Source organism: Bactrocera neohumeralis, unplaced genomic scaffold, assembly GCF_024586455.1.
Source record: "Bactrocera neohumeralis isolate Rockhampton unplaced genomic scaffold, APGP_CSIRO_Bneo_wtdbg2-racon-allhic-juicebox.fasta_v2 cluster09, whole genome shotgun sequence".
Taxonomy (NCBI): domain Eukaryota; kingdom Metazoa; phylum Arthropoda; class Insecta; order Diptera; family Tephritidae; genus Bactrocera; species Bactrocera neohumeralis.
In genome coordinates this window covers 16,195,808-16,263,861 of record NW_026089622.1, presented here as the reverse complement: position 1 = coordinate 16,263,861, position 68,054 = coordinate 16,195,808, and the positions used below count along the sequence as shown (strand labels likewise).

Sequence of the window (68,054 nt, the reverse complement as noted above, 5' to 3'; positions counted from 1 at the left end):
ACAGCATTTTCTGAAATTTACAGTGGCATAATTTAAACGCGACATAAAATGGAACATGATTGCAAAACATTTTTAATATTGGTTAAAACTGGTTTATATCTGAGCGCAGAACCTGAAAATGTTGGACATATTTAATGTTATGTTTGTAATTTGAAGTAGTGAATCATAATCAATAAGACACTCAATTTCGAATTTTTTGATGATGCGTTATTTTGCATTTCAGGTGACGATTTGAATATTGTTCAGTTCTCTTTGGATATTTAATAAAAAAAAAATAACTAGAAAAAAATATAACAATATATAAAACAAAACTTATTTTTATACTCTTGCAACCAGTTGCTACAGAGTATTCTAGTTTCACCTAACGGTTGTACGTATTACCTAAAACTAAGCGAGATAGATATAGGGTTAATTATATATAAATGATCAGGGTGACAAAAAATGTTGAAATCCGGTTGACTCTCTGTCTGTCCGTCCGTCAGTGTAAAAATTGAGATATCTTGATGAAACTTGATATATTCTGAGTACAAAAAAAGTTCAAGTTCAACCACTGCCACGCCCACAATTCGCCATTAACCAAAAACTAATAAAGTGCAAAAACTAAGTACCTAATTAAAATATAATACTATGTTCCAACCAAAAATTTTAAGTGATTGGATTACATTTAATCTCTTCACTAATCTAACCCATTTAAACTGCCGTTGGACAGATGATAAAACAGATGTTATTGCCATTCAAGAATTCACAAAAAACTTTATAGGGGTATTCGCTTGCTCTTGCAGAACCCTTGCACGGTGCAAGAATTGCATATATTTCCTCTTGGTGCTCTGGCACTAGGGTGGGTCGATTCCGGACTTTTTTCGATTCGGGTTTTCTAATAGTGCGAAAAGGTTGCCTTAGTACTTCCTGATTCCAATGCAACCTTTTGTTTTGAGATCGGATTGCATCTTTAACCCCAACTCCGGCCTTGAAATTTCGGAAATTCGCCTAAAATCGTGAAATTGTCTACCTAGCGCCTGAAATACGCATCTCATGGCAAAATGTATCAAACAAAAGTTATTTGTCACGTCATTTGCTACCGAAATGGTATACGTGATCATGGCCGTAGGACGAACCGTTCCCGAGATACGAGCGAAAAGGCGGCGCGACACAGGGCAAGGTGAAAATCGGCTTTCGGCCACACTTCTTGACGTTGATTTCGCCGAGTGCTATCACTCACATTCATTCACCTACGCCAAAGGACACGTTCGGATAGGTCTCCACACAAATATTTTTTCATCGAGTTCTTTCACTCTTGTCGGTGATTTCGCCGAGTTCTATCACTTACATTCATTTCCCTGCGCCATACGACATGTTCGGACTGGTCTCCACATACATATTTTTTCATCGAGTTCCTTCACTCTTGTCGTTGATTTCGCCGAGTGCTATCACTTATATTCTCTCCACAGAACACAGAACTCAAAATGTCTGTATCTAAATTTAAATACTTACCAGGATGTTCTTTTGTGTTATCAGTTTGAAAGATTTCGTATAGGGCGACTCCGAGGCGACAACTATGAACCTAGGAGAAAAGAGGTTACAGAAATAGTTGCAAAAAAGGTTGAAAATACTTTCAAAAAATCATCTATTCCGATAGTTTCACACACCAGAGTTGTACAAATGCTCACCACATACCATAAGAAATTTCTGACTCTTAAACAAATGTTTTTAAGGAACCCAATAGGTTTGAGCTCTAAAACAGACGACTTTGTCTCTTCTGCCGGAAAATTATTTGACATCGCTGCTTGTAAATGCATTTATTTTTCTTCTTGCACTTGTTCAAAGGAAAGGAAAGTTTCTATCAATGAACAACCATTTCTCTTGGACCAGAGAACCAGAAGAACTGGTTGCATTGGAAGTGTTGATCTACCTGAAACAAAAAAGATTTAAAAGAAAAATGAACCTAAAGAAAAGCTTTCAAAACGTCATTCAACATCAACACTTACCTGAAAAGTATCAGCTGGAACACGTGACCATTCAGATCACCCAGACTCTCATACAGACGACAACAATGTAGGTGCGTCGCACATGGATTCTTCCAAAAACGATTCTGATGATGAATTTTCTCTTCCATCCTCTAAAACCAAACAAAACACACTAGTATTAGAACACACTGCTTTAGCTGCCCAAAGATTTGGAGTAAGTGATAGAGCAGCGGCCTTGAATGTTTCATCTGCTTTTCTGGAAGCCAAAAAAGCAGGTTTGATAACAGAGGATCAGGCTAGCTTTGTCACTGACAAATGCAAGATTAGTCGGGCAAAGTGTTGGAGTTAAGCTCCAAAACACCGAAAGTATTGACTCTGTATATGGGCTGTATTTTGACGGCCGCAAAGACAATACACTTACACAAGTCAGCGAAGGTGAAAAGTACTACCGCGACACTGTCAAAGAGGAACATATTTCTCTTATAGCGGAACCTGGTTGTCATTACTTTGGCCACGTCACCTCTCCTTCCGGGTCAGCTGAGGATGAGACGCAAGCTATATGGCAACATTTGCAAGACAATTCAGTTGATGTGGAACATCTAGAAGTTGCCGGTGCTGATAGCACCAACACGAACACAGGTTGGAAAGGTGGAATCATTCGGAAACTAGAAGAAAGAATAGGTAGGCCATTACAGTGGGTTATTTGTCTTCTACATTTCAACGAACTTCCATTTCGTGCTCATTTCGAACACATAGATGGTGTCTCAAAGAGTCCAAATACATTCTCTGGCGACATAGGTAAACTGCTCACTGATTGTGAGAAGTTGCCTGTTGTCAAATTTGAAAGTTTTCCATCCTGCCAATTGTCGTAATTGGTTGTCGATTCATCCATTCAACAGAATGCTTTCTTTGCTCTTCCAGAAAACATTCTCCTTAGTATGATGACTGACGAACGGATAGAAGTCAGAAAGTTGGCCCTTGACCGTTTTCTGGCAGCCAGAGAAGCAGAGTCTGACACTGTAAATGGAGGTTGGTTAGATGTAATAAAGTGCCAAAGCTGAATTTCAAAGCTAATAATTATTACCATATGATTAACTGGAAGACTATTACCTTGACTGTTCCAACAATTCTTTGTTCAGTTTCTAACGAAGAACTCATAAAAGGGCTGTTGGGAGACACTGCAGAGGTATGGAAATTTAGTGAATTCCCCTCTCACACCGTGGCAGTCGAGCGAACCGTCAAACTGGTGACAGAGGCATCTTCTAAAGTTATTGGCCCCCAATCTCGTGATCGTTTTTTACGCTCTACACCGAAATCTAGGCAACAAGTGCCAAAGTTTAGTACAAAATCTGATTTTATCAATAAATTTGACACAGATTCAGACTAAAACAAGTCTGACATATGGTTGGTTGGTTGGGTTGGGCTTGGGAGGAACCCAAAGAGCAGCCACCTCCACGCGGTGGGTTCTGGGTGACCAATACAGGTTGGCTGAGAGCTGCAACAATTTTCACCTTGCGCTGTGGCGCGCCGCCTTTTCGCTCGTATCTCGGGAACGGTTCGTCCTACGGCCATGATCACATATACCATTTCGGTAGCAAATGACGTGACAAATAACTTTTGTTTAATACATTTTGCCAAGAGATGCGTATTTCAGGCGCTAGGTAGACAATTTCACGATTTTAGGCGAATTTCCGAAATTTCAAGGCCGGAGTTGGGGTTGAAGATGCAATCCGATCTCAAAACAAAAAGTTGCATTTGAATCAGGAAGTACTAAGGCAACTATTCCGCACTATTAGAAATCCCGAATCGAAAAAAGTCCGGAATCGACCCACCCTAACCGGCACATCAAGAAACACACGCAGAAAATTATTTGCAATGGCTATAAAATATGTCAGACCAAAACCGATGTTTATTTGCGTGCAATGTCACGCAAAAATATAATTGCAACCCAGTTTTAGCTGTCATTTTACATAAAGACATATTACGTCGTTAAATTGTTGAGGATGGTAAGTTTTAAATACATTTTATAATTTCTATTTAAATTATAAAGATTTGTTACAGTTTTTTTTTGTTAAAAATGTAAGCAAAAGGTGCGCCAATTCACAATAGCCATGTATAATAGTCATTCAAGCAAGCGAGCGAATACCCCTTATATATAGTTATATAGTATTTTGGTATAAAAGCCGTCTTCTTTTACATATTTTCCATATAATGGAAATAATCGACGCATGTTTTTTATTTACAGAGTTGTTTATTTACAGGTGAACTCAAATTCATTGCGTTTAATTTATTTTTTTGCTTACATTTTTGTTGAAATTGTATAAGAATAAGCTTAATATGTATGTATAAGATTTTGCATAAGTCTGGCAACACTGCGATGTTTGGTTTGTGTTCTTATTTATCGCAGTGTTCACTTACACCTACTTTCGCATTTTACAGTTATGTATATTATTATAAGTTTTTCTTTTTAAAATGGCATTATCGAATTAGAACTATGACTGGCAGGTCAATTATTTTCCCACTCAAATTTGTAACTAATCTCAAGTGCGCATTTCACAATAAATACAATATATTTATTCCAACAATTTTTTCTCTTGGTAGTGTCTAAATCAGCTGTAATAATGTCATAGATTTCAAATACTGACAAGTAGGTTGTGCTAAAGCAGAGTTGCGCAGAGAGTTTTCGCGTAAATTAGATTCAAATTATCTCGGAGGCGAGAGTAAGAACTGTCATTTTTGTATGGCGTAATTTTGTTAAATTTATAAGATTAGTGGGATAAAGTACTCAACAGCCGAAATCTTGTGATTAAGTGTCGGTCTGAACATGGCACAGGGGTTGCAGTAGCCAGGGGCACTTGTGGGGGAATAAAAATTTGGAAAAGTAGGCGTGACTCCGCTCTCTAATAAGTTAAATGTCTCCTGAATCAGTTAAGCTACAATAACCAAATTCGGCCAAACGAATATTACAAGATTTTCTACCGACAGTGTGAAAATGGACGAAATCGGATGAAAATTCCATTCACTCCCCATATAACAGTACCATTCAAAACTACTAAAACCGCGATAAATCAATAACTAAATGCGCAAGAGACGCCAAAAATTTGCCAACCGGATGTTATGATAGTGCTTTATAAGGACTGGGGGAAAAATTGGCCAATGGGCGTGGTACCGCCTACTTTTTGGTGAAATCCCATATCTCGGGATCCGACTAATCGATTTCGACAAAATTTGGTATGTGGTATTTTTTATATGTCGTGTTGTGAAAATGAGCGAAATCGGACAACAACCACGTCTACTTTTCATATAGCACAATTTTAAATTCTACTTGATTCTTTTACTTTCCAGTACACCTTTAATGTATGCCACTTTATGATCAAAAACTATTCAACAAGAACTGTTCAAGCCCCTAGATACCCAGTACCTTGTATAGTTGACTTTTCATCGAAAATATTGGTAAATGTCTAAGATATGTAATTGAAATTTTGGGATAGTACTTCTCTCACAATGGTATGTCTGTATATAAAAAATGGCTTGAAACAGGCCAATACTTCCCTGAGCCCCCATATACCTAATATGGCTTTATGCTGGATATATCGGCCAATATTTCAGTTATCTCAATAAAAATTACTAAGCGTGTTTTACTTATAACAGTGTATCTTTGTGCCTAAAATAGATAAATTTGAGCGAAAACTTGACTTACCCCCCATATAACTAATATCAAGATTTTTGAGCATCCGGCTGACTGTACTCTATATGATTAGTTTTTAAGATCCTCTGCGAATGGTAGGCACCATGTTGTGGTATAGGGACTTAACTGCAATGCATTGTCGGCATCTCTCAATCTTCACGAGGGATGCTGCTTGCCATCTCTGCCACCTCCTAAATCAGGGTGTTATGCGACTTCCGTGCCCTTTGGATGATTTGCAGTCATGACGTTAGTTCGGCTGTATTCGAACGGAGCCTTCCCAACTGTGGCCTTACCTCGTCATGTGCTCTGGCGTGGCGAACCTTTAGTAACTCAGACCCAAAAGCTCACCGCGTTGAGCCAAGGGTCGCAAGAAAAAGATGTGCGACAATCCCAAACAAACAATAACTATAAAAACAACAAGGCAAAACACGGACAACGACCACGGACAACGAGAAGGACGGTGATCAAGGGGCTAAGCAGAATTTTAGCTTCCTTGACACTCTCTAGTCAGAGGAGCGGGTGCTGTTTGAGGAGCATGCCAGAGATAACGACGATAACATGCCCTCATGCAGCGGCGCTCTGCTGGCGAAATCGACTGCGGCCGCAGTGGAAGTTGCGAGCACCACCAAGGAAAAATCAAAACTTGGGCCTCAGCATCTCGGCCTGGCTACACGCCAGCAAGGCCGAGAACAATGGTTGGAGACTAAACCTGTGCATAGACGAATCGTACAAGTATGCCCGAGGACCAAGCTGCCGACTATACTATAGGTTCAGCACGATGATCTTGAGGCCATACAAGCCTACAACGTCCACCGGGAGCAAGGAAGCGGAGAAGATGCTGGTTGACGAGGTTGCTACTCAACCCAGCGACAGAAAGGCGGAACATGTTGCGGCTGTTGCGACTTCGGAAGTCCCCGACAAGAGGACTTGCGCTCAAGGAGGGGAGCTACCCTCCACGCAGGAACTCTTGGAGGGGCTAGGAGTCCCTATGGCGTCGCCATACAGAGCAGGCAGATCGACCAATACTGCTCTGTACCAGTCAACCTCGGAGATAGAGAGCTGGATAGAGGGGAAGTGGTGCTTTGCGCCTTCCTATACATCGAAGGTGCTTTTAACAACACGTCTCACAGGAGTGTAGCCAGAGGCCGTACTGCGTACCAGAATTGCTGAAACAACATTAGGAGATACAAGGATTCGTCTTGGCACAACACGGGGTTGCCCACAGGGGGGGCGTGCTGTCCCCCCTACTATGGAGTCTTGTCGTGGACGTCCTTCTAGCATTGCTCATTGATAATGGGATCCGCTGCTAAAGGTATGATTTTTAGGTGGTTGTACACCATGATTGTGCGACCGATAATCACGTATGGGTGGTGGCCCAGGCCACCAAAAGCTTCGCAGACTTCGATAGGGCTCGAACAATCAGAGAATGAAAGAGATAAGTGGAACTATACCATTGGCCCTTCTCCCGAGAGACAGCATTACCAAAAAGGTTAACTTCACGCAGAAGTTCATGGTTACCATCGGCAGCAAGGATAAGTGGAACGGTTCCACTCTCGAGCTACTGCTGAGGAATAGTAGGATCAAGTGGTACACTGATGGCTCGAAAACGTCAGAGGGAATCGGTGCAGGGATCGCAGGCAGAAGTCTTTTCCATAAGTCGCTGAATAGAGATAAGCGATAACCAAGCGGCACTAAGAGAAATCTCCTCCTACGAGATCAAATCGCTACAGGTACAAGAGTGCAGAAAACGTAACCAGGTGCACCTCATCTGAGTGCCCGGTCACAGAGGTATAGCCGGTAACGAACTGGCTGACGAGCTCGCCCCTCCGCAGCTTCCACTAACAAGGTAGGACCTGAACCCTTCACTGGATTGAGTCCCCATACCATAAAGGAGTTGCTCCGCAAGAAAGACATGTCAAGTAGCTAATAAGTGGACAATCTCAGCAGGTTTAAATTTACAATTTACCTCCCTAGGGATAAAATCTGGCTGCTGGTCGTATTTTATACCGGCCACTGCAAGCTGGATAAGCATTTACACAACATGGGCCTATCTTCTTGCGAAAACTGACGATTCTGCAACAGGGAGCCTAAAACAAAAGAACACCTACCAATCGACTGCACAGTAGTCTGTAGACGCAGGATTAAGGCCTTTGGATCCATGCTTCCGAATAGGGAGCGCATCTTCACTAGCACCCAGCAGAATATTGGACTTTATCATTATGCTGTGGCTATGTGAGATTTAGAAAAGGGCACAATAGACCTAAGGTCGCGGTGCATTTAATAATCTAATTTAATTTAGTATGTGATATTTTAATTATAAGTGGTATTGGGAAAAATAGATAAAATCTGGTCGATACTAACCCAATTGCCATATACTACGTATAATGTTTTTTGTTTTTCTAACAAACCTTATATGTCTATCAGTATAGGAGTTATATATAGTATATGTATACATAAAATAGCTTGGATTTCGATCCACAGGTTGACGTTTTACACCATAAAGTATTTCCCTTGCTTTGTCTCTTGTAAGTTGCTAGTCTATGATATGTTCGGTTGCACCCGAACTTAGCCCTTCCTTACTTGTTTAACATCTTTTTTTTTCAAACAAATGGAATAAATAATGGTAATTATTGGACCGGTAGTGTTTACTCGCGATCCAACAGTCTTCATTATGAATCATGATCTAAATGTCATTATAAATATTGAATGTGTGACCGTGGGTTAAGGTAAAACATGTTTTACACCATTGAAAGAAATCTGTAACTGCATCGAGCACATGCGTTAGCACTGATCACCCTATTGATATTGTTTCATTTTCATCTATTCCGAAACTAAATATTAACTGGGAGTTAATAAATAGCATGCAATAAAATGGCAGAAATTGAGGTTTTAAAGAGATATAATAATGTTATGGTGGTTTTCTTTTGAAAATATTATAATTTTTATTATTTACAGTTGTCTAAGGCGTTGCGTGACTTACCAAATCGAGTCCTGTCAGCTAAGTGTGATGAGAGAACAGATTTGTTTCAAAACGTGACATCTGTGCTGAATAATCCTGGTATAAAACAAGCGCGTGTTAATTTTGAAAACCATTTAAACATTATATTTTAGGTGTTAATGCGTCTATTGTGAAAGGCTTATGTAAAGTAATTGGAACAACTTTGACAAAATACAAGGATACACCTTCTCAAATTCTTGTCAGAAATTTAATTGTGGATATCGTAAAACAGCATCATGACGTGGCTACTGAAAGTCTTAGCTCTGTATTTAGAACGGTCTTAAACAAAGAAATTTTAATTTTGACCCCTCAAAAGTCTGCAAAGTATTCACTTATTGCTTTAGGATGGACTGATTTAATTATAAGAAATGGAGATTATAATTCGAACATATTTAAAACGGAATATTCTAAGTTGGTAGAATACCAAAGTATATTGTATTATAATATATTTCTTTCCTGTAATATGCGCATAATTGAAATGGCTGAGAAATTACTATTTGATTCCTGGATAAATTCAGAAAATTACATACTTTGCTTGTCTACAATTATATTAAAGGAACCTGCATTTAACATTATCAACTTTTTAATGTTACTTTTACGATTTGAACATTTCAAAGGACATGAAGAATATATACTACAAAGGCACAAATCGGAACTACTTGAGCACTTTATTAAAAGTATTATCATTAATAAAACAAGGCCACAATCTTCAATTGTAATGGCGTGTGAGCCATTGTTAACAATAATTACACAAAAGGATTTTGAAGAATTGATACATCCGGTATTACTTAAATCCATATTAAGGAGCCCTGAAATGGCAATACGTGTGATGGGATTAATTTTTCACAAATTAAATATAGACTTAAGTGAATATGCCTCATCATTAGGAAAGGTCCTGCTACATCATTTATATTGTAAGGATGACATTGTGAGAGGAGAATCTTTAGAAACGCTGAAGGAATTATCGCTTAAGTGTACCACTGTCGATTCGGTTGAATATTTACTGAAAGGAATTTTCGACACTCTTAATGGACACAATGGTAAAATAACAGTAGCGGAGTACAGAATACATCTGATTCAGGTATTTTCTATTATGATACATATTTAACTTGTATATTTTACTACCTTCAAAATTCAGTTTAAAATTACCTCCCTACAGTTTATTATCATAGAAATGCCAAATAATTTTTGGTGTTTTTTTGTTTTGGTAGCTGTATAAAACATTCCTGAAGTAGATAGATATAATCAAAGTGTATTCAACAAAGTGAACTAAGTATTTGACTTACGCTTATTTGATAATAAAATAGTAAACAATTCATGTATTTGTTTATATTAACCCGTGTGTTTTTTTTTTTTGATCTTGAACAATATGAAGCCACTTGCTTTACATTTACATCAATTCCACAACAGAAACTCCTTACCACAAAAACTACAGCACAGCATGTATAGCTTCCGATCAGTTGTTAAAATTTTCGCGCCCACAAGTTTGTCTTGAGACCTAATTAATAGTAAAAACGTAAAATTTCTATTTATCAAATTATGAGGGTTTCTTACTTTTTTTCTTGAAGATTGGGAAGTAAGTTTAATGAGGGTACTGCATCGGGGCTTAGTCGTCTTCTTTTATTTCCTCCGCCTTAAAATGTAGCCCACATATTCTCGATGACAAACTGAGTTGTACGCCACATACTTTTCCCATTCCTTCCGTTGCGATTTGTCAGTTGGAGCACAAAACATTGGTAAGTTGCTTCCATGAGTTGTTTTGCATAGGCAACAAGTATTCGGCATTTTATTCAGTTATTTAAAAAAATATTGTTTTTCGTTTTGAAATTTGCTTACTTTTGAATTTCCGAATTTGAATTTTTGAATAAATGTAAGGGTTAAGTCACTAACAACATTCATGTCACATAAGCGTAAAGAAAAATTAAATGTCATATACTTAGTTCACTTTGTTGAATACACTTTGGATATAATTTAATGCCTCTAAGTTGTGGCCAGAGAACTTCCTCAGGAGTTCCCTCTCCTGGATGTTTTTAAGCCTTCCTTTAAGGTGGCACCACTCTTATCCATTTTGCGTGGGTCATCTTGTTCTTCAAAAAAAACAGATGGTATGTGGGGCTATCTCTTTCCCCTATTACTTTTCCTTGGTATAAACTTTTTATGGCTCACAAGAAACAGCAGCTGAGACTGCTGGGGGAACATTTCTTTATGGCGTATCTCTGTCTGAACCGAACGCAGTAGATAGCCGATCGTGTTGTTGTTTTAACGGTTATCGTTCGCCGTTAGGATGGTGAGGGTTATCTGTGTTGTCATCGACGTCATCCAACGGGAGGCCCAGGAAACGTGCTGTTGGTCGGACCAAAGGGAAAAGGGTGTTAGATGAGTGGGATTGATTGATTAATACATGAGGAATGCACCGCGACCTTTGGTCTATTGTGCCCTCTCCTGGCTTACATAGACTCACCTAGCCCCAGCGCATTGATGAAGTTCAATAGACTACTGGGCGCTAGTGAGGCTATGCGATCCCTATCCGGAAACATTGATCCTAGGGCCTTAGCCCTGCGTCTGCAGACTGCTGTGCAGTCAATCAGCAGGTGCTCCGGGGTTTCAGGCTCCATGTCGCAGAACCGGCAGTTAACGCAAGAGGATAGGCCCATGTTGTACATGTGCCTATTCAATTTACAGTGGCCGGTGTACCATGCGACCAGTAGCCTGAGTTTGTTCCTCGGGAGGTTTATTATAACCTTGAACCTGTTCAGATTGTATCTTCCTATTAGCAACTTTGCATGTCTCATACCACGCGTTTGCCGCCAATGCTCCTCTCTGCCCACTCCTTCCTCCTTGCGAAGTAGCTCCTTTATGGTATGTGGACCTACCCCAATAAAAGGTTCTGGTCCCACCATCTTGGTGGAGGCTGCGGAGCGGGCTAGCTCATCCGCCAGTTCATTACCGGCTATACCTCTGTGACCAGGCACCCAGATTAGGTGTACCTGGTTACGTTCTGCAAGGCTGTTCAGCCTTTCCCTGCACTCCTGCACTAATAGCGATTTGATTTCGTAAGAAGAGATCGCTTTTAGCGCCGCTTGACTATCGCTGAGAATGGCTATTCTCTCATTGCGATAGTTGCGATGGAGGTTTATTTCTATACACCGACTTATGGCAAAGACTTCTGCCTGGAAAATGCTTGGGAACCCTCCCATGGGTATCGAGAGCCTAGTGCGTGGACCCGCAATTCCCGCACCGAATCCCTCTGACATTTTTGAGCCGTCGGTGTACCACCTCAGCGTACTATTCCCCAGCAACAGTTCGAGATTGGAATCATTCCACTCGTCTTTGCTGCCGAGGGTGACCTTGAACTTCTTCTTGAAGTTAACTGTTTTCGTAGTGCCGTCCCTCGGGAGGAGGGCTGATGGTACATCGCCGCTTATCTTTTCCATCCTCTGGGACGAGATTACCTTACCTTTGCCCCACCCCTCTGCCGTTATTTGCAGAATTGTGTGCTTGGCTACCTGACCAATAACCAAATGAAGCGGAGTAAGCTCCATCAGAACCTCCAGTGCTGCCGTAGGACAAGTGCGCATTGCGCCCGTCATGCAGACACAGGCTAGCCGCTGCAGCTTCGATAGCTTGGTCATAACCGAAGTTTGCGACGCTATTGAGGCCCAGGCCACCGCCCCGTAAGTGATTATTGGTCGCACTATCATGGTGTACAACCATCTTAGGATCCTTGGCTTGCAGCCCCAGGACTTTCCCGCCAGCCGGTTGCACACCATTAAAGCTTTTGTTGCCTTGACCAGGGTCAGGTTCACATGCTGCTTCCACCGCAAGGTAGAGTCTAGCATCAAACCTAGGTATTTGACACTGCTGGTCATTCCTATCTCCATGCCCCCAAGTGTGAGATTCCTGAGACCGGGTAAGGACCTACGTCTCGTAAACGGGACTACGGACGTCTTGGAGGGATTGATGTTTAATTCAACCTCCTTACACCACATCTTCGCCAGGTTTAAACCTCTTTGCATTAGGTCACAGAGAGTGTCCTCGTATTTGCCTCTTGCTATAATTACAATGTCGTCCGCATACCCTTGGCAGCGGATCCCATTGTTAGTTAGCAGTACTAATAGGTCGTCTACGATCAGACTCCATAGCAGGGGTGATAACACACCTCCCTGTGGGCAGCCTCTTGTTGTGCCAAGACGAATCCTCTTATCACCTACTGTGGTCTCAGCAACTCTGGTACGCAATACAGCTTCAATCCATCTGCGCACCGGTGCTGCCACATTCCTTTTCTCCAGTGCCTTGGCTACACTTTTATGAGACGTGTTGTCAAAGGCACCTTCGATATCCAAGAACGCGCAAAGCATCACCTCACCATGCTCCAGTGAACTCTCTATTTCAGAGGTCATCTGGTACAGAGCAGTGTTGGTGGATCTACCCGCTCTGTAGGCATGCTGAGCCGCATGCAGTGGTGCTCTCTTTAGCACTGTCGACCTTATTTCATGGTCCACGATCTTCTCCATGGTTTTTAGTAGGAAGGACGTTAGACTGATTGGCCTGAAGGATTTCGCCAATGAGTAGTCCTTCCTACCCACCTTGGGTATGAAGATCACCTTCGATGTCCTCCATACTTCAGGGATGTACGACATTGCGAGGCTTTCCCTCAGCAGCCGAATCAGGTGGGGCAGTAAATACTGCCCCCCCTGTTGCAACAGCGCTGGAAAAATACCATCCACTCCCGGAGACTTGAATCTCTCAAACGAGGCCATTGCCCACCGGATCGAGTCCGCCGTAAAAAGCTGTTTTGCGATACTCCAATCCTCGCGGGATGGCCTGTGTTCGATCACAGGTAGACACTGGTCCACCTGAACCGTCTCCGGGAAGTGCGCCCGCAGAAGCTCCGTCGCTCTGTCCTCTGCGCTTGTCGTGAATGTCCCATCTCCTCTTTTTATTGCAACTACTGCGTCGTTTGTGCCTCTGGCCAGAGCTTTGTGCAGCCGGGCCGCCTCCGGCGTTGAGCTAACGTTCTCGCAGAAACTCCTGAAGCTAGCCTGCTTTGCAGACCTGATCTCCTTATTGTATAATGTGAGATAGCTCCTATATTCTTCCCAGACCCCCGTACGTTTCGCTTTGTTGAATAGGCTGCGTACTTTTTTCCGGAGGTCTGATAGTTTCCTTGACCACCAGGGACTATTTCGCCTGTCAGTGGTCACTTTAAGGGGGCAGCTGCCATGATAAGCGTTAATGATAGACTCGTTTAGCTTAGATAGCCTAATCTCTAAGCCTGGGCCTGACACGCTGCTATCAGTCTGCCCCACCCTGCTCAATTCCACACTTAGTATATCCCTGAAGGCATCCCAGTTCGCCTTCCGAGGGTTGCGTCTGGGGGGAAGTTTTCTGACCTCTACCCGTAGCGTGAACCTTAAAATTCTGTGGTCTGACATGGAGGGCTCCGTAGAGACCCTCCATTGCGAGACCAACCCATTTGCAGGCTCATTGTTCTAGGTGAGGTCCAGTACCTCCCTCCTGTTTATAGTAATGAAAGTGGGTTCACACCCCACATTCTCTATAACTAAGTTGCTTCCTATTATAAATTCTAAAAGGGACTCACCTCTTGAGTTGCAGTTCGTACTGCCCCATTCCACATGGTGGGCGTTTGCATCGCACCCAATTATTAGGGGAAGCCTGTCTCTTCTGCAATGCTCCACCAGCCTTTCCACCATCTCCGGGGGTGCCGTGGGTACCTCCCCTGGGAAGTAGGCTGAAGCCAGGACGAAGTCCTTGCCTTCGAAGTCCCTGGCTTGCACCGCCACCAGATCCTGCGTCAGGAACTCTGAAATACAAAAGACTTCAATGTTATTCCTGACAACTATGCATGTTCTGGGTCTATCGCTAGAGAGATCCCAGATTACCTTATTTGACTCCGTTTTGAGGCCTTTAACCTCTCCTCTATGGACCCAAGGCTCTTGGATCAGCAGTATGCCCAGCTTCTCCACTGTGAACCTGTTCGCTATGACAGCCGAGGCTGCCGCCGCGTGGTGCAGGTTCACCTGGGCAATTTCCGTGTTGACGGCCATTATAGTATTGGTTCGAGGAAGGGTATAACCTCTTCCCCGCCGTCAATCACGCTGCCGTCCGGTGGGTCTCCTAACCCTTCAAGGAGTTCCTGCGTGGAGGGTAGCTCTGCTCCCTGACCGCCGGAACTGGCATCCGGGACGTCGATGGACGCTGCTGGCATTGCCTGTCCAGTCCGGCTTCCACTATGCTGGGACGCCACCTCGTCGACCTGCATTGCTGCTGCATCCGGGGGTTCCACAGTCTCTGCCTGTTTTTCGACACCCCCGCTTTTTTCCGTTTCAGCCTTCTCTGCTTCCTTGCTGCCAGTGGTTGCAGACTTGTGGGGCCGCATGACCACCGTGCTAAACCTGTAAAACAGGCGGAAGCTCGCTGCCCGAACGTACTTGTACGATTCGTCATCGATATACAGGTTCAGTCTCCAACCTATCATATCGCCTACTTTTTCCACCTTGCTGCTAACGATGCGCCAGGACGATATACTGAGGCCCAGGTTCTGGTTTTTCACCAGACCTAAGGCGAACTCATAGGGTTTGTCCCCGCATCGAGGGAGGAACATAGTCATGCTGTGCATGATTGGCACATCTTCCGCCCTCTTCACGCAGAGGACAGGACCCTTCCAGTCCCCTAGCTTTGGAGCAAACTCCCGCAGCCAGTTTGCGGACCTCTCGTTGTTGCAGTCCACCTGTATCATCCCACCTTTAAAATCTACTCCCAGGAAGGATGCCGCGTATTCAGCTCCCCTGAACACCTCTTCCATAAGGAGGTCCTGGAGCGCGGTAAGCTCCTCCGGTGTTAGCACCTCAGCCGGGTAGGTTTGAGGCAGTACAGCCACGCGGATGCCTTTGACAGCATCCGCATATCTGCGCCGCCCCTCCTCCACCCGGTGGGGTGCCGATTCGGAAGGTTGGCCTCCGGCTGCCTTTGCGTTGCTTCCCCTCTGTCTTTTGGAGTTGGGGGGCTCCTGCGGCGTGATTTGGCCGCTCTTACGCTTTGCAGCTTGAGCGTACGTGACCGAGGGCACTGCCCTACCACCGCCACGCCCTGCTGGCCGTGCAGCACTGTCCGGGCCACGATTGCTGGCTCTGCCGTCTTGCGCGCGAGCTGTCGCGGTCCTGCCACGCACCTTACTTGGGGATGCGTTGCTCCCTTTGCTCCTGCTCTTTGCCATAGCCTCCGCTTCCTCGGGGTCCTTCCTTCTCGGAGGTAGCGCAGGTACCATTTCATACTGGCACCACTCAAACCTTTCCTGTGCGGGTCGTCACATCCGCCAGGTTTGCCAGCTTCTGGAAGAGGGCGTTGCCCACCTCTTCTGCGCCATCTCCTCCGTCCACTACGAGCGCCGTCGGGCTCTGCCCGATGTGACTCACACGAGTCCGACCCGCTCCGCCTTCTGGTGGGGGTTATGGCGGCGCTCGTTGCTGCTACCGCGTCATCAGGCCCCCTCGCCAGGCGAGCGCCGCTGCATGAGGGCATGTCGTCGTCATCCTCCCTGGCATGCTCCTCAAACAGCGCCCGCTCCTCCGGCGAGAGAGCGTCAAGGAAGCTGAACTTCCGCCCAGCCCCTTGACCTCCTTTGCTCGCTGCTGTACCAGTTTCCTTATCGTTGTCCGAGTCCGTTTTCCGCGTTTGTTGCCTTTTTTCCGGGTTTGTTTGTTTAGTTTTTGTTGTACTCATCTTTTCCTTACGACCCTTGGCTCAACAGGGTGAGCTGTCGGGTCTACTTATTTTAATGGGGAACTAGAAGGTCCGCCACGCCAGAGCCCCTTGACGCGGTAAGGCCACAGTTACTCCCCAATTTGGCCCGGTGTTGGGGAGGCTCCGTTATACTACAGCCGAATTACCCTCCTGGCTGCAAATCATCCGATGTGATGAGTGGGGTTGGTAGGGCATGCAAAGAGGTGGTCAGTGTCATGCGGAGACTCGTTGCATACAGGACATACATTGGGTATGTCTGAGTCTATTCTAGATAAGTAGGAGTTTAACCTGCTACAATATCCAGAATGAAGCTGCGCTAGGGTCACTCGCGTTTCTCGCGGCAACTCGAGCTCTTCGTCTGCGATGGGTGGTGGTTTGACTCCAAGAACGCCATTCACGGGAAGGGAGTCGGTGAAGGTGTTAATGGCTCCACTGTGAATGGCGGTCCAAGATAGACGAAGCCAACAGGTGCTACTTCGGACTGAGTAGGCAATTGAAAAGTAAAGTCATCTCTCGACGAACAAAAGCTAAACTCTATAAGTCGCTCATAATTCCCGTCCTGCTATATGGTGCAGAGGCTTGGGCGATGACAACAACCGATGAGTCGACGTTACGAGTTTTCGATAGAAAAATTCTGCGAAAGATTTATGGTCCTTTGCACATTGGCCACGGCGAATATCGCATTCGATGGAACGAAGAGCTGTTCGAGATATACGACGGCATTGACATAGTTCAGCGAATTAAAAGACAGCGGCTACGCTGGCTAGGTCATGTTGTCCGGATGGATGAAAACACTCCAGCTCTGAAAGTATTCGACGCAGTATCCGCCGGGGGAAGCAGAGGAAGAGGAAGACCTCCACTCCGTTGGAAGGACCAAGTGGAGAAGGACCTGGCTTCGTTTGGAATATCCAATTGACGCCACGTAGCGAAGAGAAGAAACGACTGGCGCGCTGTTGTTAACTCGGCTATAATCGCGTAAGCGGTGTCTACGCCAATTAAGAAGAAGTAATTGCGGTCAGTACCTGTCGAAAGTCAGTTGCGTCTGATGTCCGGTCGGCGTACTGTACGACTTCGTCGAAGTTGTCAAGGAAGAACCCTTTGATGCTCCTAGGAGGGGGTTCCGCTCCAAGCAGATGGCTGCAAGGGTGATTTCTGCGAAAACATCCCAGCAAGAACTGCTTGGAGAGGAGTTCATTAAGCTCCTTAACTGGGAGCATAAGCGTCTCACTATGTAGGTGTTCGATAGGAGACATCAAAAGGCATCCCGTCGTGGTCCGGAGTGCAGTATTTTGGCAGGTCAGGAGTTTCCTCATCTGCGTACCACTGCATCCAGGCGACCATATAGGGGTTGCGTAGTTAAGGACCGGCCGGCCGATTGCCTTGTATGTTGCCAACAAGGTTTCTTTGTCTTTTCCCCATGTGCTGCCGGCTAGCGACATGAGGATTTTGTTGCGGTTCTGTACCTTGGCGATAATCGCGGTCGTGTGAGGAGTGAAGGAGCATAGATGATCGAAGGTTACACCTAAAATCTTAGGGACAAATTAATTGACAGTCGGAATTTTCACGCCATCGACTTCAATATTAAGTTCAAGTCTATACTCCTTCGTCCAGTTCGTAAAAATGTTTGCTGTGGATTTGGTGGGGGAAAGTGTGAGGTTCCGTGAAGGTAGCTGTTTACTTTCGAACACATGCCATCGATTCCATTGCCCGACGTCAATATCGTGCAATCATCTGCGTACGAGGTTATGGAAACCCCCTCTGGTGGCTGCGGGAGTTTCGAGATGTAGAAGTTGAAACAGTAGCGGGGAGAGGACACCACCCTGCGGAACCCCCTGTTTAATTCTTCTCAGTTTGGATGTTTCACCTCGAAATAGTACGCTTTATTGACGACAGTTCAGGTAGTTCATGGTCCACCTCTTTTACCCCGGAGAAAGCGTGGTTTTCTCAATGTCCTGCAATAGCGTTGTGTGGTTGACTGTCAAAATTTTTGACAAGTCCAACGATACGAGGATCGTTCACTCGCAGGGTGGTTTCTGGTTGAGGCCACGAACTATCTGAGCTTTTATAACGCTAAGTGCTGTAGTGGTGCTTTGCACTTTTCGGAATCCATGCTGGTGGCTGGCTAGGCTCAGGTGGTGAGTGAAGGTCGGTATTAGCAAGGCCTCAAGTGTCTTCACTACTGGGGAGAGGAGAGTTATCGGACGATAAGATTCCCCTTTGTTGGCGGGTTTCCCAGGTTTCAGTAGTGGGACCACTCTTCCGACTTTCTACACATCGGGTATTTGAAGAGTGGTCAGCGACAGGTTCAGGAGCTTGGTGAGATAACTTACTCCCGTCGAGCCTAGATGCTTTAGCATTAGCATGTTAATTTCATCACGGCCAATGGATTTAGAGGATTTTGCTTTGTTGATGGCACTCTGGACCTCCTGGTGAAAGTAAGTGGCGCGCAGTCGTTTGGCATTTTGCGCAGCCGTCGGTTAACACATCTATTGGCTTTGTCTACCGAAGGGTGCAGTGCACTGCCGGCTAAAATAGCTCGCGCACTTCGGATCCGAAGAGGCATGAACATTGAATTGAACCTCAACTCGGTCGTCGTGTCTCTTCGGGTTAGACAAAGCTTTGACAGTAGCCTAAAGCTTACTCACACCGGTGGAGAGGTTGCAGGACTTCAGGTGCTCTATCCATTTTGTCCGCTTATGCTGATTTACCATACGCCGAATCTCCAAATTGAGATCCCTTATTCGGGGATCCCCGATATCGACTTGGCGTAAGGTGTCGCGCAGGCAGGAATGCCAAAGATCGTGGTGCGCGTTAAAGTCGTTAGTACCAAACGGTTTTCACCACGAAGTAGCGCGCCTATATTCGGGTGATATCCTGTAGGGCAACATGTAATGTATATATTAAATATTTCGAGGTCGACATCGCCTGACCGGATAGCTATACCCTGACATTCTAGGGTAGTATCCCTGCGGTCGATGTCTTCATCGATTAGACGATACTGCATGGTGTTGTGCAATATGGAGGCTAGGCCACCACCATTATCTAGCTCGCGATCTTTACGTATCACGTTGAAACCTGCACAACTCAGAAGATGTGAGCGGCAGTTTAGTTTGGTTTCTTGGACCGCAGCTATCGATACGCGTTCCCGATTTATAAGTGCAACTATCTCCTCAATCTTGCCTTGAAGTCCGTTGTAGTTGAATTGAAGTACACGGGTTTGTTGCGGGTGTCCGTGGGTGATCCTGGGGGTGAGGGAGTGACAAGTACGTGCTATTTGTTGCAGCTGCTGAACCGGCAGGAGGCTTGTGTGGCAGTATTGCGTAGGCAACATGGGGCCACGTAACTCGTGGTCCACTCCCTGTGAGTCTTAAGGCCTGAGCAGGTCTTAAGTTAGAGATGTATTACACCTGACCGAGGTGGAGTTTGGATGGAGCCTTTCTGCGCAAACGCAGCAGAAAAATTCCTCCGTGACCGGGTTGGACTTAGTGCCAGCACGAGTCAGGAGGATACGGAGCAAGCCTGCTGCAAGGCATTGTTCCAATGATGACAAACACAAATTAATACTCACCGATCCAAACGGGGTTAGATCGCCGAAAAAACAGCCCTTGGTCGGATGACATCCGAGTCAATTCCGGTGCGTAGAATCGGCTGTCGTGGGAATACCCGATCGTCATCGCCTTTGGCATTCACCTCAAACAGCGCATGCTTCTCTTACGATAAAGTTGGGTCGGTTGGTCCATGACGTAGTAAGTCCATCGTTACTTCCAATGCGGCTCGGAGTTGAGAATGCTCCGGTCTAATACAGCCGTATTTACCTCCTGGCGGCAATTCATTATTTGGGCCCTAATGCTGCACCACATATCGAATGCATTGCCTTGCGACTTGAGCCACAGCACCACGATAAGGTGTCTGCCATCTTGAAGTAATTGCAAGGAATGGTGACAGTCCTTGGACTTTGAATTATTTATTAGATTAGATTGATGAATGAGGAATGAATCGCGACCTTAGGTCTATTGTGCCCTCTTCTAAATCACACGGACTCACTTAGCCCCAACATATTGATAAAGTCCACTATCCTGCCGGGTGCTAGTGAGGCAATGTGATCCCTATCCGAAAACATGGATCCAAGGGCCTTAAACCTGCGTCTACAGACTGCTATGCAGTCGATAAGCAGGTGTTCCGGTGTTTCAGGCTCCCTGTCGCAGAACCGGCAGTTAGCGCAAAAGGATAGGCCCATGTAAAATAAATGTCTATTCAGCTGGCGGTGGCCGGTGTAAAATGCGACCAGTAGCCTGAGTTTATCCCTAGGGAGGTTAACTACAGATTTAAACCTGCTCTGGTTGTTCCCCCCAATTAGCAACTTCACATGCCTTTAACAGCATCCGCATATCTGCGCCGCCCCTCCTCCACCCGGGGGAGCCGGTGCTGATGGTTGGCCTCCGGCTAATCTTGTGGTGCCGCCTCCCATTCTTTTGGAGCTGGGGGCTCCTTCGGCGTGATCTGCCCTCTCTTCCGCTTCGCTGCCGAGCGCCGCTACATGAGGACATGTCGTCGTCATCCTCCCTGGCATGCTCCTCGAACAGCGCCCGCTCTTCTGTCGAGAGAGCGTCAAGGATGCTAAACTTCCGTTAAAATACAGCCGAATTTACCTCCTGGCTCCCGGGGGCCGAGTATGCCTTGCGACTAAGCCTCTGCACCACGGCAAGGTGCCTACCATTCGCAGAGGTTGAATTATTTATAATTTTATATGTTTATAACAAAGCGATCGCATGCGTGAGTTGAATCTAGTGTTTCAGGTTACCATTATCCTTACTTGTGGTGAAAAATCAGAACGCGTAGGGCAAAATTAGGCACGATTCCGATTACTTTGGCGGTAGGGTAAAAAACACGAATTTCGGTATAAATGGGGTATGTACGTATAGGGGAGCCTCTCCAGAGGAGGAATATGCAAAAATAAAGTTACTAACACTTATATTTTTTAAAATATTCCCGATTAAAAATTCAAAAAATTGTATTAATAACATTTAGTATTTCACAATGTTTCACTAAATTTTTTCACTTGGTATATTTAAATATACAGTGAATCAAAAAAGTTTTGGCACACCTCAGTTTTTCCACTTTGCTTTAATATAACTTTTAATTAACTGAACATACCAAACAAAAAACAAACATATTCTTTAAAAAATGATTTTTTAATACATATGTATATACAAAAATTAAAAATTCATACAAGTAGGACATTATTAAAAAAATAATGAAAAAGAGTCATATTCATATCAAAAAGGTATTGTCACAAAATACAAAAATGGTAATACAAAAGATGAAGAAAAAGAAATTGAAAATGCTTAATATTTTGTTGCACCTCCCTTGTCTTTTATAATCGCTTGTAAACGCCTTTGCATACTTGCGACCAAATGGGAAGTCTCCCGACTGGTAATATTGGCCCATTCTTCCTTCAGAGCATTTTTAAGGTATTCTTTCGAAGTTATTTGGTGCTTGCGAATTTTTTTATTCAAGCAAATGCCAAATATGCTCAATGGGATTGAGATCAGGGGTTTGTGGAGTTTTTTTCAGCTGCTTGCAGTTATAAATTAACCACTCTTGAACCAAACGCGAAGTGTGTTTGGGATCATTGTCTTGCTGGAACTGTCATTTCTCTCCATTTAAACCCAATTTAGTTACGCTCGGAAGCAAATTGTTCTTCAAAAGGCTTAAATAAACAAGCTTATCAATTTTTTCGTCTATAAAAACAAGATTTCCAACTCCACTTGCCGCTATACACCCCCACACCATTACGTTTCCGTCGCCCAGCTTGATTGTTTTTAAGATGTTATTTTCTTAGAGCTCCATGCGCCAACAATGGATCGTTCCTCCCGATCAAAAAAGTTTTTGCCCTCCTAGATCTGTAATTGCTTTCTATTTTTCCGCTGTTTATGTAATGGTTTATTACATTCCTTACACTGGAAAATGATCCATTGACAATTTGTCCTATTTCGCGCAATGATTTTTTTTCTAGGTACAGATTCAAAATGAGTTTACGCACTTCAACGTTTTTCGCGACCCACTTTGCTCAATCTATGTAAAGGCTATGAGATTATTTCTTGTTGCTTTTTAACTATCTTTAAAAGATCAAAGAGTGCCAAAATTTTTTTGATTCACTGTACACTCTAAACATTAAAATAAGTTCAAATTTCACTTTTATTTTGTTATATTTTAGCTAAAATTATTAATTTAAAAATCACTCATCGTTGAAAAGGTTAGATTTTTTACAATTATGGCAAGCGCTGCCACATCTTAAACACCACATATGTAGGATTTTCAACGATTTTTCTTTGTTTGTATTTCGTCTGATTCTTGGGTGGTGTCCTTTCCCTGCTATTGTTTAACTCCCTCAACCATCAGAGGGAATTTCCAACACCTTAGACATTGACAGAAACTGGATTTTGATCTCACAGATCTCTATGTTATTGAACTTCAGACTGTCAACAATCCTAAAATTTGAGGTGTTACATTCCACAGCCAGACAGTCCGAAAAAAGGAATGTTTACGACATTGCTTGAGAGGCTGCGCCGCACTCCTTATTGTTTTCTGTTTTTCACTTACCAACATATGTATATTATTAATAACTTTTGTAGAACTCAGGCTAACTAACAGTTTTTGTGTAAAGAAATTTGTCTTCACTTCGAACCATCATCAAATTCCAATACCTGCAAATTTGACAAGAATATATTCTAAAACAATTGCATTCTATAGAAAAGGTAATAAAAGGGCAGGTTCGGGAATCCGAGTGAAAGTGAAAATTAAAATGACTACATAAAACGTGTGAATTTGGTGTTGGTGTTTTGAAAATGGAACGATTGTTATGAAAAATGAGCTGAATGCAGAAGAAACATAGGTTTATATGAATTTATTAAATAGCTCAACCAGTTTCTCTAACTTTTTTTCTTATGACAGCCTTCCAATCCATTGAAACCTGATAAAAAATTAGCTTAAGAAAACTTCTTTAGAATAACCAAATTACTTTTTTTTCAGCCAGAAATATATTTTTCAGTTAGTTAGTTTTGTTCACCAAACGTTCGTATTAGGTATTACCTAAAACTAATCGAAATAGATAAAGGGTTATGTACATATATGTATATGATCAGGATGACGAGACGAGTTGAATTCCGGGTGGCTGTCTGTCCGTCTTTGCAAGCTATAACTTAAGTATAAATTGAGATATCTTGATGAAATTTAGTATGCGCGTTCCTTAGTAAAAAAGATAATAACTAAGTACTAAATTCAGATATAAAACTCACAGGAGATCGCTGTAGCTGAGGCACCTGTGGCCAACAAATTTTGAATAAGTGGGCGTGGCCCCGCCCTTTAATAACTTTAATGTACCTACATACATATATCCTATACCACTAAAGCAACAACAACCAAATATGCCTAGCGCAAATATTATATGAACTCCTACAAACAGTGTGAAAATGGATGAAATCGGAAGATAAGATAAACAAATGATTTGCACCTCTCCTTACCTCCGAGATGAAAGGGCTTTATGGGAGCCGCTGTGAAAACTCGATGATGGGCGTGGTATCGTCCACTTTTTTGGTGAAATCACAGACATATCTCGGGACCCGACTGACCGATTTCGTCTAAATTTAGTACGTGACATTCTTTTGATTCTTTTATTTTCTAGTACACAAATCAAAAAGTATTTAATATAAAGGACACAATTTCGCGCTAGTAATTGCTTTAAAGCATGCCACCTTATGATCAAGAATTGTCCAAATCCAACCAAAACTTTTCAAGCCTCTAGGTACCGAATATATGATCCCAGTATCTACAGTTGACTTTTGACCGAAAATGTCCGTCAATGTATAGGATATACAATTGAAATTCAGAGAGAATTCTTTCTTGACAATACTAACTCTTTGTATAAAAAAACCTAATATAAAGATTATCGAACTTCCTGGTGACATATATCGGCCAATATTTAAATCAATACTTCCCTGAGTTCCCATATACCTATTACTGTCAACAATAGAATCGTATGATGGATACAATCGCAAGCAACCAGATTTGGGCAATATGAAAGGAATTGTGTTCATTTAGGACTACACAAGCCACACACGTTCATTGAGACTCGCCTGAAGCTTGATCAAGAGGTGCTTAGGTAAGATTTTCGAACTTCCGGGTGACTATACTGAATATATCCTCCAATATTTGAGTTATATCAATGAACATTACAGAACGTGTTTTACTCAACAGTGCATTTTCGTGTCTAAAATAGAAAAAAATTGGCGAAAACTGACCCTGCCGCCATATAACCAATATCACTGACTTTACTCCATATGATTGGTGATTGTATGTGCGGTATCTTAATGAAGCCCAGATAACATCTTTTTAGTATGTGGCATGGTAAAAGAATTGGCAACGAGTACATGGTATGCGACATGCCAAGTTGTTAATTGGGGGGTATAACCTGAGCAAGTTTAAAGTTGTAATTAACCTCCCCAGGGATAAACTCAGGCTACTGGTCGCATTTTATGCCGGCCACTGCAAGCTGAATAGGCATTTACATATATAACATGGGCCTATCCTCTTGCGCTAACTGCCGGTTCTGCGATCGGGAGCCTGAAACACCGAAAAACCTGCTAATCGACTCCACAGCAGTCTGTAGACGCAGGATTAGGGAACTTGGATCCATGTTTCCGCATAGGAATCGCATCGCCTCACTAGCACCCGGTAGAATATTGGACTTCATCAATGTGCTGGGGTTAAGTGAGTCCTTGTGATTTAAGGAAGGGCACCACAGACCTAAGGTCGCGGTGAATTCCTGATTTATCAATCTAATCTAATCTAATGTGGCATGGTAATTGTTAATAGGGTCTATGTATACAGGTATATGTATTAGGGTGTGTCATTCTGAGGCAACCTTTTTTTTCAACTGAAAAACAGGCTAAAAACTTTCGAAAATGTGAAAAAGAAAGTCACTCAATTAAGAGGTGCCTATTTCAAATTTTCGGTTTTCCATATAAATTACATGGAAAAAAAATCATTTTTTTTTTGTGGTGGTTATTGTGCGGAGGTTATTATATGTGCACGCGATGGCTGCCAGTAGGGATGGTAAACTCGATTCCGATTCTACTCGAAAATCGAGTTTTCTCGTAAAATAATCGATTTTTCGGAATCGATTTTCAGTAGTCGAAGTCGTTGAAAAAAAGGTTGCCTCAGAATGACACCCTAATATGTATACATAAAATAGCTTGGATTTCGATCCTCAGGTTGACAGCCTAAGGTATTCCCTGGCGTTAAAGCGTTGATTCCTGCAAGTTGTAAGATAATAAAATGTTCGGTTGCACCCGAACTTAGCTCTTTCATATTAGTTTAGACATGTGGAATTATCGGAATTGATAATTTTAAACAGCTGTTACTTGATTTATACTCAGTTTGGTTTGCCATTTTATAATGAATACTACTGTGATCAAATTGAAAGGTGAATTTTTTGCAATTATTATTATTAATTGCACTGTTGTTGGTAAATTTTTTTCTGTAAGTTGGTAGTACTGTTAGTGACATCTATGCTAAATTTCACGTTAAAATATTCTTTAGTATTTGAGATACGCGTCGTTTTGTGAGGCTCGAAAAGCGAATTCTTCGATTTTTACTATGTCAGAATTTATTGAACAAAGAAGTGCGTAAATGCACCATCTCATACTGCATTGGTTACTCGTGATCATTTTGCCACATTTTCCACTAAAATCGTTCCGCAAGCACCACATTCGCCTGATTTAACTTCGTGTAACTTCTGGCTATTCAGCAAATTCACACGAGCACTCCGAGGACACCGTTTTGACTCAGGACGGAGGTTTTTTCCCATTCGTTGGCATAATTATATTGCAGCAGGAGAGGATTACTTTGAAGAGGATGAAATGTACAAAATTCACCTTTCAATTTGATCACAGTAATATACTTACTCCTGAATAACGTTTGCAAATTGTGCACATTTAATACCAAAACCGCGCAAAGCAACTGAAGGTGTGCGTATCCATTTTATTTAAAATTTTGCGGTAGGATATTGGCTTGCGGGCTCACAAACTCCTACACGCGTTAGAATTGAAACTGAACGATCATCACTTGAATTGCTGCAAAAAGTGGACGAAAGTAGTCCTCTTGATTGGAATTTATGCGAGTCAGTCGTTGCGCGCACTTGCCGAAATCATTTTTGAACCCTAATGTCAAACTTATCTATAGTTAAATTTTTGCCATAACATTAAATTATAATAGCTTTTGATTTCTGTTTGAAAACTACATGTCCTTTAGTGCATCGACTTTATTTTTGTTACCCTTAACAAAACTTCTGGTCATGTCTCTCTAAGCTTCCATGAATCGAATAATAATAATTGCATTCTGCTTTGCTTTTTTATGTTTTCTCCTTTGGCCATAACATTTAATTATAATAATTAACATTACATTAAAATATAATTATGATTTGATTTCTGCTTGAAAAATACATGTCTAAAAAACACCTTCTAGCATATCGACTTTATTTTAGCGCCCTTCATAAAGCTTCTGGTCATGTCTTTATAAGCTTCCATGAATCAAATAATAATAATTGCATTCTGCTTTGTTTTTGTTGTGTTTTCTCCTTTAATAATTGAGAATCACTTTTAATACGAAAATATACCATTAGGTGTGCAACTAATTTGTCGCTGTTTTTTTTTATGAAAATGCAATTTTATTGTAAGGAAATGCTTACAAATGAATTATTCGAAGTATTGCTCATCACTAGTGACAACATTTTCGCATCTTTCTGGCAAAACACGGCTACTATTACGGTAAAACTGTCAAGGTGGAAGCCGATCGTTGTCATGCAACAGAATTAGTTTTTCTTGCCTCTCCTAGCATTGAGGCCGCTTTTCGCGTAGCACTCGGATCAATCACATTAAATGAAGTCAACGGTATCGAAATTTGGTAAACGAAAATTGGTAAACGACTTTTTTTTACTTAATTTTTGAAAGCTATTTTATTATTTTTGTACTCTTTGCACTTTGCAATTTCAAACGTATCGATTTCAATTAATGTGATTGAGCCGAGTGCTACGCGAAAAGCGGCCTCAATGCGAGGAGGACTGATTCTGTGGCATGACAACGATCGGCTCCATTGATGGTTTCGTTTGGTTTCCTGAGTATGTTTTTAAAGTTGCAGCCTTACTTGCTTAAGGCTTATCTAAGCATCTCATGTTATGTGGTTTAAAATATAAATATGCTTTAGGCACGGTTATTCTTCTTCTTTACTGGCGTAGATACTGCTTATAGTCCAGTCATTTAAGCTTAAATTAGGTAAGAATCTCGGAATTCGATTCGATATACCCATATAATTCGATATACCCATATATATAAGGAGAATTTGAGATTCCAAGCGAAGGCAGGTCCTTCTGCACCTGGTCATTCCAATAGAGTGAAGGTTTTCCTCTTCCTTTTTCCTCTGTTTCCCCCGGCAGGTTCTGCGTCGAATACTTTCAGAGCTGGAGTATTTTCGTCCATTCGGGCGACATGATCTAGCCAGCGTAGCCGCTGTTACATCGAATGTGATATTCGCCAACGCGCAAAGGGGACCATAATTTTTTCGCAGAGCCTTTCTCTCGAAAACTCGTAACGTCGACGCGGTTGTTAAGGCCAATGATATCAATATCATCAGCATACGCACTCTTATAAAAGAGTGTACCTTCTCGGTTTAGTTCTGCATCTCGAATTATTTTCTGGGTTCTTTGGTATCGAAGGGCTCGGACGGAGCTTTTGGTGTTACTCAACGTCAGTTTCACAGCCGAATTAGTTCTGCGGGGATACCAAATTTAGACATCGCGGCGTAAAGTCAGCTCCTTTTCGTGCTGTCGAAAGCAGCTTTGAAATCGTTGAAGAGGTGGTGTGTGTCGATTCTCCTTTCACGGGACTTTTCCAAGATTTGGCCCAGGGTGAATATCTGGTCTGTTGCCAAGTCTAAAGCCACACTGATAAGGTCCAATCAGTTTGATGACAATGGGCTGTAATCTTTCACACAATACGCTCGATAGGACCTTATGTGCGATGTTGAGGACGCTTATCCCACAGTAGTTGGCGCAGATTGTGGGGTCTGCCTTTTTGTGGATTGGGCAGAGAACACTTAAATTCCAATAGATGGGCATGCTTTCGTCCGACCATATTTTACAAATAAGCTGATGCGTGCTCCTTATCAGTTCTTTGTCGCCGTGTTTGAATAGCTCGGCCGGCAATCCATCGGCCCCCGCCGCTTTGTTGTTCTTCAGGCGGGTAATTGCTATTCGAACTTCTTCGTGGTCGGGCAATGGAACGTCTGCTACTATGTCATCGATTGGGAATTTGGGTTCGGCTTTCCCGTGGCGTTATACTTTCACTGCCATTCAGCAGGCTGGAGAAGTGTTCCTTCCATAATTTTAGTATGCTCTGTGCATCGCTCACTAGATCACCTTTAGGGGTTCTACAAGAGTATGCTCCGCTCTTGAAACCTTATACTTGTCAAGCTCTTCATACTTACGAATTTCGGCCTCTTTCTTTTTCTGTCTGCAAATACGTCTCGCTTCCCTCTTCAACTCTCGGTATCTATCTTATCCCGCACGTGTTGTGGTCGATCGTAACGTTGCGAGGTATGCAGTCTGTTTTCTCTCCCCTTCGACACGGCACTCCTCATCGTACCAGCTGTTCTTTTGTTTTTTTCCGAAAACCAATGTATTCATTTGTAGCTGTATGTAAGAAGCTTGAAATGCGGTCCCACAGTTCCCTTACTCTCAGAGGGCAGGAGTGCAAGTCGAGTAAAAAATCGTTCAGCTGTCTTGTGTGATTGCAGATTTTCGACGTCAAACCTTCTTTGAGTTTGTAGACGTACGTTTTTTGATAGAGGCGGGATTTTTACATCGCGTCGTTGGCAACTCTCATAGGTGCGCTCCAAACTCTCATAGAAGGCATGTTTGGTCACATCGTCCTGGAAATCAGATAACTTCTCTCACCTTCGTAAACTTCTACACATGACTCCATCCTCCACGGTTAGAATTGAAAAAATATTAGAATTGATAATTATTAGAATTGAAAACTAAAACTTCAGAGGGCGTCAGCAAAAATGAATCAACTATTACCAGAATTTCATGGTTTAGCCTAAAACTTAACCTAACATCTTAAACTAGTGGTAAGTATGTATATAAAAAAGGGGAAAGTATATGTATGTACTACTGTGCCCAAAAAATAAGGTAACATTTGAATTTAAATTGCGCGTGTCGAAGGATTTGGAGAATTATTTTTTTTTAGGTTGGTAGTACTGTCAGTCACATTTATGTTAAATTTCATGTCAAAATATTCATTAATGTTTGAGATACATGTCGTTTTGTGAGCTGCTAAAACTGAGTTTTTCGTTTTTTGCGATGTCGAAATTTGTTGAGCAGAGAATTTGCATTAAATTTTGTTTACGGAATCATTTTTCTGCTGCGGATACTTTGAAGATGGTGCAAAAAGCCTTTGGTGATGAGGCTATGTCTAAAAAAAATGTTTACAAGTGGTATAGTGAGTTCCAAGCCGGCCGTGAACGTGTCGAAGAGCGTCCAGGGCGACCATCAACCTCAACCGGCGAAGCTCACGTTCAACAAATCAAAGATTTGGTGTTGAAAAACCGTCGATTAACAATTAGAGACCTTGCTGATGAAGTTGGCATACCGAAAGGCTCAGCCAATACCATTTTGAAGGATGTTTTGGGCCTCAAGCGCGTCAAATCTCGACTGGTACCGAAAACATTGCATTTTTTGGAAAAAAGGCGTCGCGTTGAAGTGTGTGAAACGATGCTTTCCGACTACTAGGGTATCATGAAACGCATTATAACTGGCGATGAGACTTGGATCTATGCTTACGACCCCGAAACAACCGATCAATCGAGCGAATATCGTGCCAAAAGAGAGTCGAGACCAAAAAAATCGCGCCAAAGTCGCTCAAAAATCAAGGTCATGTTGACTGTTTTCTTCGATTATCGTGGTGTTGTGCATTATGAATTCCTTCCAAACGGTCAAACAGTCAACAAGGAATATTATATTATTTGATCGCCTATCCGCCTAAAAAGGCCGGAATTGTGGAAAGACAATTCTTGGTTTTTACACCACGATAATGCACCATCCCATACTGCCCTCGTAATTCGTGATCATTTCGCCAAAAACTCAACCCATATCGTTCCGCATCTGGCGCCGTGCGACTTCTGGCTGTTCACCAAGCTCAAAAGATCGCTCCGGGGACACCGTTTTTATACGAGAGAGGAGATTCAAGCCGCTTGATGCAACAAGTGCCAAAATGATTTGCATAAAATTTTTTTGGCTGAATTATTCTCTTAATTCAAATATTATGACAGAAAATAGCAAAAAAGAAAAAAAAAAACAACAAACACATGCGCAGCTGTAGCAAATAAAAATTTTCTTTAGCTCAGCTCTACTACCGCTCCCAATTTTTTGCTAACGCTACGCCAGAGCAGAGCACAGCACATCATTTTTTGCTCTCGCTACAGCTATAGTTTTTTACCTAACAAAACTCGGAGCAGAGCAGAGCACCTACTTTTACATTGTTATGCTATACCTCTGCTGTGGCTCCCGACAAAGTGAGAGCGGTAGCGATAGCACAGCAATAATTCTTGAAATTTTGCTGCTACGCTAGTAAATAAAACCCGTGAATGCAACACCTTCTAATCTAAGATTTTTCTAGCACATACTGTCTTGCCAAGTCAACTTTCGGGTTTATTATGGTAGGGATAGATATTTGGAAACAAGACAGAACCTACCGGGAATCATGGTAATAGTGGGATACAGCTACACAGTAATATAAAATTTTAAAAATTACAATGATAATGCCGAAAATCGTGGGGGAAAAATTAAAAAAAAAGGCAATATTAAAATACAGAGGTTATACGATATGTAAAATCAAGCATCTTAAAAAATGAGATTGTAGTTGTTGCTTTTACAAATCGTAGAAGACTATTGTGGCTCGAAAGAACATTGCAATTGGTCATCTACAAAATGGCGGAATATGCTGTGGACTGATGAAATCAAAGTTGCTTTTTTTAAGAAACAAGGTACGAAATGTATGTAAGTTCATTACCAAACACATATCATTCTGGGTACACTTCTAAAACTATTAAATATATTTTACTTAGCATTATGATCTCATATATTTCATTTATGCCATGGTGGACTGAATAGAGTATGTAAACCAATTGAAAGAGGTTATGTTAATGCTTATAAAAAGGTAATTTGAACAGGATAACGACCCAAAACATTCGACCAAACTAGCTTAGAAGTGCTTTGTATCAGAAGAGATCGACGGAATGTCTGGCAGTAAATCCATCAAGTAGATCTCATAATTTTGCTAGTGGTCAGGTGCCACGGACCCAAACCCACATAGAGGGTTGTCAGGATCTAATGACTCTATGAAATTTCGGTGTATGGATGTATTAAAAAAATACTTTACAACCAATTAAAGGGTGATCCATTTCGAGTTCCCTACTTCCCCTCAAAACTCAGAAACTTCAAATTTAATGGGGAATGTTTATTATTATTCGAAAGATAAATCTTTGGCATTTATTTTTGGGAGATTATCTTTTTGAAATGTTGGCTGCGGCTACGTCTGATGGTCCATCTGTTGAGTCCATTTTCCATGACTCTTTCGAGCATTTCTTCTGGTAATTGGCGAATGATACACGTAATATTTCGATCCAAAGCCTTAATCGAAGCGGTATTGATCGCATAGACTTTAGGCTTTACATATTCTCACGGTGTGAAATCACATGATCTTGGTGGCCAACCGTCCGGTCCAAAACCTTAAATTTATGCTCACCGAAGTGTTTTCTCAATAAATCCATTGATTGAAGTAAAGTGGGAAGTGCCGTCGTCAAATAGTCGGTTATCATGGCACGATAACCGTCGCTATTGATGGTTACGTTTTCACCAGCATCATTTTTGATGAAATATGGACCGATGATTTTACTGGTCTACAAACCACACCAAACCATTGTTTTTTCTAGATCAAATGACAGCTCTTGAATCTCTTCAGGTTGTTATTCGTTACAAATGCAACAATTTTGCTTGTTTACAATCAGAATCTTGGTAGCACATGAAAATTTTAATTAGCCCTGCTCTCGTACCTTCTTCTTTATTGGCGTAGACACCGCTTACGCGTTTATAGCCGAGTTAATAAGAGCGCGCAAGTCGTTTATTCTTTTCGCAACGTGGCGTCAATTGGATATTCCAAGCGAACTCTCCAACTCCAACGGATTAGAGGTCTTCCTCTTCCTCTGCTTCCCCCGGCGGGTACTGCGTCGAATATTTTCAGAGCTAGAGTGTTTTCGTCCATTCGGACAACATGACCTAACCAGCGTAGCTGCTGTCTTTTAATTCGCTGAACTATGTCAATGTCGTCGTATATCTCATACAGCTCATCGTTCCATCGAATGCGATATTCGCTTGGCCAATGCGCAAAGGACCATAAATCTTTCGCAGAACCTTTCTCTCGAAAACTGGCAACGTCGACTCATCAGTTGTTGTCATCGTCCATGCCTCTGCACCATGAGCAGAACGCGAATAATGAGTGACTTATAGAGTTTGATATCAATATCAATAACGAGAATAATGAGTGACTTATAGAGTTTGATATCAATATCATCGGCATACGCCAGCAGTTGTACACTAGTATAAAAGATTGTACCTGCTCAATTTCAAAATTTGGCGCATGGTGAATATTTGGTCGGTTGTTGATTTGCCAGGTTTAAAGCCACACTGATAAGGTCCAATCAGTTGGTTCACGGTGGGCTTTAATCTTTCACACAAAGCGCTCGATAGAACCTTATACGCGATGTTGAGGAGGCTTATCCCACGGTAGTTAGCGCAGAGAAATTTGTATATATTAAAAAAATAAAATAGTTTACTATATAAACATACGTAGAAATAGCATACAATTTCTTTTAAATGTTATTGAATTCTTAGTTCGTGTTTTTAAAATTTCACTTATTATAACTTTTAATAACTATATCCTTCTGAAAAAAATATTTCTTTGTAGGGCGCAGGATACTTAAGTTGCAACGGAATTTCTGACAAGGAAACACCAATTGTATTACATCTCGCTATGGAACTTTTTTCGAAAGCGTTACAGACTGAAATTCAAGAAAGGGTTATTTGCTGCACTTTGGATATGTTTAGCTTGTGGATGTTAAAATTTATTGGTGAATTACCAAAATCAATCATCGATATCTTTAAAAGGGGATTGGATCTAAAAACGACTACGCAAACAGTAAGAATATCATATCTTCAATGGTTTTTAGCTGGTCTTAACAATGCAAAATTACACCATGAGCTCAATTTGACACCCCTACTTATAAAAATAGTAGAGAAAGGATTACAAAGTCCTCTACAAATTTCACTTGTATGTGAATCGGTTTGCGCTACTTGCATCATTATACAAACAATTACAATAACTAGCGATCCCTTATTTGGAAGTTTTTGGAACACTATATTTGACGTTAATAAGCTGATATTTTTTTCCGAACGATTCATGGCAGCTGCACCCCCTGAAACATTATGCTACGTATCATTGATGGCTGAAAAATTATTAACGCAATACTCTGATAAACTTAAAGGTTCATTGAATGTTCTATTTAAGGCTATAGTTTATAATTTAATTTCAAATTCCGAAAAGCTGAGAACATATACTCTGAGTTTGCTCCCAAGATTGATGAATGCAATCGAGGGTGTAGATTATATTAATAATATTATGGTCGAACTAGAAAATCAGTTAGATAATATTAAATTTAGTACCGATCATGATGGTTATCATGAAGAAAATCTTGCTACTTCAAATATTTTAGTAGAAATAATGCAAAGTATTTGTAATTTTGAACAAATTCCTGGTGAAGCTAAAAAACTAGCTTTGCAGGCTCTACTTATATGCCATCACCCTGGTGTGTTTTGTAACAACTCGGTTTTCTGGGAAACCATTTTAAAAAGCAAGTTTAATTTTGATCCAGAAATATTTGTTTCGGTTAATGCTAAAGAAATTACAAATATAATAATAGATAAATTTCAATTGAAAAAAACCTATGAAAATTCCATTTCTACAATTATTCGACTAAGTCCTGGGAAATTATTACCAATACTAATGCAAAAAATTATAACGGATTTAATAAGTGTTGAAAGTAGTGATATTACTGAAGAGGAATACTACATATATTTAACACCAAAACAAGAGATGTCCGATGAGAAAGCTGTTAAAAGTGATATATATGGTACAACTGGACACGGGCGAGAAAACAAACATCAAAACGAAAAAACAATCAGTAGTGAAAGTGAGAAAAAACGATATAAGGGCAAAACAAACCTATCAGAACTTTCACAAAAACAGCAAGAGGCTATTAAAAATCAAATTGAAAAAGAAAATTATACGAAAGAACGTGTTGGCCTTCTTAATAAAAAGTTAAAATGTGCCATATCTATGTTAGAGGCGGCATTCGCAGGAAATCCTAAAGCAGTTTCATTACATTTTCACAAGTTATTAATGCAACTATTAAAGTTACTTTCATGTCCAATCGCAGGAGAATCGTTGGCAAAACTTTATTTCAAATTACGAGAAGCATGCTTTGAAGATAGCTTCGAATTGGGTAGAAATATAGCTTTAATGACTTTACGTCTAGAAAACCCACGCTTAGATCTACCAAATGAATGGATAACAAATGATATGAACGAGATCATCAAAAGTATTTTATTTAACATTAATAAAATCTTACTACACCATCATACTGATGACAGTGAAAATGCATCAAACCCTCTATTTAGTGCCCCGTCCTTCACATATACATTTGAGTTTTTAAAACGAGCGTTTGCGACAAATTTCGTAGCGAACAGCGAAGAATTGTTGTTGATTGGTATTCAATTGATTGAAAGTCATGCTCAAATTAGAGGCTTTACGGTGTTTGGTGAAGTTACAGACTACAATCATCCTAAGTACATGCCTCGTTTAGAAATGTCGAAATTATTACTCAATTTGATAAATATTTACCAAGGAAGAGTTCAAACACAAGCCGTAGGTGCAATTTTGGAAGTGGCAAATTTAAGTTCTGGCGAAGACTACTGCGCATATGCTACCGACGATGAGATAGAGCTATTTTTAAATTCATTGGAAAACAGCAAAGAGTCAGTAAGAGAAGTTGCCTTGAGGGTTCTAAAAATTATTAAAAAAGTTATTTTGATTAACAATGAAATGCACCAAAATTTAATTTCACGCTTGAAACTTCTATTGTGGATTGCTATATATGATACTTCGGATGAAAATCGCAAATTAGCTTCAGATTTGTGGGAAGCGGCTAAATTTGCACCACCTGAATTAGATGATGTACTTTTGCTTGTTACACATAAGGAGCTATGTATACAAAAAGCTGCTTCTGCATCTCTAGTGCAATTACTTTTCACTAACCATCAACAGGTAAAATATACAATAAAATCCTTACTCGATATATACAGAGAAAAACTGACCATGATTCCTCCTAAATTGGATCAATTCGATCGAGAAATTTTTCCTGCTATAGATCAATGGGAGCCTCGAAGAGGAATTTCAATATCAATATCACAAGTTTCGAAATTTTTTGATGTTGACGACGTTAACGAAATTATGCAATTTATGGTAGCGCAAGGATTTAGAGATCGTAATGAAACTGTCCATAAAGAAATGCTTGCCTCTGCCCTTTGTATAGTGGATTGTCATGGAAAAGAAACTATAGTCAATTTGTTACCTGTTTTCGAAGACTTTTTAGACAAAGCACCGAAATCACAAAGCTACGATAACGTTAGACAAGCTGTGGTCATTTTAATGGGATCATTAGCTCGACACTTAGAAACTGATGATACTCGAATTGAACCAATAGTGCGAAGATTAATTTCAGCTCTGTCAACACCTTCTCAACAAGTACAGGAAGCTGTGGCTAATTGCTTACCACATTTAGTTTCATCGGTAAAAGAGAAAGCTCCTGAAATTATAAAAAAATTATTGCAACAACTAATAAAATCTGATAAGTATGGAGAGCGGAGAGGTGCAGCTTATGGAATTGCGGGCATTGTAAAAGGCTTGGGGATTTTGTCATTGAAACAATTCGATATAATGTCAAAACTAACGACATTTATACAAGAAAAAAAAAATTATAAATCACGAGAAGGTGCACTTTTTGCTTTTGAAGTATTATGTACAATGCTTGGACGTTTATTTGAGCCTTACATTGTTCATGTACTACCTCATCTATTGCAATGTTTTGGAGACTCTTCTCAATACGTTAGGCAAGCGGCTGATGATACGGCAAAAGTAGTTATGGGCAAACTTTCCGCACATGGAGTTAAACTTGTTCTTCCATCTTTACTTAATGCGTTAGATGAAGATTCCTGGCGAACGAAGACAGCTTCGGTTGAACTTCTGGGAGCTATGGCTTTTTGTGCACCCAAGCAATTGTCATCATGTTTACCTAATATAGTTCCAAAACTAATCGAAGTACTTGGTGACTCACATACTAAAGTGCAGGAAGCTGGTGCTGATGCCCTCAAAGTCATAGGATCCGTAATAAAAAATCCCGAAATTCAAGCTATTGTTCCCATATTGTTGACGGCTTTAGAAGATCCATCAAAAAATACTTCAAATTGTTTGCATAGTTTACTTCAAACAAAATTTGTACATTTTATAGATGCACCATCTTTGGCCCTAATAATGCCTGTGGTTGAGCGAGCTTTCATGGATAGATCTACCGAAACTCGAAAAATGGCAGCTCAAATCATAGGTAATATGTATTCCCTTACCGATCAAAAGGATTTAGTGCCATATTTACCTAATATAATTCCTGGTCTAAAGATGTCTCTGCTTGATCCCGTGCCGGAGGTTAGAGCAATTTCTGCCAGAGCATTAGGAGCTATGGTTCGTGGAATAGGTGAATCTTCATTTGAAGATCTACTACCATGGTTGATGCAAACCTTGACATCAGAATCTAGTAGTGTCGATCGCAGTGGAGCAGCTCAAGGTCTTGCCGAAGTTGTTGGTGGTTTAGGAGTGCAAAAGTTACATCAATTAATGCCTGATATTATTACAACAGCGGAGAGAACAGATATTGCGCCACATGTAAAAGATGGATATATAATGATGTTTATATATATGCCAGGACCTTTCCCGAACGATTTTACTCCTTATATTGGCCAAATAATTAATCCTATATTAAAAGCATTGGCTGATGAGAATGAGTATGTTCGAGACACCGCATTAAAAGCTGGGCAACGCATAGTGAATTTGTATGCCGAATCTGCAGTGATGCTTCTTCTTCCTGAACTAGAAAAGGGTTTATTTGATAACAACTGGAGAATACGGTTTAGTTCTGTTCAATTATTAGGAGACTTGCTATACAGAATATCAGGCGTATCTGGGAAAATGACTACAGAAACAGCAAGTGAAGATGATAATTTTGGAACCGAACAGTCTCATACCGCCATAATAAGATTTTTAGGCGAAGAGAGACGAAACAGAGTCCTTTCAGGTCTTTATATGGGTCGGAGTGATGTATCACTGATGGTACGACAAGCATCACTACATGTTTGGAAAGTTGTAGTAACAAACACACCACGCACACTAAGAGAAATCTTACCCACATTATTTAGTTTACTTTTAGGATGTTTGGCAAGCACTAGCTATGATAAACGTCAAGTTGCTGCGCGAACTTTAGGAGATTTGGTGAGAAAATTGGGAGAGAGAGTACTTCCCGAAATAATACCAATATTAGAGAAAGGACTTAATTCAGAACATCCTGATCAACGCCAAGGAGTCTGCATTGGCCTATCGGAAATAATGTCCTCAACTTCTAAAGAAATGGTATTGTCGTTTGTCAACAGTCTAGTTCCAACAGTAAGAAGAGCTTTATCGGATCCTTTACCTGAGGTGAGAGGAGCGGCGGCAAAAACTTTTGAATCTTTACATTCAACTGTTGGTTCACGTGCTTTAGACGATATTTTACCTTCAATGCTTGAGGGGTTGAACGACCCTGATCCAACCGTTGCAGAGTATACATTAGATGGCCTTCGCCAAGTCATGACAATTAAATCTCGAGTGGTATTGCCATATCTTGTTCCCCAACTAACAGCACCTCCTGTAAATACAAAAGCCCTTTCCATATTAGTTTCGGTGGCGGGGGATGCATTAACAAAATATCTTCCAAAAATTTTAGATGCTTTACTTCATGCACTTTCCGATGCACAAGGCACTGCCTATGAGTACCAAGAATTAGATTATTGTCAAGCAGTAATACTGTCAGTTACAGACGAAATCGGTGTTCGAACAATTGTCGACACTCTAATGATGTCAGCAAAATCTGATAGCATAAATATAAGAAAATCGGCGTCGAGTTTACTTTGTGTATTCTGTACACACACTCCAGGAGATTATTCTCAATATGTTCCACAATTGTTACGCTGTTTATTACGTCTAATGGCTGATTCTAATCGCGACATATTACAAAATTCATGGGATGCGTTAAACTCAGTTGTAAAAACTTTGGATTCAACCCAACAAATTTCTCTAGTGTGTGACGTAAGACAAGCTGTTCGATTTGCTTCGAGCGAAATTAGAGGTTCCGAGATGCCGGGGTTTTGCCTTCCAAAAGGAATTACACCTCTACTTCCCGTGTTTCGAGAAGCAATTTTAAATGGAATGCCAGATGTTAAAGAAAATGCTGCTGAAGGATTAGGTGAAATTATTTCTCTAACAAGTGCTCAGTCTTTACAGCCATCTGTTGTTCAAATAACTGGGCCGCTAATTCGAATTCTAGGAGATCGTTTTAATGCAGGTGTCAAAGCAGCTGTACTGGAAACGTTAGCTATTTTATTGAGAAAAGTTGGAGTCATGTTGAAACAATTTTTACCACAGTTACAAACAACATTTCTGAAGGCTTTACATGACTCGAATAGAAGTGTTCGCATGAAAGCTGGACAAGCAATATCCGAATTGGTTATCATACATTCACGGCCAGATTCGATTTTTAATGAAATTCATAATGGGATAAAATCTAATGATGATCCGTCCGTGCGAGAAACTATGTTAGCGGCAATACGTTTAAGTATTAATTTGGCTGGAGGAAAAATGTCTGAATGTTTAAAACAACAATTAAGCGCTACTCTTCTGAATATGATAGGACATTCAGAAGACATTACTCGATCTGCTTCTGCAGGTTGTTTAGGAGCACTTTTGAAATATTTATCAATTCAACAAGTGGATGATTTATTAGAGCTTCAAATCTTCGTTGCTGGAAATGGTGACGGACTATTAAAACACGGACGAACCGCAGTTTTGTTTGTGGCATTAAAAGAAAGTCCTACGATTATTATTTCGAAATATGAGTCCAAGTTGATTGAATTTATTACTTCCAGTATTGCATCAGATAAAATAAATATTGCAAGCAGTGGTGTTCGCGCAATGACGTGCTTGTTGCACTTTTATATGTCGAATAATATTATGTTCTCTCCAATAATAGTTTCATGCTTTACAAGGGCTATGAATCACAAAAGCAACGAAATAAAACAGATTGTTGCTAAAAGTTGTAATTACTTGGCAAAAACGTTAGCTATAGATAAGATGAGCTCAGATGTTATTAAACAGCTCGTACCAATGCTAGTTAACGGTACCAAAGAAAAAAATGGCTATGTAAAGTCTAATTCCGAGATAGCTTTAGTTTCAATTTTGCATCTCCGTGAAAACGATACTACTTTTAGTTATGTCTGTCAACTTTTAGAAGTTGGTGCAAGGGATTCCTTAAATGAAGTTGTGAACAAAGTCTTGCGTAAGGTCGCTGTACAAGCTATTGATAAAGATGAAGAATTCGATGATACAATATTGAATTGAAAGTATGAATACGCCCTACTAAAGTTTTTCGAAATTATTTTGTTTTATGTACTGTAAATGATTAATTAATTAATTTCGAAATAAAAACAAAAAAAAAATATTAATAAGTTATTGTCTGCATTTTGAATATATATAATAAAAGATAAACGAGATGACGTCATTATGATTAAAAACTATCTTTTTGATTTGATTTAGTTCAAAGACGATAGGCATATATGCATTGGAAAGTAAAATTAAACTCCCACTACGTACATGTAAAGTAAGTAACCACAAAATCGCCGACTTGGTGAGACTATCTCTAAAAGAAGCCTCTAGAGATAGTTACGATATTGTCACAAATGCGAAGAATAAGTATGAATATAGAATTATATATAACTGCGGAGAGAACAGATATTGCCCCACATGTCAAAGATGGAAATATAGAGATCTTTATATACAGTGGCTCACAGCTTATTTCATGATTCAAATGAATTTACAAAATTTGAAATGTTATATCTTGACAACAAAAACACATATCAAAATAATGCGAACTCCTAGTTGTTAATACGAATGTGCAGTTTATAAAAGATACTCCATTTATTATTTTTATTTATTACTTAATAACTTATAAACAAAAACCAGAAACGTAAACAAATTTCATATCACAGCTTATTTCATGCAGTGTACTTTTAATTAAAAATAAGATAAATAATTTGTTTAAAACTTGTGTAATACTTAGTAGCTTTAAAACAGCTTTTAGTCTAGCTGGCATGGACTCAACTAGTTTTTTTTTTGTACTTTCTGTTCCAATTTTGTTCCACTCTTCCAAAATGGCACTTTTTAGCTGTTCCTTGTTACTGATGCGGTGTTTACGGATGTTATTTTCTAACAAAGACTATAAATTCTCGGTCGGGTTCATGTCAGTTGACTGGGTCGGTGGACTCATTAAATGTCAGGTCTGTACTATTGACGCTTTGTGTTTAGGATCGTTGTCCTGATAAAACCGGAAATTTGACGGATCCCAAGTTTCTCGGCACTTTGGATTAAATTTTCTTTTAATATATTAAGGTACCAAAATACCAAATTTCCAACGCCGGCTGCAGACATACATGTCCATACCATAACACTGCCTCCACCATGTTTAACAGTTGGCCTAATGTTACATCTTTGAAGCTCAGTATTGGGTTTCCTCCACACGTAAGCCATTCCATCTGAACTGAAAAGGTTGAATTTCGACTCGTCAGCAAAAATTACAGTATTCCAGAAGTTAAAATCTTTGGTTTCCAGCTCCCTTGCAAAGGTAACTCGGCTTAGTTGGTTTTTTTTGCTAATGAATGGCTTTTTTCGGGCTACTCGGCCATTGAAGTCATGCGCACGTAGTACCCGACGCACAGTTTCAGCACAAAATGATTTCCCTAGCTCCTCCTGAATCTGTGTACTTAACTTTGGAACTGATAGTCTCGGGTAAATACTGGGGGCAAAATTGATGTGCTACGTATACGAAAAAGCCTTCGTGATCACTCAAATCCATTCCAGCTTCCAAATGCAAAGTAAGCCATAGTTTTTTCACAATTGAATTGCTTTTTAATAATGTTTATTGCAGATTCATAAGTTATTTTCGATTAAAAAAAGAAGCATTTTTTTTTACTGAATGAGATGAAGGAACATTTCCACAAACGTGTGCAAGGATCGGCCATACCTCCTATATTAAAATTATGCGCAACTCTGCGTTTCCTTGCTGACGGTGGTTATCAAAAATGCAGTGGAAATGATTTTAACATTGGGTTGGCGCAACCTACGATATCTTTAGTAATTAAAGAGGTTCTAAATATAATTGAAAAACGTATTTGTGCCCAATGGATTAAAATTCAAATGACTGAGGAGGAGCAAAACGCTTCAAAAGTTTCATTTTATTCTTTTCCCGGGAGTAGTTGCATCGACGGAACTCATGTTCGCATAATTTCACCAAGAAAAGAAGTGCAACATCTTTATCTTAACAGAAAGGGCTACTACAGTTTAGACGTGATGATTGTATGTATAAAATCTGAATTAATATTAGAAACAAAATGGTATAATTTCTTAAAATTTTTAGCTTTGTGATTATAAAATGTCTATTCGGTATGTGGATGCTAGGCATGCAGGCGCAAATCATGACTCTTTTGTTTTCAATGTTAGCGATTTGAAAGTGCATTTACAGAACAACATACCGAATAACACTTGGATCTTGGGTAAGACTTTATCGTATTTATTGCTAAATAAGTGGAGTAATGTAATTTCTTAGGCGACGCTGGCTATCCTCTGCACAAATTTTTAATGACGCCTTATCGCATGGCGGAAGCTTCTTCACCCCAAGCACGCTACAATACAGTACACTCAAAGGTCCGGAATATTGTAGAGCGGACAATTGGTGTACTCAAGAGTAGATTTCGATGTCTTTTATCTGTACGAGGTTTACATTACACTCCTGAAAAGGCTACGCAAATTGTGAATGCTTGTTGCGCATTGCACAATATTTTCCAACACTTTCAAGTGGAATCTCCGGAAGAAATACCATCTACTTCAAATACTACAATGACCAATGATGTTTTGGACATAGAAAGAGAAGAAGAGGATACGGCTCGAATAATTCGCAATAATATTATGACTTCCCTCTAAATAATTAAAATATTAAATTTCATTTATTCTTTCTAATGTGCTATTTATTCAGGCATATATTTAAATTTTATTTAAATAAATTCATTAAATAACAATATCACTTAATTTTTTAATGTAAACGTAAACTATGGTACAAAAATATAACATATCACTTCATTCCAGAATAATCAAAACTAAAATAAAAAAAAAATATTACTTTGTGTTTTAAATAACCAAAAAAAATCTTTGCGAAGATTTTAATTTAGCAATTTTGAGGCGATGCACCTCAATTTGAATTTATTGTTTCCAAATTGTGGCTTTCCTCTTCCTACTTCTGGAAACTTCTCCATTAACTCCACCAATTTTTCGAATTGCTTTTTTGTTGCAACTTTATTTTTTCTAAAAATTTATAAAAAATAAAAATATTAATTAAAATTAATTTAACATTAATTAAAATAGTTATTTTACCCGTCCTCCATTTTTCTTTAATATTTTTTTTGTATTTCACTGCACGAATGTTGAACTTCAACTGCTATTAAGCAGTTGAAGTTTATTTATATACTAGTCAACCCCACTTGTACAGAGTTGAAAACCGCAATACCAAAAAAAGTTGAAGTTCGATCATACTTCAACCGCAATTTATTTTTGACGGATTGAGTTGAAGTTGGCAATACCGAATTTTTAAACTTCGACTGAAAGCAGTTGGGTTGAAAACCGCAATAGGGGCATTAGAAATGCCTAGTACCGTAACCCAAGCAACGGGATTACGATAAAGATTTTTCTCTTTATATTGAGTATATTCGAATAACAACTAATAAAATCGGATAAGTATGGAAAGAGGAGCGGTGCTTCTTATGGAATGGTAGACATTGTGAAAGGCTCGGGAGTTTTGTCATTGAAACAATGCTAAAATAACGACATACACAAGGTGCGTTCCAAAGAAAACAAAAAAAAAAACAACAAATGGTCTTTTCTGCTAAATCAATTTATTTTATTCAAAATAGTCTTCTTCTGCGTCAATACAGCTTTTTGCACGGTCCAAACCGAGTGTTTTAGCTCGTTGGCCGGTATGGCCAGTATGCCGGTGCAAGCCTTTTGAATGGCCTCTACATCTGCATAACGCTTTCCTTTCATGGGCAAATGCATTTTTCCGAAAAGGAAGAAGTCGCACGGTGCCTAATCAGGTGAATACGGGGAGTGGTTAATGGTTAAAATATGATTTTTGGTCAAATAATCGTCCTTCGAATATTGGAATCTGAGCAATTTTTGGTCGTCAGTCAATTTGTGCAGAACAAACCGTTCGGTCAAAACACGATAAATCGATGTTTTGGAGATGTTCAATTCCATTTCCATGAATTTGAATCATGATTTCGGCTGATTTTTGATAAATTCAAGCAGAGTTTCGATATAATTTCCGGTGTTACGGATTTTGATTGGCCCACATGTTGATCGTCATTTATGTCCTGACGACCACTATGAAAACGTTGAAACCACTCGTGCACTCTGCTACGGGATAGGCAATCGCCGTCATAAACTTGTTTCATCAATTTAAACATTTCGGTAAAAGTTTTACCAATTTTAAACAAAATTTAATGATGGCTCTTTGTATTGCATACTGAGGCTGAAAACGTAATAACTTCACTTCCAATCGATGAAATGTCTTACTGGACAATCGCCACCAGGGGGCGCTAGATTCAAAAAGTCCGGTTTACTTTAGAAAGCACCTTGTATACAAGAAAAAATTAAAAATCACAGGAAGGCACACTTTTCGCTTTTAAAGTATAACGTACAATCTCTGGACGTTTATTTGAGCCTTTCATTGGTCAAGTACTTAGGATGCTTTAGATGAAGATCCCTGGCAAACAAAGACAGCATCGTTTGAATTCTGGGAGTAATGGCATTTTGCGGACCCAAGCAGTATTTACCTAACATAGTTCCAAAATTAATCGAAGTACTTGGTGACTCATCAGGGAGCCGTGCTGATGCACTCAATGCCAATATTCAAGCTATCTTTCCTATATTGTTGACAGCTTTAGAAGATCCATCAAAAAATATTTCAAAAAGTTTGACAGTTTATTTAAAAAAAAATTTTACATTTTATAGATGCAACATTCATAGATAAATCTACTTAGTTGCGAAAATGGCAGCTCGAATCGTAGGTAATTGTACTCTCTTACCGATCAAAAGTGCCATGTTTACCTAATATAATTCCTGGTCTAAATATATCTCTGATTAATCCCGTGCCGGAGGTTAGAGCAATTTCTGCCAGAGCTTTAGGAGCTATGAATCTTCATTTGAAGATCTACTACCATGGTTGATGTAAACCTTGACATTGGAATCTGGTGGTGTCAATCGTAGCTGCTCAAGGTCTTGCCGAAGTTGGTGATTTAGGAGTGCAAAAGACAACAGATATTGTAGATATATGCCAGGGCCTTTCCCTAATGATTTTAGTAATTATATTGCCCAAATAATTAATCCTATATTAAAAGCATTGGCTGATGATTGGCATAGCGAATTTATATGCCGAATCAGCAGTGATGCTTCTTCCTCCTGAACTAGAAAAGGGTTCATTTGATAACAACTGAATAATACTATTAGTTCTGTTCAATTAGACTGATGTTAAAGAAAATGTTGCTGAAGGATTGGATGAAATTATTTTTCTAACAAGTCTTTACAGCCATCTGTTGTTCAAATGTAGTTACAAACAACATTTTTGCTGTAATAAAATATATAGATAAATCACACATACGAGTAACAGTTGATACATTTACTGAACTATCTTCTGAACACTCTCCTGTACTAATAAGGATATGTGAACAACCCATATTCGTTGATCCAAAAGAGGGTCTAACATCTTATAAAAAGAATTGGATAAAATACAAAAAATAAGTGAGTAGCCACATTAATATTGAGTACAAAATAAATACAGGAAGAAATATTGACGAAAACATAAGAGAACTCAATGATATAATAACTAGCGCAGCTGTCTTAGCCACACCAAACAAAACATATAACCCGCTTGGTTTCAGAAAAATCTCTAATAGAAAAATAGAAAAGCTTGTAAATGAAAAAATGCGTGCAAGACGAGAATGGAAGATAAATCGCTTCCCCTCTACTCGGTTTCAATTAAAATCAGCTGTAGGTAAATTAAAAAAAGCCCTTAAACATGACGAAGAAATCAAAACTGAAATGTATATAGAGAAGCTGTGTCCAAATTCAAACAAACAAAATTCCCTTTGGAAAGCCCAAAAGTCCATGAAGCCACCAATTGACCCCAACATGCCTATACGAGTGGGAATTTGGGCTCGAATTGACGAGGAAAAAGCAAATCACCTAGAAAAGGTAGTTCAACCTAATTTCCCAAAGAAAAAACCCTAAAAAGTCACAAGGACATGATAATACATATTACCCCAAAAATGTTAATTGAATTTCCAAATATTGCTGTAAAAGGATTTTCTTTGCTTTTTAATGCAATTCTGAGTCGCGGCTACTATCCAATTTCACGGAAAAAATCGCAGATTATGCAGATAGATAAACCTGGGAAAGACTTAACACAGCCGTCTTCATACAGACCAAATAGTCTTCTACCCTGTCTTTCTAAAATATTTGAAAAGGGTTACTATCAAAGATGTCTCCTTTCCTCCACGAAAATAATATAATATCAACGCACGAATTCGGGTTTCATGAAAAACATGGCACGTCAGAGCAAATAAATAGAATTACTAACGAAATAAGAAAAGTATTTGAGCACAGAAAGTACTGTTCAGTTATATTTCTAGACGTTGCTTTGATAAGTTGTGGCATGAAGACCTCGTATATAAGATAAAAAAAATTCTACCTTTAGAATTGTATAAAACATTGGAGTCTTATTTAAAAAATAGACAATTTATGGTAAAAGTGGGTACCACAAGGCAGTGTTTTAAGCCCTAAACATCATATATACAGCAGATCTTCCAACAGCTAATAATGTATTAACTTCAACTTTTCCGAATGACACAGCTTTAGTGAGCTGTAACAATTGCCACATTTTAGCATCAAGAATATTATAGCCCTGACAGACGAGCAAAATTAATGCGCCTTAAGCAAAGCAAATGCGAATTGAAATTTTATGGTAACAGACGGCAGACTTGTGAATTTCGACAGCTGATTGTGAAATTTGTTTATTTATTAAAAAAAGCGAAATAGAAATGGATAAAAGGAGATTATTAATGGCAATTTTGTTATTCTTAGAAAATCAAAAAGAATATAACGAAAAAATCTGTTTATTACTAAATGAGTTAAAACAAAATAGAGTGAAAGTAAAAGCAATTCTTGATTGTAACGCAAGCTTAAGAACTGGGATTACAATCGCTCAGTCACACATACGAAATGTTTGGAAATTCGTAAGTAAATAAATATTTTAATTTGGGATTGAAATAAAAAAATTTGTATTTGAAATACCGAAGTGATAAAGTTTGGGAGCACGATATTCCTGCAATGGATGTAGCAAGGTTTAAGGAAAACTTTCGCGTAGATAGAAGCACTTTCCAAAAATTGTGCGAAAAAGTAAAAAATATCGGTAAAATGGATAGCAACATGCGGCGCTGTATCCCACTTGAAAAAAGAGTAGCTATTGCACTCTTTTCATTGGGTTCGGCAGCAGAATATAGAAGCGATAGTCTTGCGGATTGCATTGATGCATATCCCCCACATCCACAAGAACTAAAAATATATGTCGAAGGGCTCAAAATGATGGGATTTCCACAATGTTTTGGTGCTGTAGATGGTTGTCACATTGAAGTTCAGCCCAAAAAAGACGAAGCCGTAGATTATTATAACTACAAAGGATGGTATTCGGTCATTTTGTTGGCAAGTTGCGATCACAGGTAAATTTGTGACTACATTGATTTTCATACACATGTGTTTACATTTTTTATTACTTGCAGATCAAAGTTTACGTACATAAATATAGGATCCACAGGACGAAACAATGATTCCTATATATTTGAGAGGAGCTCCCTTAAACATTTCCATGAGCACGCTGGTATTTTTAAACAAAATAACCAAGCAATTGAAGGCATCAATGTACCGGTGCTTCTTATTGGCGACTCAGCCTTCCGTTTATCACGTCACATGATGAAACCATACCCATATGTGGCTAATCAAACTCCAGTAGAAAAGCTCTATAACTATCGACTGTCCAAATGTCGCCGAGTGATTGCGAATGCTTTTGGTCAGCTTAAAGCGCGCTTTCGTTAAATTGGAAGAGGCTTGCAAGTAACTCCTAAAAATGTCAATATTATAATTAGAGCGTGTTGCGTTTTGCACAATTTTCTAAAGATTGAGAACGATGAAGTTTCTTCAGTTTGGATTCAAGACGCAGCAGAAGATGCAACAAGACATCAACCCAATTACATATAGATACAACAAGATTAGGAGAAAATGATTCAACAGCGACAGCAATTAGGAATGCCATCGCAATGAGTTTCCAAAACGGTACAAAACACTTTGCTTACCGCAGTAGCTATTTTGGAATACAAATACAAAATACAATATTTAGTTTAAATCCATTAATTATTACATTTTTTCTAAAATTAATATTCAGTTCAAATTCATTTTATTATTAAATTTTTTCTGAAATTAATATTAAGTTTAAATTCATTTTTATCATAATCACATTATTTACATGTTTTCTAAAATAGTTTTCATAATACCTATAAACTCTTTTGTATTACTACTTTGTTCTTCAATTGCAGTAACAACTCTCTCAGTCAATATTTTCCCGTTCTCCACCACTGTCTTCAGCAATTCGTTAGCGAAGCATTTCAATTTTGTCGAAGAATGTCTAGCGAATTGGCATCAAAATGTGAATGAACAGAAGTGTAAGATCTTCCATTTTCGCTACGACCAAAAATGTGCCCGGCAATAAAAATAAACAATATTTTAGTACCCCAAGAGAACGAAGTAACATATCTTGGTATTCACCCAGATAGAAGGCTCAAGTGGAGAAAACATATCTCTAGTAAAATTACATGTATGAAGATTAGCGCTGCAAATTTAATTTGGATTTTAAATAAAAACTCTAAACTTAGCCTAGAAAACAAAGGGCATTCTCTTGCTCTTGAAAGATTGCACGGTGCAAAAACCCTATACCGAAATATGCAAGGCCAAGAGAGCACCCATTCTAGTAATAATAGATTGTCAAAAAAGTCTTGCGGTATTTTCGCTAGTTGGCGCTGAAAGCGCGTAGTTCTAGTTTTATTCGTCGCATTCGGGCCATGCTATACCTTTTTGGAAAGCTCATTTCACGCGCTAACACGTGTTCAATTGATTGTCGTTTCTTTTAAGTCGTTCGTGAGTTATAGCGTCGCAAACATTGAACAAAATACAGAGAAAATACGGCATATTTTACAGTACTACTACGATAAAGGCAAAAATGCTTCTCAAGCCGCCAATAAAATTTGTGCAGTTTATGGACCCGATACAGTTTCCATTTCCACCGCTCAACGATGGTTTCAACGTTGTCGTTCTTTTGTAGAGGTGGTCGAAGATGCGCCACGCTCCTGAAGGCCTGTCGTCGAAAATTGCGATAAAATCGCTGAATTATTCGAAAGAGACCGGCATAGTAGCAGCCGTAGCATTGGTCAAGAGCTGGGCATGAGTCATCAAAAATTCATTTCAATTTCAATAAAAAAAAATTCAATAAAAATATGGCAAGACTTTTTTGACAAGCCATTATATGACTGATTGGTCAATTTATTGAGAATGACTATTATGAATTAGCGCACCTTCTGCATTCATTGTTAACAAAAAAACGGTAAGAAATTTTTGTAGTTTAAGTAGAAATTATAAAATCTATTTAAAACTTACCTTTCTCAACAATTTAACGGCGAAATATATCTTTATGTAAAATGACAGCTAAACCAGGTTTGCAATTATCTTTTAAGTTTCATTGCACAAAAATAAACATGGGTTTTGTCTGACATATTTTACAGCGGGTGTTTATTGTTGTTCCGTTGCATCAAGAGGAAAATTCTACAAATCGTGCAAGGGTTTTGTAAGTGCTAGAGAATCACTCTAGTGATTTTATATAATGCGGTCTTTTTAAATAGATTTAATATTTCATAACTTATTGTTACGCCTTAAAAAGAGCAGATCAAATAATTAAAATAATATTGAAAACAAAAATGGAAAAGTCACTAGGATTTCATAAAAAAAATTTAACACAAAATTAGTAAACCATTTATTTATTTTTTTTGCATTTATTGTCCTTAACGGCACAGCTTATTGTTTTAGATAATATACAAATGCGTCATAAAAAATACAGTGAAAGCAAATGTAACAGGTTTTTTTCATTTCTATAATTTGACTTGGCAAGTAGCTGTTGTCCTACTATTTCATATACACAGCAGTATATATGTATGTATTTATGATATCCCTATGTACCTTTGATCGCAAATTCGGTTTATAAACTTTCCCAATATGTTGTAATGAATATAGAGGCTTGTTCAAGTATTACGTTACTACAATGAAGTGCTGGCTATTTGCTTTCATTTTGGATGGCATTGGGGGTAAGGTGGTCTAGATGATGATGACGTTATTCCAAGTTAAGATTTACGAAGCATTAATCAAAATATAAAACAGCATTTTTGGGTTTGAAGCGCACCTATGAGAACTGCCAACGCCGCGATGTCAAAATCCTGCCTCTATCAAAAAACGCACGTCAACAAACACAAAGAAGGTTTGACGTCGAGAAGCTGCAATCACACAACAGCCGAACGATTTTTTACTCGACTTGCACTCCCACTCCTCTCCTTTCTTCTGAGAGCACTCGTCAGCAACTCAGTATAAGGGAACTGTGGGACCGCATTTTAAGCTTCTTACATACAGCTACAAATGAATACATTGGTTTTCGGAAACGACACAAGAACAGCTGGTACGATGAGGAGTGCCATGTCGAAGGGAAGAGAAAACAGACTGCTTAACTCGCAACGTTACGATTGACTACAACACGTGCGGGATAAGATAGATACCAAGAGTTGAAGAGGGAAGCGAGTCGTATTTGCAGTCAGAAAAAGAAAGAGGCCAAAATGCTTGAGTATAAAGAGCTTGACAAGCTGATCGACAGGTAGAAAATTCTACGAAAAAATGCGGTGGCTAACAGAAGGTTTCAATACCGGAGCATACTCTTGTAGAACCCCTAAAGATGATCTAGTGAGCAATGCACAGAGCATATTAAAATTATGGAAGGAACACTTCTCCAGCCTGCTGAATGGCAGTGAAAGTATAACGCCACGGGAAAGCCGAACCCAAATTCCCAATCGATGACATAGTAGCAGACGTTCCATTGCCCGACCACGAAGAAGTTCGAATAGCAATTACCCGCCTGAAGAACAACAAAGCGGCGGGGGCCGATGGATTGCGGGCCGAGCTATTTAAACACGGCGGCAAAGAACTGATGGGCACACATCAGCTTATTTGTAAAATGTGGTCTGACAAAAGCATGCCCATCTATTGGAATTTAAGTGTTCTCTGCCCAATCCACAAAAAGGGAGACCCCACAATCTGCGTCAACTACTGTGGGATAAGCGTCCTCAACATCGCACATAAGGTTATATCGAGCGTATTGTGTGAAAGATTAGAGCTCATTGTCAACAAACTGATTGGACCTTATCAGTGTGGCTTTAGACTTTGCAAATCAATAACAGACCAGATATTCACCCTACGCTAAATCTTAGAAACGTCCCGTGAAAGGAGAATCGACACACACCACCTCTTCGTCGATTTCAAAGCTGCTTTCGACAGCACGAAAAGAAGCTGACTTTATGCCGCGATGTCTGAATTTGGTATCCTAATACGGCTGTGTGAAATGACGATGAGCAACACCAAAAGTTCCGTCAGCTGCTGGAGAAAATAATTCGAACTGCAGAACTAAATAGAGAAGGTCCCATCTTCTATAAGAGTTTATTATTGGCCTCAACACCCGCGACAGTCAAACAATTAAAATATAGAACTTTATTGAAATACATTATATTAAAATATGACAGTTTATGCATTTTTTTTAATAAAACGTTCTCAAACACTGCGTACTCGCCATTTTACGTTGTTCACTCGCTGACGGTTGCTTTTTGACTGTGCCCTTTTGGTTGCTGCCACTTGCTTCATTTCATCTGACACTTGTTGGGCAACAAAGTTGCCATCGCTTACAGTCGGCTTTCCTGACTCAATGTGGCGCCCTCGCCCATGGTGCTCTCATCTTTGTCGTCTGGATCATCTGGTGGTATCATGCACCAAGTTTTAAGTTGATCTGATGCAAATACGGCTTTGTATTGACGTTGTGTTCGTTCGGCATAAGGTAAGTCTTCAATTACAAAACGATCCTTTGGCAGGACTTTGGTGATAATGAACGGTCCTCTGAATCGTGGTTCTAATTTTCGTGATGCACCGGAGCTTATTGGTTCGTTTGTAGTCAATACGAGATCACCTTCGTTGTACGTCTTCGGTTGATTATGCTTTGCGTCGTATAGCTTCTTGGCTTGTGCTCTTACGTCGTTTATTCGTTGAGCGGTGTCGACTCGTAGTTGTTGTAGGTTGGTGTCGTTTATCAGGTCAGCATCATCGTCTTGAAGTGCCTGGATATGTTGATTCTGCAGGATGTCTCGTGGCACGTACCCATGAATTAGTAGGAATGGTGTATAACCTGTGGTTTTATTCGGGATGGTATTAATGCTCGATTGTATTTGACCTGATTTGTCGTCCCATAGCCCTTCGTCATCAGTAGAAGGTAATAGCATTGATAGGATGACGCGGTTAGCTCGTTCAGCGTGTACGTTAGCGCGTGGCGTCCGCACTGCGTTGAGAATATGTTTGACGTTGTTTTCATTGCAAAACTTTTGGAACGCATTTGAAGTGAAGGCCGTTCCTCGGTCGGATATGATACGTTCAGGCATTCCCAGATAGCTTGTGATCACTAGCAATACCGGGATTACATGGTTTGTTGCGGTACTCTTGACTGCTCGTAGGATTGTGAATTTGGTAAATGAATCTACAATTACCAACACATGCTCGTTGCGTTTTGAACTTTTTGGGAACGGACCCAAATGATCAATATGTATTGTCGTAAACGGTATTGGTTTAACGTTATCGTAGTGATATCGACCCTCATGTCGTCCGCCAGGGGTTTTATTTAAAGCAGAACCCACACTTGAGTTGATGTAGCTCTTTACGTAATTGCGCATTCGAGGAAACAAGAAGAGATTGAGAATTCGTTTTATTGTTTAGTCAACCCCCATATGACCTACCTTATCGTGGCATTCATGGAGTATTTGGAACCTTAACTGCTTCGGAACAACCCATGGTAGTCTGTTGTCGTATTTTCGATATAAGCGTCCCAGTTCAACAACGTAGTTGGGATATTCTGGTTTCACCTCATTCTGTATTTCGTTAACGATGTTTCTTATTTTCTCGTCTTGTAGCTGAACACTAAACAACCAATCTGCCTTGTCGATAATTATCTTGGAGATTTTGAGATCAGCGGTATCTACTTCGTGTGCCTCTTCGTAAGGTGTACGGCTCAACGCATCGACATGGGCCATACGAGCTCCTGGTCGATGTTGAATTTCAATGTCGAATTCTTGAATTCTCAACCCCCATCGGGCAATGCGGTATGGTATGAGCTCTCGTTTCTCCATCGTTGTTCGTAAAGCGTTGCAATCGGTGATAACTTTGATCTTCTTTCCGTATACGTAGTATTTGAATCTTTTCAATGATTCCACAATCGCTAATGCTTCGAGTTCATAGCTATGGAAACGTTTTTCGTTGTCTGTAGTAGAGCGACTGAAGTATGAGATCGGGTGCAGTTGTCCATTCTCGACTTGCAACAAAACGCTTGCAAGGCCGATAGAGCTTGCGTCTGTATGTAGTTCGTGTTCGGCTTCGATGCGGTAGCTGACCATGGTTGGTTTCGATGATAATGCGGTTTTGACTTCGTTGATGCTGACTTTTGCTGTTGTCCACATGCGAATGCGGTGTCATTGCGTAGCAATTTGCGTAATGGCTCAGAAATAATGGAATAACCAGCGACGAAATTTCGGAAGCAGGCACTGAGACCTAAGAATTTGCGTACTTCAGTGACATTCCTCGGCTGTGGAAAGTTACGATAGCGTTGGTTTTGACGTTGCCCGGACTGATGCCTTCAGGAGTTAGCTGATACCCCAAAAATGTTATTGTTTGCTTGAACAACTCACATTTAACGTTCAATGTGAGTCCACAGGTGCGTAGTACTTGGAGTATACGATAAAGCTTTGTATACATTTCTTCGAAAGAATTGCTGCCAATTAGGATGTCATCCATATAATGCAGCATGTCGCCCGTCTCCACTCGTCTTCGGATTTCTGCCAAGAGTCTATTAAACACAGCTGGTGCATTCTTTAGACCAAACGGCACCGTTGTGATAAAAGCAGTGTATTTCCGACTATCGGGTGCCATTTCGATCTAATAGTAGCCATAGGAGTGAGGAAAAGTATCGGAAACGTTTTGCTTCATGTAGCCGTTCTTCAATATTTGGGACTGGAAAAGTTTCTTTCTTTGTCATCTTATTAATTCGTCGGTAATCGACACATAACCGATCACTTTCATTCTGCTTCTTGACTAAGACCACTTGCGTATTCGGATGTCGATTTCGTGATAATATCACGTTCAAGTAATTCTTCAATCATTTTATTGACAATATCACGCTTCGGTTCTGGGATACGATAAGGGGCTTGAAATATGGTGTGATTACTCTCAAGTTCGATGCTAGCTTGAACTACGTCAGTTTTGCCAATATCTTTCAGCCCACTGGAGAAAACATCGGCATAGTTTGCATTTTATTTCGTTCTGCTTCATTTCCTGCTGCAGTTGTGCCACCGTTGATATCTCGGATGACTCCTCCGTAACGTTGATTTCTTGGATGTCCACTAGGGTGGATCGATTCCGGACTTTTTCGATTCGGGATTTCTAATAGTGCGGAAAAGTTGCCTTAGTACTTCCTGATTCCAATGCAACTTTTTGTTTTGAGATCGGATTGCATCTTCAACCCCAACTCCGGCCTTGAAATTTCGGAAATTCGCCTAAAATCGTGAAATTGTCTACCTAGCGCCTGAAATACGCATCTCATGGCAAAATGTATAAATCAAAAGTCACCTCATTTGCTACCGAAATGGTATGTGATCATGGCCGTAGGACGAACTGTTCCCGAGATACGAGCGAAAATGCGGCGCACCACAGGGCAAGATGAAAATCGGCTTGCGGCCACACTTCTTGACGTTGATTTCGCTGAGTGCTATCACTCACATTCATTCACCTACGCCAAAGGACACGTTCGGATAGGTCTCCACACAAATATTTTTTCATCGAGTTCCTTCATTCTTGTCGGTGATTTTGCCGAGTTCTATCACATAGTACATTCATTTCCCTGCGCCATACGACACGTTCGGACTGGTCTCCACATAAATATTTTTTCATCGAGTGCCTTCACTCTTGTCGTTGATTTCGCCGAGTGCTATCACTTATATTCTCTCAACAGAACACAGAACTCAAATTGTCTGTATCTAAATTTAAATTTTAGAAAAATTTTAATTTTTGAAAATTTGACAATTTTGTTTAAATAAATAAGAAAAATATAAAAAAATCGGCCCACTCCGGGATTAGTAGGTATAGTTGTCAAATTCATTGCAGTTTTTTATGAGGAAAAAAAGGCGAACTTTAAAAAAATGGCGAACTTCCCAAAAATGACGATTTTACTTACAAAAACCGATTATTTTATATAATTGATCGTGTTAAATTTTTTTCGTGTATTTTTTCGAAAGGTTCATTCAAATACAAAAATCAAAAAAAAATGGTCCCCAAAAGTCAATTTCTACAAAAGTTATCGATATTTGAAAATAAAAAAGCCTTTTTTTGGAAAAATTCAAAATTTTTTTGAATGGGGTATGGAATACCCCATATATAGTGATATTTATAAATATGCCTGGCTTTCCGTAAATATTTTACTCGTTTTGTTGGGTATATTCGAATATTAAAAGGTGGACAAGCTCATGAAATTAAAAAAACATTATTATAACAACAACTAATAAAATCTGATAAGTATGGAGAACGGAACCGTGCCACTTATGGAATGGTAGAGATTGTGAAAGGCTTGGGAGTTTTGTCATTAAAAAAAATTCGATATAATGTCGAAATAACGATATTTATACAAAATAAAAATTAAAAGTCACAGGAAGCAACACGGTAGATACATCAAAAAATACTTCAAATAATTTACGCAATTTATTTCAAACAAAATTTCCACATTTTGTAGATGCGCCATCTTTGGCTATAATAATGGGACGTATATTCTATCGAACATTCATGGACAGGTCTACCAAGTCTCCAAAAAATGGCCGCTCGAATCATATGTTTACTCTTTTACCGATCAAAAGGATTTAGTGCCATATTTACCCAATATAATTCCTGGTCTAAAGATGTCTCTGCTTGATCCCGTGCCGGAGGATATTTCTGCCAGAGCATTAAGAGCTATGGTTCGTGGAATATGTAAATATTAATTTGAAGATCTACTACCAGGTCTGATGCAAACTTTACATCAGAATCTAGTAGTATCGATCACAGTGGGGTTGCTGAAGGTCTTGCCGAAGTTGTTGGTGGGTTAGGAGTACAAAAGTTGCATCAATTAATGCCTGATATTTATTATAAAAACTGTGGAAAGAACAGACATTGCTTATATATATATGCCAAGGCCTTTCCCTAATGATTTTACTCCTTATATTTCCCAAATAATTAGAAAATGACTACAGAAACAGAAAGTGAACAGAGGTCTGAATGCGGTGACCGCAATTATTGTACACTTAGTCAATACTTCTTGCTTCTGCGACTGAACACTGCATTGACTGATACGCGTGATGCGAAAGAGAAAGAAGTGGATGAAAGAACACCAGCGCAAAGCGAGGAGTGCGCATAACATATTGACTTCGGCAAAGAAGTGTTTCAAGTGTTAGGCACGAAACAAGCAGACACTTTGTTTGACTTGTTGCCGAAGGCATAAGACACTGCGTTTAGCTTATTGCCGAAGGCATGACACTTTATTTGACTACCAACAACATGCTTTTGGCGCTAACAGAGGAACGCAATTGAACGATGGTTGCATATGCTACATAATTACATATTTACCTATTAACTAGAAAAAAATACAATTTGCAGTCTTGTACTTTTGTCTTTTATTTATTATTCAATATGTGGTGCGTTTATAATTTTCAACGGAGTGTTGACATATCAATTATTTGTTGAAATTTTTATAATAGGAATGTAAAAATAATAAACTATCGACTGCATTTGGCGCTAGACGGCTTCGCTTCTCAGTTATAATATTGCCAGCCATTGAAAAAGCTCGTTCAGCCGCTGCACTGCTAGCAGGAGTTGAATGAATTTGAAAAGCTAATTTTGATAAACGAGGATAGTTTTTGGAATTATTTGTCCACCATTCAAATAAGTCAAAATCTCCCGTAATTTTAACTTTTTCCTGGCTATACCGTTCCACTTCTTCGTCAGGAGTTTCTGATGCTGTCGGTGCTGAGTCTTCTAACAAACTTGGTAGAAAGAACTGAATATCTTGATTGGGATAGGGTGATGGAGTCGTTCTAGTTGCTGTTGAAAAACTTGCTAAGTTATTAGATGAATTTCGCGAAACTGGCGCAGACAACTGTGAACCAGGGCTTTAAGTAGTAATATTAGCCAGTGGTATTGATTGGAAAGAATCTGCTGCAGTACATTCTAATTCTTGAATGCGACATAAGCAAACAATTTTAATATCGCGGAGATCGTTACATTGCATATTTACAGCTGGCGTATATAAAAAGAATGCAGCCTTATGCCACAAAGTCAAATTCTTCACCCAAATATCGTCTACATTTTGAATTATTTTTTCTTTCAAAACAGAAATAGCGCCAATATCTTCGATATTAGGTTTACAGAGGTCTTGAATTTTATAAATCGAAGGTAAAACAAAACAAAAAGGGTGAGCTGCAAGTTTGCAACTTTTTGAAAATAATTTCAATGTTCTTACACAATTCAAGTAAGACTTTCAGTGTCGAAATATTTATGTGTAAAAAGCGCTGCCTTCCTTCTTTCTCACTTAGCAATTCATTTATAATAAACCCGTTATCAACGATTGATTTTATCATGGCGTAATTGAACCACCAATTGCTGATAATATGCTGTAAAAAAAATTAATTTTATTTAAAGAAAAACAAAAGTTAGGGTAGTTTGAAATTCCTGGAATTAGTCCCTTTTTCCAATTTATGAAAATAAAGACACAAATATTAAAGAATATTAGCATTTATTATATTAATAACATAGAAAAGATATTGTATTAATCCTCATCTATATCAGCAGTATCCAATGTGGTTGTGGGAAAAGACAAAATCAAATCATAAAACGTCTTATACTCTTCATTAATATATGGTATGATTTTTCGCACATCATTCATCTTTTTTTCGTTTATGGGTAGTTTTGACCGGTATGCTTTTACGTCAGGTATTTTAGGAGTAGTTGTTGATTTTCGGAGCAAAAACTATGTCTTTACAAATCCGTCAATGAATTTGGAACAGGTTAAGTAACCTTTATTACAACTATTGTACTCAAAATATTTATATTTTGATATTTTAAAAGTTGTACTTTTATCTATTGACTTGCAGGTTTTCTTGTAGAACGGCTGCCATGTTGTTTTAAAATTCAATATGTTCTCTTTATTAATGGCTTCAACCAAAAATCCCTTACTTTTAGCTTCTGAAATCAAGTTGTTGTACTGAGCTGGGACGTATAATCTATCTTTTCTTCTAATAAGTCTCTTGGCTGTTCCAAAATTACGATTACATTGCAAAAAGGAATGTCCTCGCACCGGAAAGTATTGATATATTTTATCAAAACGATTGATTGATACGAGGGTCAAAAAAAAACCTTATGAGTATGTTGTTCCTATTTTGCCCTCCGCAAGCATCGCTAAAAACGTGTAGTTCTTTGATTTTAGGATCCATTTTCTGTATCATCATCCATAATAAACTACAAACTTCATCCGGACCTCGCTTAGCTTCTCCTTCATGATAAGTATAGAAATGTGCCTCGTTTGTTTTTAAATCGTGAAGGCAAAACACGTACAACCATAGTTTTCTTAAGTAAAACATTTCTTGAACAGGAATCTTTGGCAAAGGTAGGTTCTGCATATATTCAAAAACTATAGCGCCTACATCGTCTCTCTCATTGCATGAAGTCAATATATCTTTTTGTTTATTATGAAACTTTTTCGCTCGTTTCACATGTACCATTTTCTCAGCCACAGCTACTCTCTTTGCATTATCATTAAGTGAAGTACTTTTTATTTTGGATTCTAGCTCTTCACAGACAGAGCAAACGTCGACTTGTGGCCGCTCAAATCTATAGTCGAAATTTTGTTTAAAATATCTCCAATAGTAATCATATTTCACAACATCTTTATATTGGGGGTAGACTTTGGAAAAAAGTTCAAACATTATTTTGACATTGAGGCTAGCCTCTAAATAATAAAGCTCTCTGTTGCTGTAATGTGATAGTTTTAGGGGAAATGATCGTATGTGTTGATCGATCGCAACATTCGTTTCATTTGGTAAGCTATTTCCTCGATTACGATGTTTACCACGCTGATCTTCAGGGGGTTTACCTTCGGCGATAAGACGAGTCAATCGGAATATATGTTTATTTTTCTCAGCGTATAATATGGAGAATGCTTCACGACATACTTTTATCTTTTCAGTATTTTTCATGGCAAAGAAATGAAAGCTACTCTCACGGTTTTTTTTATTCTCATTGTCCGATTGGCGGCGGCGGGCTATATTCGAGCGTTCAATAAGGCTCATAAGATACGTGTCTTGCTCATTTTTGGGTCGTCCATTATTAACTGTATCCATTATTGCTTGTCTATCTATATTACTGAACTGATGAGTGCACTTTTTTTTGCATTTACAATCAGTTTCTTTATTGCTTTTTTCCTCTACTAACCTCCCTGTGCTTGTACTTGTGTACGATTGACCCAATAGACGCTGTGTTTTTTGTATTTTCTTTTTATAAAGATGATAATTACGTACCCCTCTTTTCTTCTTTTTTGGAATGTTAATCTCATCATCAGATGATTGGTTCTCAGTTGACATTGTTCTTCCTTCTTTTAAACCTCTCATGCCCAAATTAAAATGGGTGGAGCTAAAACATTTTTTAGGACAGATATATGTTAGTCTTAACTCAAGTATGAAGTGATAAAAATTTCAAAGTCCTTAGTGTCCTGGTTCGTTAGTTACAGGATGTTGCCTGTAGACAACAGCACTTTTACAAAATTATTTTAAACAAACTAAGCACTTTTCCAATGATTTATTTTTAACTTTATTACCTTTATTTATTTATTTATGGAACACCCTTGGTTTTACAATAAAACAGCTATTTTAGTCTTTTTAAACATTTTATGCGTAAACGCCTGTTTTTGCGATATTGACAATTTCACTCTACAAAAAACGCCTACTGAATGAACACTTGCATAGCTTACGATAGAACAATTCAATGTAAGCTTACACAATACACCAGACTACATAATGCAAAAAACCGCGCGTCAAAAAAATTTAGATAACGGGACTTAGAAGCATATATAATATGTAAATGTTGCTTATAAGCAACATCGGGAATGAAAGGGTTAAATAATCACAACAACGCGCACCAAAAACGTTTGTATTCAATGTCAAGTGTCAACTAAATAACTGGTAAACAAAAAAAAAAATCGGGATGATCTAAGCAGCTGGCTAACCAGCCAATCAAATTCAGTTATTACTAACGGTTTAAGTGAATAAAAATGTCAAATTAAAATGACCTTTAATTGTATGACAAAAGGTCGTTAGTTGGAAGAAAGAAATAAATCCATGATTTATTCCCTTCTTCCAACTTACATTTTTTTGGCCGCTATTATTACAATGGCTTTTGACCTTTTTATTTCTTTTTTCAACCTAACGCGTAGTTTTACGATTGAAAAGAGCTAATATGAGTAAAAATCTATTTCGTCAAAAACGGCTTTTATTCCCTTCTTCCAATTGGTGGTTCAATTGGAATTCCACCGGGTTGGGCATGGACTTTTGAGAGAAGTTGTAATCCTGTTCTGCAAATTTGCTTTTTTAAAATATTTTACGAGTGTCTTGCACGACTCTAATATTTCAGTGAGCTCAGTAGTTTCTTCAAATGATTTATCTAACACATTTGCTAATAAATAGCTACTACAACTAATGCGTGTGTAGTTCTCCGATGCTTTAACCATATTCAAACCTCTATCTGTTACGAATTTTATAGCATTCATATTTTGCACACCGAACTGACTAAACATTATTTTTAACTGCTTTAAAATATTGTCACCGGTTGATCTCTCAAAATCCATTGATTTCAATCCTAAAGTGACATCAACAAGTTTAAAATCGTGGTGATAGTGCAACGTGACTCCTAAAAAATTTATTTTTACATAGTTGTCAGACCACATGTCTAGTGTAACAGAAGCACATCCACTTTTTACAACGTCGTTTATTTCACTCTTAATCGTTTCCTTTATTTCATCTGCTGACTTTTGTACCTTGCGCGAAACTGTTGTTGAATCTGGCAGCAAGACTTTTATGTCTACATTTTCCCCATAGGATGCACCTATCTTTACTACCTACAATCTTCAGTAACCCATTCTGCGCATGCATGAATAGCTTTTTTTTGTCTTCTTCTGTTACAGTTTTTAAAACTGCTGCATGTTTGATGGCTTGGCTACAAGGATGCCGATTCAGGTTAGATGTGTAATTTTTATTACATTTAAGAACTTTGCGGCATTTGCGGTAGTATACCATCCCTTCTACTCTGGTACCATCTGTTTTCAAAACCTCTGACAATATATTCCAAATGAAACTTCTTCCTTTATGTTGCAGTGATAAGGTGTAAACATCATTCACAATTTGTTCAGTGATAAAAGCTTGTGTATCGGACATTATATAAAATCTATAGAAAAACACATATCCATACATAAAATAACTCATTTATTTCGTAAACACATACATACATACAATATACACTACAGAATAATATCATTATATTACTTACTGCTTATTAAGCTACAAAGTTATATTAAACAAAAGTGCCAAGTTTTCAATTCCGTGTAAAGAAACCGAGCGCAACAGAATAACTGAAATTATGAAATAAGCGTGCCAGTCAAGTGTCGTTGACAATAAGCTAAACGCAGTGTCTTATGCCTTCGGCAACAAGTCAAACAAAGTGTCTGCTTGTCTCGTGCGTAACACTTGAAACACTTCTTTGCCGAAGTCAATATGTACATACATATATGCAGGCTTAAATTGATCGTCACATGCGGCGGTGGTGTGCGCTTGCACTGCATGCTTTGCGCTGGCGTTCAGTCATCCACTTCTTTTAATGTAAGTAGGCTTAAAGTCAGAGAAACAGCAGCGCATGCCGGTCTCTGCAAGTGAAGAGGATAATTTTGGAACCGAATAGTCTCATACTGCTATAATAAGATTTTTAGGCGAAGAGAGGCGAAACAGAGGTCTTTCAGGCCTTTATATGGGCCGGAGTGACATCCCTGCCAACCACGGCTAACCATTTTTCTCAAATATTTTAATACAATTACTCATTTTTTCTCTGTGTACTAACACCAACGCACATTTTTTATTTTTTGTTTACCTAAATACGATGAAAAAAAGTTTCTTTCATTTCTTGATTTATTTGAAGGAGTGCGAAGGAGAAAACATAATTGTCAATAGTGGCAAAAGAAAATCCGTAAAAAGGTAATAAAAAAACGATTGAAGGACGCTGTCATTCGTGCTCGTATAACAAGAAGTTAAATAAGTGAATTTTATGTGATTTTTTTTTTAATAATTTGCAAATAATTACTTCATTCGTTTCTATAGCATCGGAAATCCGAATGAATTGGAAATAGCAGCAGCAGCAATATCAACAGAAGCAGCAAATATCAAGTAAGTAAGTATGTGAAAAAAGAGTGTGTTGTTTGAAATTGGACTGCACAGTCCAATATAATATGCAAAAATAAATACATTTGTACATATGTATGTATTTTGTGCGTTTAAGGCCGCCTGCACAATCTAATATATGTAATATGTGAAAACAAATGTTTGTTTTCTTTCAGATTTTATTATTGTTTTTATTTAATTATTTTTTCTTTTCAGATTTTATCACTATTTTTATTTAATCTTAGCTTTCAGAGTAAATTCTATTTGTATTTAATATAGTTTATTTTTTCAGATAATATTAATCTTTTCTTTCAGATATTATTATCATTTTATACAATTAATCCTTCTTTTTTTTAGATATTACAAATTCAATGTAATTATTATTTTTTTAGGTATTGATAACCTTTATTTTGTTTCAATCTTTTTTCAGATATTTTTCTTTTATTTTCAGGTATCAATAATGTTTTTCCTTAATAAATCTTTTTTCAGATATTAATTATTTTTTTAAATTAAATATATTTTTATTTATATAAAATATAATACATTTTATGTGAATATGTAAAAAATAAAATAAAATAAAAATTTTAAAAATTAAAAAGTTTTGTTTGAAATTTTAAGAAATTTTAAAAGTAGGAATCAAAAAATGCAACAATGAACAGAGATGTATGATCACATGTATCGAACGTGTGAGGGGAAAAGTTGTTAGAATCTTCACGCAGCCTATGGCAATCTAACCACTTTTACTACTACTTTACTACCTACTATTTCACTGGTTTTTTAACCGCTCGTGGTTGGCAGGGATGTTGTAGTAACAAACACATCATGCACACTAAGAGAAATCTTTCTTACATATTTAGTTTACATTTAGGATGTTTGGAAAGCACTAGCTATGATAAACGTCAAGTTGCTGCGCTAACGTTAAGAGATTTGGTAAAAAAATTAGGAGAGGGAGTACTGCTCGAAATAATACCAATATTAGAGAAAGGATCTAATTCAGAACATCCAGATCAACGCCACGGAGTCTGCATTGGCATATCGGAAATAGTGATCTTAACTCTAGTTCGAACAGTAAGAACCCCAACTATCTTCCCAAAATTCTTGATACTTTACTACATGCGCTTTCCGATGCACAAGGTACTGCCTATGAGTACCAAGAATTATGTTATCGTCAAGCAGTAATACAGTCAGTTACAGACGAAATCGGCGTTCGAATAATTGTCGACATTCTAATTATGTCTGCAAAACAAAATACATCCAACACTTTTTTTACATGGTAGATACGTTCCTCAGAAATCCGTGTAAAAAAGAGGCGTTTCCTGTAGTAAAATGGGGATACGTTCCATGTCATCTGAAAACCGTGTAAGATGAAATATAGAACTTCGAAAAACCGCGTAAAAAATGTTGTAAACTATAAAATTTCAGATATGCATACAAATTGTATGTTCATATGTCATTTTATTGAACATTAAAACTTAAAATACATACATAATTCATACAGGTGAAAAATTAAGAACAGAAAAATTATAATAGAAATAAGGAAAAAATATTTACATAGCTATATAATTATTTGTCACCACTTGATAACAAGCGCAATTGCTTGCGACGAACTGGACTAACGTCTGTATCATCGCTGGAGATATCCATTTCAGTAATATAAATATCATACGAACAAAATGTGTAGGTAAGAGTTATCGAATAAGTGGATTTCCCAGTTAAGTACTACTATGTATGTTCATTTCAGTAATGGTGCTAAGTGTGGTAAAAATAAACATAATTACAAGACAGTGATTTTGAAACCGTACTAGATTATAAGTTTTTTACAAAAAAAAAAATTGTTTGTTATTTTGTATCGACAATATCACGTTCAAAGTTAATAGCGCCATCTACCGTAAGAATATGTAATACTTTTATATATATATATATATGATGTAGTTTGCTTCTATTATAAATGAATTCAGTTCTTGTCTGTGATTCACGTGTTTCATTTGATTTTAGATTATAGGCCCAGACATTAATTAGTTTTTCTCGCAATTTTTTCTTGGACATTCTAGCAGAAATAGACCTTGCATATAAAAAAAATAGTAATTAACGCTGTGACTGTGAAAATGACGACGAACTATCTTGTCAGTGTGCCTAAACTGAAAAAGCGTGAAAATTACAGTGAGTGGGCTTTCGCGGCTGAGAATTTCTTAGTGCTGGAAGGAATGTCTGATTGTATCAAGTTGGAGACTATACCAGCGGAAACAGGAGCAGCAAGTGACGCGAAAACCAGAGCAAAGTTAATTTTGACAATAGATTCATCATTATACGTGCACATTAAAAGTATACAAACGACCTATGAACTGTGGAAGAAATTGAAGAACCTATTTGATGACTCAGGATTCACGAGGAGAATCAGTTTACTGACTCGAAAATAGTGTTTCAATGACTGCGTACGTGACACAAATCATCGAAACTAGCTAAAAATTAAGTGGAACGGGTTTAAACATTAATGATGAGTGGGTGGCATCGCTTTTGTTAGCGGGATTAACAGAAAAATATTCACCGACGATCATGGCGATCGAGCATTGTGGCATACCATTGACAGCAGACGCTATTAAAACCAAGTTGTTGGACATGGAAGAAAGCGGAAATGAAGGCGACATAAGCGCTGTCAGTTCTAGTGGTGTGTTTGCGAGTTTCAATAAGAACCGTGCTGGCAGCACTGCGACGAAAGGCAATGCCCAAACGTCAAAATCAAAAACAAAAGTCATAACATGCTAAAAATGTAAACAGACGGGACATTACCGCAATCAGTGTACATCTACGAAGAAAAATTCGACAAATATAAATAAAAGCGAACGTACAAGCAGTAATGCGTTTAGAGCAGTGTTTTTGAATGGTGAATTGTGCAAAAGTGATTGGTATATAGACTCCGGGGCGAGTGTTCATCTTACCGCGAATGAAGAATGGTTGTCAAATATGTCTCGGGAGCTTATGGTCAAAGAAATTGTCGTGGCAAATAAAGATAAAGTACCTTATTATGTACTGGAGATGTACAGATTACGACAAAGACGCACACCTGTGAATATGATATTACAGTAGAAGGTGTATTATGCGTGCCGAAGTTGACTACAAATCTGTTATCTGTTAGTCAACTTATATCAAAGGGAAACAAAGTTTCATTTAATAATTATGGTTGTCACATTTTCAACCAAAAAGGAGTGCTGGTGGCAACAGCGAATCTGTTGAACGGGGTGTATAAATTAAACATACCTGAATGTCGTTCATCAGCTGCATTGATGGCGTCCAATGAAGTTTGGCATAGACGTCATTAACACTTGATAGTAAAACTGATATATCAAAGTCATCATGTGTCACTTGCTGTGAAGGCAAGCAAAGAAGGTAGCAGAAGTATTGAATTGCTAAATATTGTGCATACTGATCTCTGTGGCCCTATGGAAAACCGATCTATAGGTGGTTCTAGATACTTTATGCTGTTCATAGATGATTTTAGTCGTATGACAAATATATATTTTTTGAAATCCAAAGATGAGGCATTGAAATGCTTTCAACAGTATAAAGCAGAGGTTGAGAATCAACTTAATCACCGCATAAAGATCTTGAGAAATGGGAAAGAACAACACCAAATTTGATGAGTTTTTGATGTCCAACGGGATAGTACATCACAAAACTAACCCATACACACCTGAGCAGAATGGTCTCTCCGAACGATTCAACAGGACTATTGTTGAGAAAGCCAAGTGTCTACTGTTTGATGCAGGTCTTGAGAAAAGGTTTTGGGCAGAGGTAGCACACACTGCAGTATACTTACAGAGTAGGACTGTAACAGCATCATTAAATTATAAAACTCCTTTCGAGATGTGGACGGGCAGACAGCCTAATAAAAGTCACTTACGTGTTTTTGGTAGTACAATCATGGTACATATGCCAAAACAAAAGAGATTAAAGTGGGATAGAAAGTCTGTAAAATGGATTCTAGTCGGTTATTCCAATGATGTCAAAGGGTACAGGATTTACAACCCGAAGTCTAATGTTATAACTACCAGTTGAGATGTTATAGTATTGGAGAAGATAGAGACAGACAGTATTCTGAATGTACAGGAAGATGGTTCAGATGAGGTGAATATGGTTCCAATAGAGGAAAACTTGATACTTGAGGAAAATTCACTTCGGAGAGCTTGAATATGGATGAAAGTGGAGAACTGTATGAACCTTGCGAAGATGACACATTAGATAGCTCTGAATCTGGTACAACACACAGTGAAGACTCTATAATACTTAACAATACCAACATAATAAGTGGTCCGCGGCATAGGCAAAAGCCAGACAGATTTGGATTTGTGTGTACTCATGTAAAAGATGACAACATGTTCACGGGTGAGATATCATTGCAAGAAGCCTTGGATGGACCTGAGAAAGCAGAGTGGTTAACAGCAGTGCAGGATGAGTTACAGTCGTTTGAGAAAAATAGTGCGTGGGAACATGTAGACGTTCCAATAAATGGTACTATAGTGCAGTGCAAGTGGGTTTTACGAAAAAAGTTTGATAGTGAAAACAAAGTGCGTTACCGTGCTCGTCTAGTCGCAAAGAGTTTCATCCAAAAACATGGAGTAGATTATACAGAGACTTTTTCATCTGTAGTGAGGCACACAACTCTTAGACTATTATTTGCATTATCTGTAAAGTTAAGGTTAGAAATTAATCATTTAGACGTAAAGACTGCTTTCTTGAATGGTGATTTAGAAGAAAACATTTATATGAAAATGCCTGATTGTTATGATAATAGTAGCTCAGTTGGTAAAGTATTGAAACTTAAAAAGGCTATTTATGGACTTAAGCAGGCCTCTAGAGATTGGAATAAAAAAGTTGATGATTGTTTGATGAGTAATGGTTACAAAAGGTCAAAAGTTGAGGCATGTATGTATATAAAATATATTAACAAATGTATAACCATTGTAACAGTCTATGTTGACGATTTCTTTATATTTTCCAATGATGAAATTGAAGCTAAGAACTTGAAACATATTTTATCTAATAAGTTTAGCATTAAGGACTTAGGTGAAGTTA

At 39.0% G+C, this 68,054-nt stretch overlaps 2 protein-coding genes and 1 pseudogene across 2 annotated transcripts; all 3 read left to right on the top strand.

Moving 5' to 3' along the window:
* Positions 1–8,410: 8,410 nt before the first annotated feature.
* Positions 8,411–40,452, top strand: LOC126764430 (eIF-2-alpha kinase activator GCN1). The gene is made up of 4 exons (XM_050482113.1): positions 8,411–8,538; positions 8,608–8,710; positions 8,764–9,731; positions 33,493–40,452. Exons 1-4 carry the CDS (start codon positions 8,524–8,526, stop codon positions 40,339–40,341), a joined length of 7,935 nt encoding a protein of 2,644 aa, XP_050338070.1. The 5' UTR covers positions 8,411–8,523; the 3' UTR covers positions 40,342–40,452.
* A 1,807-nt stretch (positions 40,453–42,259) lies between these two features.
* On the top strand, positions 42,260–43,070 carry LOC126764449 (putative nuclease HARBI1). Its single transcript, XM_050482135.1, has 3 exons — positions 42,260–42,351; positions 42,413–42,548; positions 42,602–43,070. The coding sequence occupies exons 1-3, from the start codon at positions 42,346–42,348 to the stop codon at positions 42,973–42,975; spliced, it is 516 nt and encodes a 171-aa protein (XP_050338092.1). The 5' UTR covers positions 42,260–42,345; the 3' UTR covers positions 42,976–43,070.
* A 2,395-nt stretch (positions 43,071–45,465) lies between these two features.
* LOC126764634 (uncharacterized) lies at positions 45,466–48,862 on the top strand (annotated as a pseudogene).
* The last annotated feature ends 19,192 nt before the right edge of the window (positions 48,863–68,054 follow it).

Bases quoted from the DNA above. Each gene is read 5' to 3' on its own strand.
- LOC126764430 (XM_050482113.1), top strand. The intron at 8,711-8,763 runs GTATAAAACAAG...ATTATATTTTAG, and splicing joins ATCTGTGCTGAATAATCCTG to GTGTTAATGCGTCTATTGTG. The intron at 9,732-33,492 runs GTATTTTCTATT...ATTTCTTTGTAG, and splicing joins ACAGAATACATCTGATTCAG to GGCGCAGGATACTTAAGTTG.
- LOC126764449 (XM_050482135.1), top strand. The intron at 42,549-42,601 runs GTAAGACTTTAT...GTAATTTCTTAG, and splicing joins GAATAACACTTGGATCTTGG to GCGACGCTGGCTATCCTCTG.